The sequence below is a fragment of the Propithecus coquereli genome, unplaced genomic scaffold (assembly GCF_000956105.1).
Source record: "Propithecus coquereli isolate 6110/MARCELLA unplaced genomic scaffold, Pcoq_1.0 Scaffold302, whole genome shotgun sequence".
NCBI classification, from domain to species: Eukaryota; Metazoa; Chordata; class Mammalia; order Primates; family Indriidae; genus Propithecus; species Propithecus coquereli.
Window position 1 is genome coordinate 1,608,197 of NW_012148642.1, and position 51,536 is coordinate 1,659,732.

Consider the following 51,536-nt stretch of genomic DNA (forward strand, 5'->3'; position numbering starts at 1 on the left):
TCACTCTGTTTCAAGGCTGGATAACATTGATTCTGGCCAGGCGTGGTGGCTCACGCCTATAATCCTAGCACTCTGGGAGGCCGAGGTGGGAGGATTGCTCAAGGTGAGGAGTTCAAGACTAGCCTCAGCAAGAGTGAGACCCCATCTTTACTAAAAATAGAAAGAAATTAGCTGGACAACTAAAAATACATAGAAAAAATTAGCCGGGCATGGTGGCACATGCCTGTAGTCCCAACTACTTGGGAGGCTGAGGCAGAAGGATTGCTTGAGCCCAGGAGTTAGAGGTTGCTGTGAGCTAGGCTGACGTCATGGCACTCTAGCCTGGGCAACAGAGCAAGACTCTGTCTCAAAAAAAAAAAAAAAAAAAAAAAAAAATCATCTGGTACTAGAAAAAATGGTTTTCCATATGGAAAAAGAATAAAATTGGTCTCTGACCTCATGCACACAAATTAATTGCAGATATCCAACGAAGTATGTCAATGATTAAAAATCATGAATTCCGAACTCTAACCCCAACCCTCACCCTAACCCTAACCTCCCCCCGCAAAAAAGCCTGGATTCTGGGGACTGCGTGGGTTTGAATCTTGGAGTTCTAGGTTGCAGTGAGCTACAATGACGCCACTGCACTCTACCCAGCTCAAAAGAAAAGAAAAAAAAATTAAAGTCAGACAATTAAGAAAAATTGAGATATAATTCACTTCACATGCCATAAACTCACACTTTCAAAGTGTACAATTTGGTGGTCTTTAGTATAATCACAAAACTGTGCAACTATCACTGCGATTTAGTTCCAGAATATTTCCTCTCCCACACAGATCTCATCTCTTTTTAACTGATGTGGGCCACAGCTTGAATGACGACCTGGAGTAAGAGGAGCTTGAGAACACTCAGGTTCTTTTGGGTATGCAGTTTAAAGTGCGGGAACGTGGAGCAACAGATGATAGGAGTGAAATATGACGGCCGCTTCTGAAAACCGACATCACCCCAAGTCAAGTCGAACATACACATACCCTATGACCCAGTAATTCCAACCCTAAGTGTCTACTCAACAAAATGCATACATATGTGCTCCAAAAGACTTACACAGGAGTAATCATAGCAGCGTTATCTGTAATAGCCCAAAGCTAGAGGTAATGAAATGTTCAACAATAAAATGCATAAGAAAGGCGCATTTTTACAGTTATAACGTACAATGGAATGCTACACAACACTGCAATTGAATGAACTATAGCTGCATGCAGCAATGTAGACCAATCTCACGAACAGAATATTAAGCTAAAGAAGCAAGAAACAGAAGGATATAAGTATGATTCCATTTAAGTAAAATTTTAAAACGGGCAAACCTAGCAATGTATTGTTTAGGAATCTGTAAGTAGGTAGCAAAAACATAAAGAATGCCAAAGGGAAGATTAACACAAAATTTAGGACAGTGGTTTTCTTGGCATCAGGGAAGTATGCGTGACAAGAGGGGCACACAGAGTGTTGTCGAAACTGCGAGGGGGTTTTGGTCTAGGTCCAGTCGTTTGTCACACTAAGATCCGACTACTGACACACGAGGATTGCCAAGGAAGAAAGGAATTTCTAATAGGACAGTTGTTTTGTGGGGAGGACGGGAAAAGCTGCCTCAACTGTGTGTCTCTAAAGGAGATTGCGGGCTTTTTAAGGAGGGGCCACACGCCTTGGGGCGGGTCAAGGGGGATGGTGAGCCCTGGCGTCAGGAAGTCTGCCCTGGGAACCTCAGAATCTCAACTCCTTTTTCTTGCAGAAAATCCATCATTTCTGGGAAACAAATCTAAAGGTCAAGCGGTTATTAATATTTAAGGAGAGGAATTATAAAAACATATACGGGTCCTTGCTCCTTGAAATTCCTTTGTGGAGCCAGTTACAAGAGCAGGCTTCTAGGATATGGTAATATTCCATTGCTTGACTTCAGTGGTAGGTACATGGGTGTGTGTTTTGTCAGGGAGGAAAAACTTTTTTTTCTCTACCATCTTTTTTTTTTTTTTTTTTGAGACAAAGTCTTGTTCTGTCACCTGGGTCAGAGTGCAGTGGTGTGATCATAGCTCACAGCAACCTCAAACTCCTGGGCTCAAACCATCTTCCTGGCTCAGCCTCCCGAGTAGCTGGGACTACAGGCGCGTGCCACCATGCCCGGCTAATTTGGGTATTTTTTGTAAAGACGGGTCTCACTCTGTGGCTCAGGTTGGTCTCAAACTCATGAGCTCAAGGGATCCTCCCACCTCAGCCTCCCAAAGTGCTGGGATTACAGGTGCGAGCCACCGTGCTCAGCCTCCCCTATCCTCTTTAGTACCCAGGGGCCTGCAAATTAGATGACAAATTAAAAGACAGATCAACAGGAGAAAATGCATAAATTTCTTATTAATATTTACATACACGGGAGTTCACAGAAAAGAAGCAAGACTCAAGGAAGCCCTCTTAGTCTTGGGGGCTAATATACCATTTTAACAAAAGAAAGGAGTTCTGGGCTTCAAGGAATGACTAATTGTGTGGAGAAGTGACTAGGAGTAGGGGGGAAACCAATGGAAGATAAGGGTATTTTAGTGAGTTTTTTTATGCACACTCACCCTCGTGCCAGCTCTGCCTTTGATGATAAGGGTTGCTCTCCTCTTCCTAGTATGAGAGAGGGGGCACCTTCACAAGGGAAATTTCTGCCCCACTTTTAGTCAGATAAGGAGAGGGGCAGAGAATGCTCATTTGCCCTCAGCTCAAAATACTCCTTACGCCAAAGTCATATATCTTGTGGGTGGCACATCCTAATCCCCTTCAGTTTAAACTGTGCACATTGGTTAGAAAAGTCATTATTTCCCCTTCGTATTATGGGCCAAGCCCATAGTGCCAGCTAGTTGGCATCTCATTGGCAAACTGATATTGTCTTGGCGTCACCTGGGGGAGGGCTGGAGATTTACTTCGGCCACCGCCGCAGGTTCTTCCCTGCGCTCACTGCGCGGTGTGGGAGAGAGTGACACCTGGGGCAGCCTGCTCCAGCCCTGCCTCCTGTTTACTGTGGAACTTAGGACACCACGCCTTTCCTCCCAAACTTCTGCTTCCCCATCTGTAAAACAGGAGAAGGGTTCCATCCCGACCCCAGCCTGCTCTGACTCCCAGAGCACCTGTGGCCTGGCCCAGGAAGGGTCTGGACCAGGGGCAGATCCCAGGGCCTTCAGCTGATGGTGCCATTGGGCAGACTCCAGAGACAGGGAGGAGCTGGAGCCCTTTTGCAAGACAGGAGGGACAGAGCAGACGGAGAGTTCACTGTTGCCCCCGCGGCTCCCAGGCTGCTAACAGCTGAGCTGACCTTACGGTCACGGCATGTCCCAGCTTGTCTTAACAGCTATTTATAGCTCTAGGCCTCCTTATTTGGCATCTGGCTGCACTGCGGGCTCCTCGGCCTTCTCTCCACACGGAGGTCTGCTTCCTGCCGAGCGGCCCGGACTCCCGTGCACAGAACAGGCACCCAGCCACGTGCGCTGTGTGGATTCCAAACGCTCTTTAAAGCCATTTATATATTTGTCAAATGTATAATTGTGTTAGAATACACATAAGAAAATGTACCATGTTAACCATGTTTAAACATAGAGTTTGGCAGTGTTGTATGTTCACATTATTGTGCAACCAGTCTCCAGACTGTTTTCATCTTACAAAACTGAAACTCCAGTCCCATTAAACAAGAACTCCCCATTCCCCCACTCCCAGTCCCTGGCACCCACCATTCTATTATTATATTTTCAGTCTACATGAATGTGATGACTCTAAGTATCCCCTATGAATGGAATAACATAGTATTTGTCTTCTTGTGTCTGGCTTATTTAACTTAGCGTAATGTCATAAGGTTCATCCACGTTAGAGCGTATGTCAGAATTCCCTCCCTTTGAGGGCTGAGCAATATTCCCCGTATTTGTATACCACATTTTGTGTAAACATCCATGGATGGGCACTTTCGCCGTTTAGCTATTGTGAATAAGGCTGCCATGAACATGGGTGTATAAATCTCTTTGAGACCTTGCTTTTAATTATTTTGGATATACACCCAGAAATAGATTGCTGGATCATATGGTAATTCTAGTCTTAATTTTTTTTTTTTTTAAAGCCTGAGTCTAGCTGTGTAGGCCAGGCTGGAGTCCAGCAGTGCCATCATACATAGCTCACTACAGCCTTGAACTCCTGGGCTCAAGTGATCTTCCTGCCCATCATTGAAGGGAACATTTTACCATACATCATACTTTATTATTATTATTATTATTGGTTTTTTTTGAGACAGAGTCTCACTGTGTTGCCCGGGCTAGAGTGCCATGGCTTCAGCCTAGCTCACAGCAACCTCAAACTCCTGGGCTCAAGCAATCCTCCTGCCTCAGCCTTCCGAGAGGCTGGGACTACAGGCATGCGCCACCATGCCCGACTAATTTTTTCTATATATATTTCTAGTTGTCCAATTAATTTCTTTCTAATTTTAGTAGAGACGGGGTCTCGCTCTTGCTCAGGCTGGTTTCGAACTCCTGAGCTCAAACGATCCGCCTGCCTCAGCCTCCCAGAGAGCTAGGATTACTGGCATGAGCCACCGCGCCTGGCCGTACACCATACTTCAAAAAAATTATGGTAAAATATAGGTAATATGAAATTTACCATTCAGCCATTTTTAAGTGTACAGTTCTGTGGCATTAAGCACATTAAGTACATTCATTGTTGTGCAACCAGCATCCAACTCCAGAAGTCTTTCACCTTCCCAAACTGAAACTCTGTACCCACTGAACAATTCCCCATTTCCCCCCAGCCCATGGCACCCACCATTCTACTTTCTGTCTCTATCTACTCTATTCTAGACATCTCATGTGTGTGGAATCACACCGTATCTGTCCTTTTGTGTCTGGCCCATTTCGCTTAGCACGATGTCTTCAAGATTCATCCATGTTGGCCCATGTGTCAGAATTTCACTCTGTTTCAAGGCTGGATAACATTGATTCTGGCCAGGCGTGGTGGCTCACGCCTATAATCCTAGCACTCTGGGAGGCCGAGGTGGGAGGATTGCTCAAGGTGAGGAGTTCAAGACTAGCCTCAGCAAGAGTGAGACCCCATCTTTACTAAAAATAGAAAGAATTTAGCTGGACAACTAAAAATATATAGAAAAAATTAGCCGGGCATGGTGGTGCATGCCTGTAGTCCCAACTACTTGGGAGGCTGAGGCAGAAGGATTGCTTCAGCCCAGGAGTTAGAGGTTGCTGTGAGCTAGGCTGACGTCATGGCACTCTAGCCTGGGCAACAGAGCAAGACTTTGTCTCAAATAAATAAATAGATAAACTAACATTCATTCTGCTGCATCTGTGTGCTACATTTTGTTTATCCAACCATATGTCTATGGACAATGGGGTCATACCACGCAGTTTTCACATTTCAGATGCAGTGTTGGATCCCACCGCCAGATTCTTATCAGATCCAACTGGCCAGTTTTATATTTAAAGCCTGCAGCCTTTCACTGGTCTAGGACAGGAGGTCATGATCAAGAAAGACTTTATGACAGGGGCCAGGCACGGGGTGGCTCATTCCTGTAATCCTAGCACTTTGGGAGGCTGAGGTGGGAGGACTGCTTGAGGTCAGGAGTTCAAGACCAGCCTGAGCTAGAGCGAGACCCCGTCTCTACAAAAAAAATAGAAAAATTAGCCAGGCATGATGGTGTGCACCTATAGTCCCAGCTACTTGGGAAGCTGAGGCAGGAGGATCGCTTGAGCCCAGGAGTTTGAGGTTGCTATGAGCTATGATCAGTCCACTGCACTCTACCCAGGGCGACAGAGCAAGACCCTGTCTCAAAAAAAAAGATTTTATGACAAATGACATTTCCTTGGGGGAGGTGTGGCTCTGACCCCATGAAAAGATTGTCCCTGAAACTCTTCCTAAGACTAGATTGAGGGTTGCAAAGAGGAGCTGTGGGTTGTGGTCTGAGAAAGATTGTGGGAGCAGTGGATGGAGGTGGAACAGTTATGGGGCTGAAAGGGCCTGGACATGAACTCCAGGGAGGGTATCTGGGGTCAGAAATATGAAAAGGCCAGTGAAGAGGAGGGTGTGGGGAAACTGGAGGTTGCGGTGATCCACACGTGGACTTTACAGACGCCCAGCACTATCATATGGCGTGGCATAGGGGTACTGCCAGGCAGGCACTGAAGTCTCTGATAAACAGTTAGGACCTGTTTCCTTGACTCAGTTAATGGGGTTGATTTGTTTCACAACAGCTTGTGCGTAGAAACCTAGGGTAGGACTTGGAAGCATCCCAGTTAGAAGGGTGATAACAATAGCAAAGCTGGCACCTGCGGGACTCGTAGCTGCCTTTCTCCCACAGCTAGAATGTCATCTGACCATGCCAGTCCCCTGCCTGGAACTGCCCAGGGGCTCCCCACGGCCTGCAGGACCAAGTCCAGCCACCAGCTGGCTGCAAGCTGCGCCTTGTCACCTGGGCCTTTATGCTCTGAGGCTGAGCTGCTTCCAGCTTTCCTCCTCCCCCATTCTGCTCCTCGGCAGTGCGCCTGCGCCTCTGCAATCCCAGGCCAGGGTGCACGTGGCCAGCTCCAACTCGCTGACAACTCGGCTCCTGACTGCACCTTACCTGCTGCCCTCACTCCGTGCCAGTCCGGGTTAAGAACAGCTTCTTGAGTTCCAGCGGCGCCCTGCACATTCCTCTACCACTGCGCAGTCCCCAGTGCAACACTCTGCTTCTCGATTGGTTCCTCCCAGTAGGTTCCAAGCTCCCTGAGGTCAGGTGCCATTTCCTCTCATTCTTGTATCCCCTATGATCCATTTACTCATCAAACATGTATTTGTTGAACTGCGATGATGTGCCAGACACTATTCTAGTCTGAAGGAATGCTTGCCTTGGACTGGGCCTTCTTGACATTCATTCATTCATTCATTCTACAAATATTGACTGTAATTGACACTGGAGGTGCAACAGTGAAAATATAGATATGGTCCCTGCTTTGAATAATTATGGGAGAAGAGAAACCTTCAAATAATCACACACTAACAGATGTAACTAGATGGGGTAAAGCGGAGTGAGGGAAATGTGGCCGTTATGAGAGGTAGTAAGTGATTTTTAGGGGGGATGAATGGGCTCACTGCTCAGAAAATGGTCAGTAAATAATTCTCTTTGGGAATTGAATGGGACCAGAGAACAGACAATAGTTTGGGACAAAGTCCATCTGGGCACTAGGTATGGTGTTTAATTTTTAGTCTCTACGATAGGAGTTTTAATCTTCTCTGGTTAATAACATTTCAGGGAGGGGATCAAAGGCGATTGGTTTCTAGGTAGATAACTTCAGAAAACAGCCTCATCCTATGCTGGGAGAGACAGGACTGAGAGACAGTGGGACTGGGGGAGAAGGTCAGAGAGACTTTGAGGCTGTTTTCTTTAGTTCAGCATGTTAAAGTGCCATATTTGGGGGTATCATTTTTTTTTCTTTCTTTCTTTTTGTACAGAGGAGAGTCTTGCTATATTGCTCAGGTTTGTCTTGAACTCCTGGCCTCAAGCGATCCTCCCATCTCAGTCTCTCAAAGTGCTGGGATTATAGGTATGAGCTGCTACACCCAGCCAGGGGTATCATTTTGCTAAACCCCAACACAATCATAATAGGTGTTAGGAAGGGCAGGGAACTTGAGCATGGGTGTGGATCAGAGGACATTAGATTTGGTCAGCTCAGAGAATGCTTCCCCAAGAACGTGACACTTGGGCTGAGAGCTGAAGGTTGAGGACAGGAAGGAACAACATCACAGAAAGAGGGAACAACATGTGCAAAGCATTGAGTCAGACATTGGTGAGAGATGTTTTTGGCTCCGAGAGAGAGAAAATCTGACTGCTGGTGACTTAAACCAATTGCAGTTTATTTGGTGGCTGCTGGCACGGGCTTGACTGTTCCGCATTGTCATTAAAGAGGCAGGCTTCTGTTCTCTGCTCTGCCATCATCCATGTGTCACTTTTTGTTCTCAGGTGTGTCTTCTTAGCGGCCCAGCTGCAGACAACAGAGGATTTTCAAAGGCAGGAAGCAGAGAGGACCAAGTGGGAGCCTGTCTCTTATCCAGGAAAGAGAGATCTTCCCAGAAGCCTCCTGCAGTCCTCAGGGGCCAGGGCTGATCACAGGGCCATCCTCTGCTGCAAGGGAGTCCGGGAAAGCTGGTATTTGGCTTCTGTAGTGGGAACAGGCAAGGGAGAAAAGGTTGGGAATGGTGGGAGGGAGCAGGGCAAGAAACTTGTAGAAACTTCAAAAAGGGAAATTTATAGAGCCACAGAGTTGGCGGGGTGAGTGGGGGTCTGTATTACTTTATCAGGGCTGCCATAACAAAGCCCCACAGACCGGGTGGCTGAAACAACAGAAATTAATTTTCACATGATTCTGGAGGATAGAAGTCAAAGATCGAGGTGTTGGCAGGGTTAGTTTCTCCTGACACCTCTCTCCTTGGTGTGCAGATGACTGTCTTTTCCATGTGGGTCTTCCCTCTGGTGGACATCTGTGTGCTAATCTCCTCCTTTTCCAAGGACACCAGTCATGTTGGATTAGGGCCCACCTAATGACCTCGTTTTAATTTGATGACCTCTTTAAAGACTCTATGTCCAAATACAGTCATATTCTGAGGTACTGGGGGTTAGAACTTCAACATGGGAATTTTGGGGCCAAACTTCGTAAGACTCTATAGGTCATGTTAAGGATTTTAATTTTAATTTTAAAAATAATCTGAAACTATGACAAATTTTAAGCAGGAGAATGACATAAGTATCTTCAGATTTAGCAAATCACTGGCTACAATGCAGAGAGTGGACTGGAAGGAGACAGTGGGTGCCGACAGAACAATTAGGCAAGAAATGACGGTGTCTTGGCTTAGGGTGATGGTGGTGGAGACGGAGAGAAGTGGGCAGATTTGACAGAGATGTCAGAAGTAAGGATGCTGGACTTGGGCATAGGGTGGGCTGCGGGGAGAGCAGAAGAGGCATCTGCAGCTTCTGCTGGTTCCTATGTGGGAAGCCAATGTCTGAGGGTCCAGGCAGAGGTGGGGTGGGCGAGTGGAAGGCTGCCCTGCAAGCAGAGGGGCGGGGATCTGGCCCTGCTCTTTAGGAGTGAGTTCTGGGAGCTCAGATCCCAGTCCTCTTAGGACAGGTAACTGCAGGGCATCGGTTTCATCCATCGATTACATGTGCATTTGTATTTTCTGGAGCGTAGGCACAAGACACTGTGAGATGCTTGTTAGCTAACTACCAAATCTAGAATGCTCTGCTGCAATCCTTCAGTCCGAAGCTCCCAGACAAACATGAAGCCAGAACCAGTAGGAGCCAGGAAGCTGGGAAGACACTCTGCCCCTCTGATTATCTACATGTAGGAAAGGAGTCTGTGTTCCTCCTACTCCCTATTAACAGAGGCAATGGCCTGAAAAAGGGTAAAATGTTTTTCAAGTTATCTCTTTAACCACCCCCACCCCCTGACCTCTTTTTGGGAATTAAAACCTGCATCCCTGCCTGAGGCCGGTGGTCAGGAGGGGCAGGGCAGTGTTCTTTGTTTTTTTGTACCTCAGGAGATGGCTCAATGGAACTGTGGGGCAGAAGTCAAGAGATTGTCTTTGCTGGAGATGGGTCCATCAGAACCATCAACTGTAGTTGAACAGCAATACCCTGAAGCCGAAACCCTCCCCTTAAAAGCTCTAATTTCTGCTTATAGATAGGACCATGGCACTTTAAGACAGGAGTCTGCTGACCTTCTCATTTGCTGACAAATTAATAAAGCTCCCTTTCCTTCTCCTCAAACCACTTGTCCTCCTTCTTCTGATGTGGGGTCAGGACAAGTGCTAAATTTTCAGGAACACCCCCAGCCCTTCTCTCCAGGTGACCCCAGGATGCCCCTGCTGTGGTCTCACTGGGTGTGATAGGTGGTAGAGTGACACCCAAAGATACCCCCAAATTCCCTCTTGAGGAGGGAATTGAGGGCTGGGGAGGAGTCGCTCAATAGGAACCCTAGCTCTCCAGCCTGCCTTCCCTCTGACCACTGCATCTCTGACCAGCCTTGGCCACCCTCTGATCTCACTGGGCTCCAGCCACGCTGATGTCAGCAGGTCCGGGATCACACCAAGTGTGGCCCTACCTCAGGGCTCCTACACTTGCTGTTCCCTCTGGCCTGGACACTGAGGTCTTCACAAGGCTCATTCTTTCTTTTTCATTTTTTTATGAGACAGAGTCTCGCTCTGTTGCCCAGGCTAGAGTGCCGTGGCGTCAGCCTAGCTCACAGCAACCTCAAACTACTGGGCTCAAGTGATCCTCCTGCCTCAGCCTCTCGGAGTGCTAGGATTACAGGCATTCACCAACACGCCCACTATTTTTTTTCTATTTTTAGTAGAGATGGGCGGGGGGGGGGGGGTCTCACTCTTGCTCAGGCTGGTCTCAAACTTCTGACCTCAAGTGATCTTTTCACCTCCCTGGCCTCCTAAAGTGTTGGGATTACAGGCATGAGCCACAATTGCAGGCTTGAGCTTTACATATATTAACTCATTTAATACTTCAAGGAAGGCCAGGCAAGGTGGCTCACACCTGTAATCCTGGCACTCTGGGAGGCTGAGAAGGGATGAGAGGCTGAGGCAGGAGGATCGCTTGAGCCCAGGAGTTTGAGGTTGCTGTGAGCTAGGCTGACACCAGGGCACACTAACCTGGGCAACAGAGTGAGACTATGTCTTAAAAAAAAAAGCAAAAAACTTCAAGGAAGATATTTTATTAGGCTTGTTTCACCAAGAAGGAGTTGTTACAGCCCAACCATGTTCATTGCCTGCTGCTCAAGAAGAGGAAGCCAATACACTGAGACACCAGGGGTTACAGCAGACAAAGAGTTTAATATCGCAGGCACCGTGCAAAGAAATGGGAGGAAGTTCTCAAATTTGCCTCTTGGAGAATTTGGGAGCAAGGGTTTTTAAAGATAGTTGGCAGGCAAAGGACTAGGCAGTTGGGGCTGCCAATTGGCTGGGTTCAAGGCAGAAACAATAGGTGTGTGGAAATTGTCTTCTTTGCTGAGTCGATTCTTGAGTGGGGGTCTCAATACCAGGTGAGTCAGTTCCTGGGTATAGGCCACTGGTCTGCATGGGTCCACCATTCCACTGGAATGCAGGGCCTGGAAGATATCTCACAAACCAGCCTTAGGTTTCACAAGGGTGATGTTATCTATGGCAGCAATGAAGAAAGCTAAGAATCTTTATGAACATCAGCTATGCGACTCCTGAGTAGTAGGCAATTATAAGAAAGCAAGCTAGGGAACAATGGCTGGTTATATATGTATTTCCCCAACCGCAGTTCCCACCTTGTGGCCCTTTATTACTTTTATAAAGGGCAGTTTCGGGAACCGAGGTGGTAGCTTGCCCAGGGACACACAGCTACTGTGTTCAGGCCCCCAAATTCCCCCATGTCTCCTATATAGCCTAGATTTTCTGCACGGTCCTGATTTAAGGTTTCTGTTCTCCTGACCAGCTCTACTACACACTCCTTGTCAAGCCATGCAAGATTTTTGTTTTATTTATTTATTATGCTCACCACGCTTAGGACATGACAATGGCTTCATGCAAGATTGTGAAGGAGACACCCACCATCTCCTCTTGTTAACCCTCCTTTCTCTCCTTCTCTGATCTCTACCAAGTGTTCTTAAGCTGGTGTGGAGGCCAAGAGAAAACTTCCTTTTCACCCTAGGAAGGTTCTCTGGAAAATCAACTGACCAAAGGCAGGGGGAAAAGATATACAAATGTATCAGGGTGCATGGGACAGGAGTAGGGGTGGAGGGGTGGAAATCACAGAGAGATTACCCAATATCCCACTGGGGCCCATAAACTTCTATAGTCTTGTTTCAGAGGGGTGGGGGAGATGAGAAATATAGGTAATTCTGTTGAGGGGCAATAAAGGATTACCAGGAAGAATGAAGAGATAGGGGAACAGAGATTAATTTGTGAATGGTTCTCTCTGGAAATTGAATGAGACTGAGAGACAGACATAATCTCGTGAAAGGATCTGTTCAAGTGGATTGTTTTCTTGGTCTTTTTTTTTTTTCGTTTTTGAGTCAGAGTCTCCCTCTGTTGCCCTGAGTAGAGTGCCCTGGCATCAGCCTCACTCGCAGCAACCTCAAACTCCTGGGCTCAAGTGATCCTCTGGCCTCAGCCTCCCAGAGTGCTAGGATTACAGGCCTGAGCCACCATGCCCGGCTAATTTTTCTATTTTTAGTAGAGACAGGGTTTTGCTCTTGCTCAGGCTGGTCTGAAACTCCTGAGCTCAACCGTTCCTCCCGCCTCAGCCTCCCAGAGGGCTAGGACTACAGGCAGGCAGGAGTCACCACTGGCTGGGCCCAGTTCTTGGTCTTCTTTTCTGCAATAGAAGATGAGATAACAGGGAGGGGAAGGAAAAACAATTTTTCTCTTTGGTGGGTCTGTCAGGTCTTTTGTAGTTAGGGGAAAAGTCTCTTTCAGCGTTAGGTGGTCTCTAAGGGCCTTTAATTCAAAATACTATGCCAGGGAGCCATATTTTGGGGTAAAGTTCCCTGCACTCCCCACAGGCCTTACCCCCCCAGTAAGTGGCAGTGGATAAGGCAAAGCTCTTTTGCTCCCAGGAGGGTCCTCCCCAGAGTACAGGCAGCCCCCTCTGGACTTTGGCATCTGCAAAGGCATTAGCAATCTGAGAAGGTTCTAGATGCCCTCACATTACAACATGCCATTACTCCCCCTACAATTAAGAAGCTGGCTGTTTGTGTATTGCTGGTAGAGTAGGGTCCCTCATAAATATTTTGTGAGTGAAAAAATGCATGAATTGTTCTTCTGCTGAATTTTTACCCCAGCAAACTGAAACAGACGTGGCTTTTTGTTTAGTTTATTTTGTTTCCTTATAATACAAAACATAATTATTCCTATTTGGTATGGATGGTGGGTCAAGGCATAGTATTACTGAGTAATTTTTATAATATCAGAGAATTCTGTCATTTACCCAAATATTATTGAACATCTGTCACATACTAGACGTCGTTCTAGGCACTTGAGATACATCTGAATAAAAACAGGCCAAGATTCTTGTCCTCCTAGAGCTTATATTCTAGCTAGGAAAGACAGAAAATAAATAAACATAACAAATAAATCAATTCTATAGTAAGTTAAAAGGCAAATTCTATGGAATAAAGGAAAAGTAGAGCAGAGCAGGGGTGTTGGGGTGAAGGGAAAATTTCCCCTTTGCTATTGGAAGTTTTGCTGAAAAATCAACTCATGATAAAGCAGGTTAATAAGAGGAAGGGTATACAAATTTTATTGTTACCACGCACAAGGGTAGAATGACAGAGTGATTGCCCAATATCCCAAATACTTATATATCTTCCTGGGGTGGGGGGAGGTGGGGAATATAGGTAATTCTGTTGAGGGTCAGTAAATGGTTATTGGGGAGAAAGAATAGATACTTGGGAGAATGAATGGATGGGAGAAAGAGATTGACTTGTAAATGATTCTCTTTGGAAATTAAATTAACCTGAAAGACAGGCATTATTTTGAAAAAGGGTTGGGCCAGGTCTGATTGCATTCTTGCTTCTCATTTCTAAAATAGGATAATGAGATAACAGGGAGGGGAGGGAAAGACAATTGTTCTCCTTGATGGGTCCCTGAGGTCTTCATGGAAATAGAGGAAAGAAAGCAGTTTCCAAGGCTTGTTATCTCTACTGGCCTTCAATTCAAAATACACTTTATACCAAGGAGTCATATTTTGGGGTGAATTTTCCTGCACTCCTTCGGGGAATTAGGGTGCAGTAGGGTGGAGGGTGAGGAACCAGTTTGCAATATTTAAAAAGGCATTGAGAGAAGTGAGATTTGGGAATTTCTTGTTGTGCAACTGAGATTTGAGCAAAAGTTTGGAGGAGCTAGCCAAGCAACATACTTGGGCAATGAGGGTGGTCATCAGCGGCAATGGCTCATGCAAAGGCCTGGTGAGAGGGTTACCAGTGTGTTTGGGTCATCGTGAGATCAGAGTTCCAGGAAAGAAGCAAGAAAGGAGAGTAGAGGAGGTGGCAAGACAGGTTATGGGAAGGGGGTGAAGAGAAGGCCTGGCTAGCAAGGGTGGTTTTGTTATGTGAATGAAACCTCCCAGGTAGCAGCCCTCGGAGAGAATAGATGGTAAATGTTTCTTTCAGACCTCTAAAGATGTCACAATCTGTTTATCTTTCTTACATCCCGACCAGGGAGGGACTCAAAGAAAGCCTGACTGCATTGATGCGGATTCTCTGCAGATGGAAATTTCCCCCACAAAAGACAGCATTTCAGCCATTATTGTGTTTCTTAGCCCTTCTGAATAGCTATCTGGAAATATGTCAAAGAAGTATATTTTGAAGTGAAATATTTTGGTTTTCTTTAAGGAGACTGTTAATCATTTTGCTATGGTGTGGCCTTGGGAGAAGCACTGATTTCTGTTGGCTTTGACACTGTCCTTGTTTGTATGTTAGGTACATCACCGTCCAATTATCAGTACACTGATTTTCACTTTCTCAAAGTAGAGGGACTATAGAAATGAAGCATGTAAGGGCTTATGGAAAACTGCCTACGGAAGCTCAGCATTTAATATGCAGCATCTGAGTGGACAATGGGTATTAATAGGAAATATAATTATAATAAATATACTTTAATTTTCGTAGTTTTAGAAATAATCCTCAGAAGCTTGTATACTTCATATTATTCAGCCTTAAAAAAGAAGATCTTCCATTTGTCATGAACCTGGAGGACATTATGCTAAATGAAATAAGCCAGAAACAAAGATGCTGGTCTTGAACTCCTGACCTCAAGTGATCCTCCCTCCTGGGCCTCCCAGAGTGCTAGGATTACAGGCGTGAGCCACACACTGGTCTATTTGAAATTATTATTATTATTATTTTTCCAGGAGAAAGTAGGCACACCAAGAGGTAAGATAATTTGCTCAAAGACACATACCTAAGAGAGAAGCCAGGAGAAAATGGGGACAAGTGGATTCCAGAGCCTTTTCTTAGCCACAGTGTTATTCTCTTGAGTTTAGAGAGGTTAAAATACTTAGCCAAGGTCACACTGCTGATACCAGGAATAAGAGATAACATTTATTGTTTACTGTTTACCAGGCACTAAGCTCCTGATTTCCACGCATATCATATAATCCTCACAGCCATATGAAGCAGGGCGGACTAACATCCTCATTAGGGAGAAGAGGAAACTGAGGCTGAGAGAGAACAGGCATCTAGCCCAAGTTCCTCGTACTTGGGAAATGGGAAAATCCGGATTCAAACTCAGATATTTCGAACCCAGATCTCCAATCCCCACCCACTTCCCCTACATCGGCCTCTGTGGGGGAAGTAAGGCTATGAATGTGGACTTTCGTCGCCAGCATTTGGAGCGTCGCGGCACACCTGTACAGAGCCCTGTGTAGCCCCGCCCACTCCCCGGGGGAGACGTCTCGTCCACCAATCAGCGGCGCGGGGGGCGGACCGCGGGCGCGCACGTTCCGGGCCCGCAGCTCTAGTAGCCAGAGCGCACGGAGGCGCGGCGCGGAGGTGGCGGGGACCGGGCGGGTGGCTCCGTCTCCTTCGCTCGCCTCGCCGCCTTCTTCTCTCCGCGGCCGGACCGGAACTATGTGATCCCGGAAGTTCCGGGGCCATTGCTGTGTGGGATAAACAGTAATGGCGGAGGCTGCGGCTCCGGGAACAACAGCCACAACATCAGGAGCAGAAGCGGCGGTGGCAGCGGCCTCCCCCACCCCTCTCCCCACAGTCGCCGCCCCGTCCCCGGGGGCGGGAGTAAGGGGCGGCGGCAGCGACGGCAGCGGCGGCGGCTGGACTAAACAGGTCACCTGCAGGTAGGACGTTGCGTGGCGGAGCGCCGGGCGAGGGGAGGGGGCCGCGGGCCGAGCGGGCGGCAGAGGTAGGAAGGAGGCCGGCGGGGAACGGGCGCGGAGGGAGAGGGGGCCCGTGTTTGCGACCGCGGCAGCCGCTGCCGCCGCGTCTCGGCTGGTCACTGCGTCAACCCCCTACGGGCCGCGGGGGCCCGGCAGCGCGCGTTCGCCTAGGCGTCCTCCTGGGCTGCACCTCTCTCCCCTATCCCCTGCTGCTCTCGGCTCCGTGCACCTTTCGGGGCTAGGTAGAATGGCTCCTCCCGGCTAGATGGTGTGTATGTGTGTGTGTGTGTGTGTGTGTGTGTGTGTCAATAGATGCCCCCAACCCCTACCTCCAGCTCTTGAGCTTCGGAAAGGGGGAGGGAGGTTATTACTATGAGCAGGTCTCCCAACGACCCTCTCCGGGCTTAGGAGACCCGGCCGAGGGCCCCAGCGAGCCGGCTGGGCCACCCGGGCCTCTCCCACCCTGCGTGTCTTCCGTTCGTAACGTCTTTTCACGTCTCTACGCCCCCGCCCAACCTGAGAAGCTTTTGTATTTTTTCTTTGTATGTTTGTGGAGCTTGGCGGTGCTGAGCTTTGTCTTAGAACCAAGCGATCGGGGAACCGGGGTCGTCTCCTCCACCCTGGATTTTATGAGCTGCCATCATTACCCTCCCCCAGCACAGTGTTCCTCTTTTGAAATTCTCGCATCTTAATTCTGAAGGGAGTGAAAGAGCTCGTCCCTTTCCAATGATAGATTTGGTTTTGGTTTTGTAGGAGAGATGAAAATATTAGAAAAATAAGTGATGGAGTTTATACGGACGTGTACGCGTGTAAAGAGTTACCAAGCTGTATTCATAAGAAGGCATTTAATTGTATGTTTGTTAAACTCCGATTGTTTTTTTTTTTTTTTTTGAGACAGAGTCTCACTGTGTTGCCCGGGCTAGAGTGCCGTGGCATCAGCCTAGCTCACAGCAACCTCAAACTCCTGGGCTCAAGCGATCCTCCTGCCTCAGCCTCCCGAGTAGCTGGGACTACAGGCATGCGCCACCATGCCCGGCTAATTTTTTCTATATATTTTTAGTTGTCCAATTAATTTCTTTCTAATTTTAGTAGAGACGGGGTCTCGCTCTTGCTCAGGCTGGTTTCGAACCCCTGAGCTCAAACAATCCGCCCGCCTCGGCCTCCCAGAGAGCTAGGATTACAGACGTGAGCCACCGCGCCCTGCCCCGATTGTTAAACAGTGACCAGTAGTAGGGACTGTAAGTTTTTCTTATATCGGTTGAAAAAAAATCCTATTTAATGCGGGTTTTCAACTGGGTGGCATAATTTAGGTGCATATGTTAACAGGTAAACATATTCCTAATATACAGAACTGCCTTTTGTAGTAATAACGGTGAGATTGAAGCATTCCCAGCCTTTTATGTGATATTAGTGGCGAGATTGATGCTTTCTCCATCTTCATTGTGATATATTTAAGACATGAAGGATAAGCTTAATCATTTTCAATAGTGGGATGCAGAAAGCATAAAGGCAGTTTCGGGTAACTTGCCTTATTCATCGGTAGATCCTAAGAATGGAATCAAGTGCAATATTCCAAGGAATGAAAATTTTAAAGTTTCTGTTTATAGAACCGGTTATTTGAATTTCTATTTATTTCTCTTTTCTTTACAATGCTATAGTCGATTTATATATGCTAGTTGTCTTTTACAACTAAAAACTAGTGGAATCTTTTTATTCATGAACTTTCTAGCTATTCACCCTGCAGCCAGTCTGCCTCCATATAATGAAAATAATCTTCCTTCAAAATGTGAGTTCTTTAAGAATTACATAAGATGTCTTGATTTTGCCCACTATCTCCAACCTAAATAGAGAATAGCCTTGAGCACCCGTCACCAACCTGATATTTATATACTTATCTCTTTATCCTATTGTATCGGTGAATTCATCCCAACTTTACATTTCTGGATAGAATTCATTGTCACTTTCAGCACTGTACTTTCCCCTCTGTTAGGTACTTTTCCCTGTTTCTCCTTTTTCTAGTTCCTCCCCTGTATCAGAAGACTCTAAACAGTTTACCAGGTTAATATTATTCTTTGCCTTCCTTTAGTATATTTGAGTTAGTGACATATTCTAGATGTTTCCTGGACCATGGGGAATACTTTGCCCATGAACCAATAGATTTATGTGTTTAAGAAATTTACATAGTTGAGTAACCTAATAATTTGAAAAAGCATTATGTAAAAGATACAGGCTTAGATGTACTAGTTCTTGGTTTGTTTTTTTTTTTTTTTGAGACAGAGTCTCACTCTGTTGCCTGGGCTAGAGTGCCGTGGTGTCAGCCTAGCTCACAGCAACCTCAAACTCCTGGGCTCAAGCGATCCTCCTGCCTCACCTGCCTCAGCCTCCCGAGTAGCTGGGACTACAGGCATGCGCCACCATGCCCGGCTAGTTTTTTCTATATATTTTTAGTTGTCCAATTAATTTCCCTCTATCTTCAGTAGAGACGGGGTCTCGCTCCTGCTCGGGCTGGTCTCGAACTCCTGAGCTCAAACAATCCGCCCGCCTCGGCCTCCCAGAGAGCCAGGACCACAGGCGTGAGCCACTGCGCCCAGCCTCTTTCCATTTTTTGGTAGAGACGTGGTCTCGCTCTTGCTCAGACTGGTCTCAAACTCCTGAGCTCAAACGATCCTCCCGCCTTGGCCTCCCAGAGTGCTAAGATTACAGGCATGAGCCACCGTGCCCAGCCTAGTTTTTGGTTTTGTATAGCCTGTATATAGCTTTTGCTTGAGACAGTTACCTTTGAAAAGTACAGGTTAGTTCATACGTCTTGGGTTTTAATGTTTGACATTGTTTTCATTTGTTCTAGGTACTAGCATGATCTCATATTAAAAAAAACCTTTCTCCATTAGAGGAATATCAACTATGATATCTTTATTTATTCTAGACTTTGAGCTCTCTTAAGAGGAGTAGGGCCCTATCATTGTACTTGCAGGGCTTTCCTCAGCACCTGACCTACAGCGGTTACTCGGTAAATACTTGAATTGATGTTGATAAAGTCATACCTAAGATTATCCATTTTAAATAGCAACTCGTAAGATTCCTCTGCTTCCTTGCTTTCCTTTTCTTTTAAACCATTTGTAAATTAGCAAAGACAAAGGACTTAATCGAACATGTGTATATCTCTCTGGGACTACCTTGTTCAAACCGTCCAGTAAATAAACATTGCATGCCTACCATGGGAGATACAGTACTTGGCCAGGCGCAGTGGCTCACACCTGTAATCTTAGCACTCTGGGAGGCCGAGGTGGGAGGATCGCTTGAGCTCAGGAGTTGGAGACCAGCGTGAGCAAGAGTGAGACCCCATCTCTACTAAAAATAGAAAAAATTAGCCGGGCATCGTGACGTTTGTAGTCCCAGCTAAGCTACTTGAGAGGCTGAGGCTGGAGGATCACTTGAGCCCCAGGAGTTTGAGGTTGCTCTGAGCTAGGCTGCCATGGCACTATATGTAGCCTGGGCAACAGAAGGAGACTCTGTCTCAAAAAAAAAAAAAAAAAAAGAGAGAGAGACAGATACAATACTAGATGTTAAAGGGAATGTACAAGTATACTGTGTTGTAAATAAATATTATCAATATGTTTGATAGCTAAAACTCCTTTGAAGAGAATTCAAGGTAATGGTGTCTTCCAGTGTTCGTGTTGATTTCTTATAACGAATCACTCCTATGTCTAGGAATTTGATTAAGGCGATTTTCTTCACTTAGGTGTAATCCTCTTAGAAGTTCTTTGGGTAAAGATATTTGTTCTTATTAATTGTTTAGAATCATCTGTAGTTTCATGCTGGTTACAATTTCTTAATGTTTCTCTTGAAAATTCTTGTGTTTTATTCCTGCTGCTTAAGAAAAACCTAAGAATACCTTTTCTAAGAACCTGTATTATACTGCCACCACCAGGCTGCTTTTCGTATCTGTTATTGGAGGAATACTGTGAACTAGAAATGCTCATTTGCTCTTCTAGTTTCCTTGAGTGTGGTGTTACAACAGTTAATATGTAAAGAAAAGTTGTAATTTGCAAATTGTAATTTCACATTTAGATCCTGCTTTATTAGAGTGCTTCTACAATGGTAGATGAGTGTTCTGCAAGTTGAAATAATATATTAATACAAAAATCAAACATTTTGATTTTTCGAAAGAAGTTTATTTTTAGAAAGTGATTAATATGCTTTATTTTTATTTTAAAATATGAAACATTTAGTGAATTTGCATCCAGGGGCCATGCTAATCTTTCTTTCGGGCCAATTTTAGTATATGCGCTGCCAGAGCCAGCACTAATATACCTTAAAAATAAAGGAAAGGCTGGGTGCAGTGGCTCACGCCTGTAATCCTAGCACTCTGGGAGGGCCAGGCGGGAGGATTGTTTGAGCTCAGGAGTTCGAGACCAGCCTGAGCAAGAGCGAGACCCCGTCTCTACTAAAAAAAAAAAAAAAAAAAGAAAGAAGTTATCTGAACAACTAAAAAGATATAGAAAAAATTAGCCGGGCATGGTGGCGCATGCCTGTAGTCCCAGCTACTCAGGAGGCTGAGGCAGGAGGATCGCTTGAGCCCAGGAGTTTGAGGTTGCTGTGAGCTAGGATGACACCACGGCACTCACTCTAGCCAGGGCAACAGAGTGAGACTCTGTCTCAAAAAAAAAAATAAAAGAAATCTGTAATTTTTTTTTTTTTTATCTAAGTGCTGTGATGTCAATGGTGAAATTTATTGCTTCCAAACTATAGTTTTTTATTTTCATTTTGGTTTTTTTTTGTTTGTTTTTTTGAGAGACGGTCTCTCTGTTGCCCAGATTAGAGTGTTGTTTTTTTTTTTTTAAGTAAATTTGCCCTGACAGATACACAGTGTTTTTTGAGGGGAAATGGAGGTGATAATACTTAGATGGCATTGAAAAAGTTATCCAGCCTAGGTGAAGAAAAATTAATTTGCTGTTGACACTGTGATTCACCATGACATCGAGCTCTCATCTACAGCATTTATTAAATATGTAAGCATTATGTGTAATAGGTACTATATGAGATAAAAGGCAGAATAAACCATGGTCTTTACCCACCAGGAATTTACAGTCTAGTTTGAGAAACAGAGTACTCAACTCATTTAAAATTAAATATCAAAGTAAGAAATGTCACAGCAAATGAAGTGATTGAAGGTCACAGTTAATATTCCATAATTTCTAAAAATCCCCAGAGAGGTTGTTCTGATGCCTAGAGATACCATAAGGGTGGTGTTTGGGTCTCTCCGTACCCTCACAAACTACTTATTAGGGTTTCTTGTTTTGTGTCTTGGTGACCATGATTAGCTTTCCAAGTACAGCACTAGGCAGAGTCTAGTAAATTGTATTTGTCTTTATTACTGTACAATGTCTGGTGTCAGAATCTTTGCAGTAGAAGGGACTTTAGAAATCATGTGGCCCAGCCTTGTCACTGAAGGTAAGTTCAGGCTGGGCAGTGGCATCAAGGTGAATTTCGATGGTGGTTTTTGGTGTAGCATTTAAAAGCAAAGCAAGTTCTTATTTTTTATGGATTTTTATTTTGCGGAGAAATTCTTGGAAATGGGTTTTCTTTTTTCCTCTTTCTGTTACCTGTTATAAGTCATACTATTATATCATTCTCTCTTAAACTTGTACAGATACAGGTTGGCAAGAAGGGATTTTGTTGTGAGAACTGTTTATAATTCTGGGCAAACCAACACTGCTTCTATCACTGAGAGGCAAGGCAAGTAAAACAAACCAGAAAACCAAACATACCAAAGAACCATGTGAAATAATGCTTAGTATTTGGCAGTATCTAATTAGGGCTTGTATTCTAGTGTTTCGGTTGATTTGCAGTATTGGGTGATTAAGTGTCTGCTTGAATTCAATTCCCTTGATGATGCTAGTTCTGGAACTTATGTCATTGCTGGGTAGTTTGTTTCTCAGTCCTTATGTTGAGCCAGCTTTCCACATATATTCAGTTTGTCAAAATGGTGCTGGAAAAGGTTATTCCTTTGCCTTCTGGCTAAACTACAATGAATCGTTTAAGGATGGCTTGCTTGTAAACTTGGAATCTTTATGCCATGATATCTAGCTCTCCTGCCCTCTTTGGTTGCCTTACTCTTTCTAAACTGATTTGTTCATGTGTACCTCTTAAAATGCATTGTCAGAAGCAAATGTATTTAGATAGGGTCTGGCAGAGCGAAGCAGAGATGTGGAGGAAGGGCATGAGAAGGAACATGAACACCAGTGGAGACACTATACCAGTATGCCAGTTACTTGTGAAGTACTGGCTGATTTCAAGTTAAGATTCAATAGTTTACTGAGGATCATGCAACTAGTAAGTGAATTTGAAGTAAGCTGGAATTTAAAGAGTCTTCCTAATTCTAACCCTTTGTGCTTTTTATTACTGCTCAACAATCTGCTGCTACTAATACAGCCAGATTGTATTCACTGTTACGGTGGCTGCATTCATTGTTGGCTTTTGAAACTTGTGATCAAGTGAAGTCCCTAGATCTAATCATAATCAGTTAGCCAAGGCAGGTCATCTGGAAGGCAGCTTAATATAGTGTTAAAATTTAGGCTGGGCGCAGTGGCTCATGCCTGTTATCCTAGCTCTCTGGGAGGCCGAGGCGGGCGGATTGTTTGAGCTCAGGAGTTCGAAACCAGCCTGAGCAAGAGCAAGAGCAAGACCCCGTCTCTACTAAAATTAGAAAGAAATTAATTGGACAACTAAAAATATATAGAAAAAATCAGCCGGGCATGGTGGCGCATACCTGGAGTCCCAGCTACTCAGAAGGCTGAGGCAGAAGGATCCCCTGAGCCCAGGAGTTTGAGGTTGCTGTGAGCTAGGATGACGCCACGGCACTCTAGCCCAGGCAACACAGTGAGACTGTGTCTCAAAAAAAAAAAAAATTTAAACCTGATTTTGACATTTCCCTGTTTTAGATCCTTCCGTGGTTTCTTATTGCTTTAAGATACAAAGTCCTGAAGAATCTGTTCTCTAACTGTCCAGCCTCATCTTCCCCCAACTTTATGCTTGTTCTCTTCACACTCTCTGCTAGCCGCCTTTCAGTTCCTTGTAGTGATTGTACCTCTCTCCTACTATTGGGCCTTTGTATATGCTGACTGTCTGCCTAGAATGTTCTTTTCCTTTTTATTGTAGGTTAACAGGGGCTTATTCAACCACCCACTTTTAGGGCAAACATGACTTTGTTGGTGAAGACTTCCTTAAGCTACCTGGTCAAGTCATCTCTTCCTTTTCATGGCAAAATTTAACTTTTCTTAGCAATTGTATATTTTTACACCTATTAGTAGGATTATTTGACTTGCTGTCTTGTCTCTTCCACTAAATATTCAAGTTCTGTGAAAGGAGGAACCATGCCTGGTTTACTCAACCATCAAATCCCTACCTACCTACTGCACCGGGTAGACAGATAGTAGGAGCTCCTTTTGCTGAATACTGATTAGGGTGCCTTTGGGTTACAAACTTGATTCATTCACGTCTTTTGGAATTTGACCCTATTTGATTAGTTTAATCTCCATTTTCCTTCCTTGTAAAATTTGAAGTGCAGACCTTGTTTAGTGCTGCTTTGTATGGCATTGATTCATTATAATCCTAAGTTCCCCCCAAATATTTTTATATAAAAATACGTAAAAAGTAGAGTACTATCCTATGGTCTCAGCCAATGAGAACTAACTTGGTCATATGCTGTATTATGCTCTTTGCTAAAAAGTGCTAGTAGGCTGTCCACACTGTCCTAGGCCAGCCAATCTATTTGTTGACTCAATTTCACCCTGTCCTTTTAGATTCTAGAGAACAATTCTCACTGATCATGGATGTCACAAAGTAATAGTGGTGTAGGTGTTATAAAAGTGCTAAGAAAGAGTGACATGTTGAATTTTAAAAGTGCAGGTATTGGAGGTTGAGCACCTTGAAGTAGCTAGTTGAGGAAACAAGATCAGCAGCTGTCATGTAGTGATAGTGGAAGGGGTACTTTCACATAATTAATACTGCCATAAACCGAGTGCACAGTGGACTGAATGACAGCACGCAAAATACCATTTAAGAAAGCCTTAAAGTCCTCGTATTGTGCCAGAGATTTAGGAGCTCCTTCCCAGCTTGAGATCTCTAGGGAGATAATTTTATCAAGCCTTAAAACTCTATGAGTGGCTGGACGTGGTGGCTCATACCTGTAATCCTAGAACTCTGGGAGGATCCCTTGAGATAGTGAGTTCCAGACCAACCTGAGCAAGAAAGAGTGAAACCCTGTCTCTATGAAAAATAGGAAAAAAAAAAATTAGCTAGGAGCCAGGCATGGTAGCTCATGCCTATAGTCCTAGCTTCTTGGGAGGCTGAGGCAGGAGAATCACTTGAGCCCAGGAGTTTGAGGTTACAGTGAGCTATGATGACACTTGGGTTACAGAGCAAGTCTCAAAAATAAACAAACTAAACTGTATCAGTATCTCTATCTCTGACTTTAAATTGAACTCAAAGAAATATTGAAGGTATAAACACCTTTGTCTTGTGTATGTGGAATGTTGAGAGAGTAAAGAGTGTTTCACTGATGATACATCAGCAAACAACTGTATTCAAACAGTAACACTGCTTCAAATGAATAACCTAGTATCAACTTTTATACTTTGAAGATACTTTTATGAATACTTTGAAGCATGTTTTATCATAGTGGTGATTACAATGTATCATTGACTTAGTTGTATTTTTTTTTAAATCTTCTGTTCATTTATTTATGTAGCCAGAAATTATCTATTGATACAATTTTAGCAGACTTATTTTTCAAAGCCAAATTGTGTCTAAAAAAAGATTCTTTTCATAAGCAATAGAAAAATTGGGGTTATGTAGAGCTCAACCATCTTCAAAGCTTACAGAAAGTATTAATAGCACTGCAGTTGAACAAAAGTTCAAAACTGAGATGCATAAAGTTAAACCTAATAACAGTTGAAATGAGGCTAATTATACCTATAATTTGACTTCCTACTATGTTACGTTTTGTTATGGACTGCAACCCTTGGGCATTTAGGATCTTGATAATTGTAACTGTTCCTACTAAGATGTTAACATTTTTTTCTTTTCATGTTATCTACTGTCACATAGAAGGTTCATTTGCAGGTAATCTCTGAATAGAACCTCTCACATTTCAATTTAGGGGACAGCCTTCTTCAAGGCTTCTTGTAAATCTATTTTCTATGTATCATTCAATTCAGAGAGCAAAGTGGAATATACTTAATTATTCTGCACACCATCTCCAGATAACTGTGCTCTTGGACATTCTGCTACAACTACAACTGTGGTCCCCAACCTCTGTGGCCTGTTAGGGACTGGACCGCAGAGCTCCGCCGTGCACGCCCCTGCAACCCCCTGGTCTGTGGAAAAATTGTCTTCCATGAAACCGGTCCCTGGTGCCAAAAAGATTGGGGACCACTGCTCTATAAGACCAACCACATTTACATCCAGGACATACTTTTTCCTTAGTCTATACCAGTTTTATGTAAATAGATGTTCTGGGAATTGTAGTCTGTCAAAACTAAAACTTCCTAACCCTCTTTAAAAGAAAGAGACCAATAAAGGACCAAAGAATTAAAAAAATCCTGACAGAAGTCTGTGATGGGAGAGCAGGAGAAGGGTTCTACTTACTTTACAGGATCAAGGTTGTCTACCAAAAAATAAGACTCCTCATTTTCTTCCCTTCCCTCCCCTCCCCTCCCCTCTTTTTTTCCTTTTTTTGAGACAGAGTCTCGCTTTGTTGCCTGGGCTACAGTGAGTGCCCTTGCATCAGCCTTGCTGACAGCAACCTCAAACTCCTGGGCTCAGGTGATTCTCCTGCCTCAGCCTCCCAAGTAGCTGGGACTACAGGTGCGAGCCACCATAACCAGCTAATTTTTTTGTTTCTATTTTTAGTTGACTGGCTAATTTTTTTATTTTTATTTAATTTTTAGTAGAGACGGGGTCTCGCTCTTGCTCAGGCTGGTCTCGAACTCCTGACCTCAAATGATCCTCCCACCTCAGCCTCCCAGAGTGCTAGGATTACAGGCGTGAGCCACCACGCCTGGCCTCATCATTTTCTTAATCCACACCTTTACTTGGAGAAACAGATTGCTTGGGTCCACCTCCAATTTCAAATTTAGTAGGTCTGAGGTGGGGTCTCAAAATTTTCATTTCTAGTAGATTCTCAGGTGATGGTGCTGGTCCAGGTCAACTTACAAAGTTGACCTGAGTTGGGCCCAGCGTGGTGGCTCATGCCTGTAATCTTAGCACTCTGGGAGGCTGAGGCAGGAGGATGGCTTGAGGTTAGGAGTTTTAGGTTGTTGTGAGCTAGGCTGATGCCACGGGACACTAGACACACTAGCCCCAGGCAAAAGACTGAGACTCTGTCTCAAAAAAAAAAAAAAGGAAAAGAGACGCTGCCGAACTGTATTCCCATACCTGGCTTTTGGAAACAACACATGTATTCCTTTAAGGCAGCTGGCAGAGGTCTGTTTCTTTGTCTTCACTTTTGTAGCCAATTTTGTGTTTTCATGTTGCTTTGAAAGAATTAAAATGAATTCTTGAGGAAGTGAAATATATACAGTACTCTAACCCTTTCCAGTCTATGTTGCTTCTTGCTTCTTTATCTTTGATTGTTGTTTTTACAGATAGAGTTGCTATTATGGCCAAAGTTAGTGGAAAATAAGAAGCTGCCTCTGGGAGTGTAAACTGAGGCCAGTGATCAAACTTAACTGAACAACAAGATGAATGCTTAAAATCTGAGATTGGTACCTGGGTCTATGGGCAGCCTTCCTGTAGTACCCACATGAATCATTTTATGGTCATCCGGTCTAGTTCCACTTTCTTTGTGTTATTTTGTGTGTTTGTATGTTTATTGGGAGAATATATTAGTCATGAATTCTTTGAGGACTGGCTTTGATCTTTTTTTTTTTTTTTTTTTAATCTAGTGTTGTGGTCCTTTGTCTCACAGGTATTTTATGCATGGGGTTTGTAAAGAAGGAGATAACTGTCGATACTCGCATGACCTCTCTGACAGTCCATATGGTGTAGCGTGCAAGTATTTTCAGCGAGGGTACTGTGTTTATGGAGACCGTTGCAGGTAAGAATTTGTTTATGAATTCATTTTGTTCAGGGGATAGGTTGGGAGAGTTTGGGAGAAGAAAATGAGAGCAAAATACATAATTCTAATAGCTTTATACGTAACAGATTAGAAATACTTAATGCTTTGAAAAGTACTCCTGCTTTGTAATCCCAGCCCTTTGAGAGGCCAAGGCAGGACGATTGAGGCCAGGAGTTTAAGACCAGCCTGGTCAACATAATGAGACCCCATCTCTATAAGAAAAAAAAGTACTCCTTAGGAATATTAGTACATTGACAGAAATGTCTTTGCTTGGAGAGATTTATGTAATGACTAAATTGAATTGATGCCTGAGGAGCAATTTCTGCAAACCTAGGAGTAGAGTATGGTGAAGATATGTTTATATATTTTATATGTAGCATTTCTTTTTCAAAACCAAGAATGAAGTACATATTTGACCAAATTGGACCGGTTTCAGTCGTTCTCTACGAATATGAATTACAGAGAAAGGGATCTTAGGCATTTGGAATGGTGCATTAGGTTGCTAGAGGGCTTGTCATTCTGTCTTCATGCCCCGAGCTCACTAAACTAATAAGGCCCAAGGGCAACCAAGACTAGGAAAAATGCTTCAAGAATGCTTCTAGTGTCTATCTCAGAATGTTAGAGAACCAACAAGGATTAGCTATTAAGTAAGCTCTAGCATTATTCATTGAATTGGTACCATAATCCTGTTAAATTGCAATTCAGCAGTAGTGGGTTTAGGTAGTGTTTAAAAACTGGGTAGAGCCTTTTATTTTCCCAGTTCAGAAAATGTTTATTGATTATCTATGGATGTTAAACAAGTTACCCCCAAATTTAGCAATTTAAAACAGTGAATAGGCTGAGCACAGTTGCCTACACCTATAATCTCAGCACTTTGGGAGGCTGAGGTAGGAGGATTGCTTGAGCCTAGGAGTTTGAGGTTACAGTGAGCTATGATTGCACTACTGCACTTCAGCCTGGGCAGCAGTGAGACCCTGTCTCTAAAAACCAAACCAAAACAAAAAGACCCAAGGAACATTTATTATCACACAGTCTCTGGGGGGTCTAGAATCTGTGAATGGCTTAGCTATGTGGTTCTAGCTCAGAGACTCATGAGATGTCTGTTAGGATTTCAGCCAGGGTGGCAGTCATCTGAAGACTTGATGGGGGCTGGAGGATTGCTTTTAAGAGGGTTCATCCTTTCCCCCCTTTCACTACTGCACTTGACCAGTCTTGAAAAAAAAAAAAAAGAGGGCTCACTCACTTGGCTGTGGCAGACCTTAGTCTCACCATGTGGCCTTTCCATAGGGCTGCTTGAGTGTTCTTATAGCTGGGCACCTAGGTTTCCCCACAGCAAGGGAATCCAGAGAGGAGGCAGGGAGTAGCCACACAATGCCTTTTATGACCTAGTCTCAGTCGTCACATACTGTCACTTCACTAGTACTGGACTAAGCCACTAAGTTGAGACCACATTCACTAGTAGAGGAATTAGGTTCTACCTTTTGTTTTTGTTTTTGTTTTTGTTTTGAGACAGAGTCTCACTTTGTTGCCCGTGCTAGAGTGCTGTGGCGTCATCCTAGCTCACAGCAACCTCAAACTCCTGGGCTCAAGTGATCCTACTGCCTCAGCCTCCCGAGTAGCTGGGACTACAGGCATGTATTTTTTTAGTTGTCCAATTAATTTCTTTCTATTTTTAGTAGAGACGGGGTCTCATTCTTGCTCAGGCTGGTTTCGAACTCCTGAGCTCAAACAATCCGCCCGCCTCAGCCTCCCAGAGAGCTAGGATTACAGGTGTGAGCCACTGCGCCCGGCCAGGGTTCCACCTTTTGAAGGGAGGCTTGTCAAAGGGCTTTAGACATGTTTTAAACCACTGTCCTAGGTAAGACTTCTTGGCAGTGTCATAGCCAATTATACTGTTGTTATCAGGAAAAAAACTGTGTCAGCTATTAGGTTTAAATGCTTAGAGTTCAAAAGAATAGGAAATTATTGATGGATGGGTGGTATATTAATGTTACATGTATTTATTAGGAAATCCAGTCAGGATGGAGAGGGGAAAAGATCTTTTTCATGTGACTAGGAGCATAGAGGTGGATCCCTGATATCTGAGTTTAGTAGTCAGATCATTTTGTTCTCTGCCAATTTTTTCTTCTTCTTCTTTTTTTTTTTTTTTTTTGAAACAGTCTCAACTCTCTTGCTGAGGCTAGAGTGCCATGGCGTCAGCCTAGCTCACAACCACCTCAAACTCCTGGGCTCAAGCGATCCTCCTGCCTCAGCCTCCCAGGTAGCTGGGACTTACAGGCACACGCCACCATGGCTGGCTAATTTTTTCTGTTTTTAGTTGTTTGGCTAATTTCTTTCTACTTTTGGTAGAGTCGGGGTCTCGCTCTTGCCCAGGCTGGTCTCGAACTCCTGAGCTCAAGCAGTCCTCCCGCCTCGGCCTCCCAGAGTGCTAGGATTACAGAGTGTGAGCCACTGAGCCTGGCCCATCTGGTGTTTTTGAGGAGACTGTTATTTATTTATTTTTTTAAGAAATACTGCAATGAAAAAATTGGCAGAGGCCAGGCGTAGTGGCTCATGCCTGTAATCCTAGCACTCTGGGAGGCCGAGGCGGGAGGACTGCTTGAGCTCAGGAGTTCGAGACCAGCCTGGGCAAGAGCGAGACCCCGACTCTACCAAAAATAGAAAAATTAGCCAGACATCCTGGCTTACACTTGTATTATAGTCCCAGCTACTCCAGAGGCTGAGGCAGGAGGATCGCATGAGCCCAGAAGTTGGAGGCTGCAGTGAGCTATGATGACACCACTGCACACTACCCAGGGCAACAGACTGAGACTCCGTCTCAAAAAAAAGAAAGAAAGAAAGAAAGAAAAACACACCAGGCCTGTCTTCCTTGCAGTCACAATATTAAAGGGGGGGAAAGTTGTCAGAACTTCACCTTATAATGAATGAACAATCCTTTGTAGTCAGTCTGCAGGTCTTCTAGACTAGGCTAATTGTAGGGGAGCTGGGTTCCAGTCATTTGAGAGTTATTGCCAACTACGATGGAGAGGAATCGAATATTAAGAGCAGAGGATCTAAGGTGTCCAGCAGAGAGATGTGAACATAGGTTGCGAGGCAGATGGGGAAAAGGAATGGTTAACTAACAGATGGGCCTCTTATTTCAGAAGAGGTACTCATCTGATTGGACTGTATATGTAGAGTGAGTGGAAAACTGAACGGTAAATTAAAGAAGTCTGTGTACTAAGGCCTAGGCTCTACATGTTAATCAGCTTATTTTTTGGTTTGGTTTTGACAGCCTCAAATGGCTTAAGACCAGGGAATGAGGCAGACACCTATTTTGTTTTGTGAGGCTTTCATGTTTAGGCAGATGTGAGTTGCCTAATAAAGGAACTTTAGTTTTCTTTAAAGAGTATAGCTCTCTATTTTCTAAAACTCTTGGGGAATGATTCTGATTTGAACTGAGGTTAGAACTCTTAGGACTAACTGAAAGGAATTCAGGAAACCTATAATAGTCTGCCTGACAGTTTCGTGTTAATTGTTTAGGACAGGCTGTTACAGGTGATTATTAAGCTTGATTATGGACTAGCGAAAGAATCTTAGGAAGGGGTGTGTGGGTTTTTTTTTTTTTTTTTTTTGAGACAGAGTCTTGCTCTGTTCCCCTGGCTAGAGTGCCCTGGCATCAGCTTAGCTCACAGCAACCTCAAACTCCTGGGCTCAAGGGATCCTCCTGCCTCAGCCTTCTACTGTGACTACAGGCAGTAGCTGGGACTACAGGTGTTCGCCACCATGTCTGGCTAATTTTTTTTTTTCTATTTTTAGTTGCCCTGCTAATTTCTTCTATTTTTTGTAGAGTTGGGGTCTCACTGTGTTGCCCAGGCGGGTGTCAAACTCCTAACCTCAAGCAATCCTCCCACCTCAGCCTCTCAGAGTGCTAGGATTACAGGCATGAGCCACCGCACCTGACCTTTTTGTTAAATTTATACCTAGGGACTTGAACCTATTTCTCATTCTTACTATATAAGGATCCATTTATATAAGTTGCCCAGTGCCTAGGGATTTCAAATAATGTAACTCCTCGTAGAGGGAATAGGTAGCCTCTCCACTCTGACCTATTTTGTTTGTTTTGGTAGAGACAGGGCGCGGTTCTATTTTTGTTTGTTTTTTGAGACAGAGTCTGGCTCTGTTGCCTGGGCTAGAGTGCCGAGGCATCAGCCTAGCTAGCTCACAGCAACCTCAAACTCCTGGGCTCAAGCGATCATCCTGCCTTAGCCTCCCGGCTGGCTGGAAATACAGGCGCTAGCCACCATGCCTGGCTAATTTTTTTTTTAATTTTCATTTCTATTTTTAGTTGACTTGCTAATTTTTTCTATTTTTAGTAGAGACAGGGTCTAACTCTTAGCTCAGGCTGGTCTCGAATTCCTGAGCTCAAGCAATCCTCCCGCCTCAGCCTCCCAGAGTGCTAGGATTACAGGTGTGAGCCACCATGCCTGGCCCATGGTTCTTTGTTCAGGACTTTTTGCATATTACAGGACATCTGGCATCCTTTGCCCTGCCTCCTAAATGCCATTAGAACTCCTTTTTCTGGACACACCTTGGGGAAAGGGGCAATATTGCCTTGGTTGACTTGTTTGGAGGAGTTTTGCCCCATGGAAGGCAAATCTCATACTGAAGAATTCTGTAAATTAGAATCTGTAAAGGCAGGTGTTAGGGCATGGAAGCAGTGGGGGCGGGGAGTTGTAAGCCAGCCAGAGGGAGAAGAAAAATTGATTATATTTCTTCAGATAGAAGTTTGTACTATATCAAAGTATTTGCAGGGTGTGAAAGAAAGGCTTACTATTTCTTTAAATGTTGCCTCAGCATTAGTTATCACTTAACACTTTTACTAAAAGGATCAGTAATGCTATGACAATACATTGAAAAATTAATTTAGTAACTATAACAAAGTCACTGTTATGGACAATGACTCCAACAGATGTGACAATAGAATCCTAGTAAGCAGGGGTGGCAAATTTTTCATACAGGGCCAGGGAAATATTTTTGGTGATTCATGCTATGTGATCTCTTGTGTGGAAAAGCACCCATAGACAGTACATAAGCTAATGGATGTGGCTGCATTCCAATTGAAACTTTATTCTGGGATACTGAAATTAGAATTTCATGTAATTTTGTGTGTCATAAAATGATCTCTTTCTCCCCCAACCATTTTAAAATTAAAATGTCAAAACCATTCTTAGCTTTAGTTGGATTTGGCCCGAGGGTCATAGTCTGCCAATCCCTGCCCTTAAGGAGGTCCGTGTGTCAGTGAACTGTATTTTTCTAGTAAATGCCTTTCAAAATGGGAGTCCTGGTTTTTCTTTTTCTTTCTTGCTTTATTAATTTTTTCTTTGTACTTTATCCTTACTAGCGCTTACTCACAAATCTTCACTTCAGAAGCGTATTTTATATAGCTTTAGTCTGCATTAAGGAAATAACCTTACCTCAATAGACAGATTTGAGAACATGTTTTTCAGTGTCTTTCTCTAAATTTAAGTTCTGTATTTACTTCTCAATATAATCTCTTAGAATAAAGTTATTTGTTTTTATTTGATATATGTTCCTCTTCTAGAGGGCCTTTTAATTATGAAAGTTAGTTTTATCACATTTGCTAGTGGGGATCTTGTTTTATTGATATTGACCTCTCATTAGATGGTGCAGTTCTTTTCTTTTCTTTTTTTTTTTTTTTTTTTGAGACAGAGTCTCACTCTTTTTGCCCGGAATAGAGCGAGTGCCGTGGCGTCAGCCTAGCTCACAGCAACCTCAAACTCCTGGGCTCAAGCAATCCTAGTGCCTCAGCCTCCCGAGTAGCTGGGACTACAGGCATGCGCCACCATGCTCGGCTAATTTTTTGTATATATTTTTAGTTGGCCGATTAATTTCTTTCTAATTTTAGTAGAGGCGAGGTCTTGCTCTTGCTCAGGCTGGTTTCGAACTCCTGAGCTCAAACAATCCGCCTGCCTCGGCCTCCCAGAGAGCTAGGATTACAGGCGTGAGCCACCGCGCCCGGCCATGGTGCAGTTCTTAATGCAAGGTAGATGTTTATTATCAGGTGTTCAAAAAAAATTAACTGCTTGACTATAAAATGTTTATTTCAGTTTTTTAGTCTGTTCTTAGAAAAAAAAATCAGACTCTTTATGACTATAGACAACTGTAGAATATTTGAAAGCAAGAAAACTTTATTTATTTATAATTGTGGGCTTTCTAGCTAACTAATATACCTTATTGATTCCTTGATAAATTTACCCTGGAACCAAAATACACTTCTTTCAAAAACTTTGTAATATTTCCAATTTTTTTTAAGTCATTTACTGTGAAATCCTTTTTAGATTTTTTAAATTTTTTATTTATTTTTTAAGCCAGTCAAATTTAGCAGTGGGGGGTTGTAACCCTGAAATCCTTGAAGTGAATGTGCAAAGGAAGAAAAAAGGGTGTCATGTAAGTCTCTAAGACCTTTTATACATCATGTCATTTAATCTTCATTTAATTCTTTTAAAACTTTCCCAAAGCCTTAAAGACTTTGCATGCTGGTGGAGCTGGTGTTTTTAATTCAAACCTGTCTTAATTCCAAAACCCAAGTTCTTTTCTAATTTAAAGGCTGTGAAAGCAATTAACATTTTTTGAAATTCTCTTTCAAACTGGGGAGTTACTTAATCTGAAAAGTAAGGCTTTGGGGATCCTTATGGCTGGCTCTAAAAGAAACTTCAGAACTTGGTGCAATACTGGAAATGACCTTTATCTTGCTATCTAATATAGTAGCTACAAGCTACAGCGTAGCATTTGAACACTTGAAAATATGGCTAGAGCAAGGACTGAGAAACTGAGTTTTAAATATCAAGTATAAATAACTAGATGGGGCCAGAGGCTGCTGCATTGTACAGAGCAGCTTTAGAATCACATTCCACCTGTAACTGCCCCTTAGTTTCTCTAAAATGATGAGAGAATACTGAGAATACTTTCTCACTGTACTTGGATGAAGTCAGATGATGCAAGTGAAAGAGCGTAATCAAGATAGTTCCTTCTCAACCTCGAGCTTACCTGCTTCCACTTTACAGAACAGCACGCTCTGGGTTTGTAGCTGATAGCAGGATTCTCACATTACTTGTACTGCAAGGTAGGTTAACTAATACTTAAGCGTAGGAATATCAACACAGTTTGAGGTAACATGATTAAATAAAGACCAGCTCAGCAAATGTTTACCCTAAGCTAAAGGGGACAGCTTTTTAGTTAGATTTTGCTTCATTGTTAGATGTAAACATAGATACCTGTAACATACATAACCCATGATTAGTACTGCTTCATTGAAAGAACTGCTAGATACATACTATAAGTTATAGTACAGTTTGATTTACTACAGATATATAATTAATTTATTGTGTCTGAATAAAACTCTTAGTGTAGGCTGGGCACGGTGGCTCATATCTGTAATCCTAGCACTCTGGGAGGCTGAGGTGGGCGGATCGTTTGAGCTCAGGAGTTCGAGACCAGCCTGAGCAAGAGCGAGACCCCGTCTCTACTAAAACTAGAAAACAATTATCTGGACAACTAAAAAAATATATATAGAAAAAATTAGCTGGGCATGGTGGCACATGGCTGTAGTCCCAGCTACTCGGGAGGCTGAGGCAGTAGAATTGCTTGAGCCCAGGAGTTTGAGGTTGCTGTGAGCTAGGCTGATGCCATGGCACTCACTCTAGCCTGGACAACAGAGTGAGACTCTGTCTCAAAAAAAAAAAAAATAGTTTTATTGGAACATGGTCACACATTCATTTAAATAATGCCTATGGCTGCTTTTGCACTAAATTGCAGAGTTGAATAGTTGTGATTGACTGTATGACCTACAAAGCCTAAAATATTTATGTATTTGACCCTCTAAAGTTTGCTGAACCCTGGTCTGGCATCACATGGGGGCTTGTTAGACATGGAGAATCATGGGCTTCACTCCAGACTTACAAATTAGTTATCCGCCTGTTTAACAATTTCCCAGGTAATTCATATACACATTAAAGTTTGAAGAGGGGCCAAGAAAAGTATCAGGGAATATATGAAATTAGGCAGTGACTGCTTATTTTAAAATTTTCTTCAGATATGACCATAGCAAGCCATTGAAACAGGAAGAAGCAACTGCTGCAGACCTAACTGCAAAATCATCTCCTGCTGCTTCCCCAAGTCTCCCTGCAGCAGTCGGGCCACTTGCTGAAATGGATACAGGCGAAGCTGAGTCAAGAAATTCTAACATTGCAACTGTAGGAGCAGGTTCAGAGGACTGGGTGAATGCTATCGAGTTTGTTCCTGGACAGCCCTACTGTGGCCGTAGTAAGTATTCTGAAGAATAAAAGTTAGAGGGCTAGACAACAGTTCATCAATTAGCTGTTTCACAACCTCCCTGTTTCATTTTTAGCCTGATCTTAATATGGTACTTTAAATTGGATTACCTGAGATTTGCAGATGGAGTGAAAGAAACTTTTTCAATCCCGATAGTAATGAATTCAGAATGTTTTGAAAAACTGAAGCCTTTCTTCTTTAATCAGTACTTTTAAAAATTAAATTTCAGTCACCCAAGAAATACATAAAGAAGCTTTTTTGTTTTTTTTTTTAACAAGCCTAATCTTGGAAATATCAGCATTAGAAAAAATTCTATTTCTTGCAAGAGTGAAGAAATTAGTTCAATAGACTGTTCTGCAGTTTAATTGAAGTTCTTTTTATTTTTTTCTTTTCAGTTAGGTTCTCAGTTACCTTATAGTTCATATATTTGCCTTATCCATTTGGACCTTTACCACCCTCTTAAACATTTTCAGCTGCCCCTTCCTGCACTGACGCACCCCTGCAGGGCTCAGTGACCAAGGAAGAATCAGAGAAAGAGCAAACCGCTGTGGAAACAAAGAAGCAGCTTTGCCCCTATGCTGCAGTGGGAGAGTGCCGATATGGGGAGAACTGTGTGTATCTCCACGGAGATTCATGTGATATGTGTGGGCTGCAGGTCCTACATCCAATGGATGCTGCCCAGAGATCACAACATATAAAAGTAAGTCTTTAGGGAGATGTGTATGTTATTAGGTGTGAGAAACAAAATTTGTCCTTTCACAATATTGTTGGTTCATTTTAGAGAAACATTTGGTGAATTGAATGGTTATCAGAGAGCAGGGAAGATTTCTTACCTGGGCTTCTTGAATGCTTTATCAAGAAGTCATACTTCCAGAACTTTAGATTATGGGCTTTAAATTTTTTCCCCTCTTTTCCATCCTCTTTTTTTGGTTAAATAACATCTTTTCTGAGATTCACATTCTGTACAGGTTACTCTTTTAAAATGCACATTTTGTTGGTTTTTAGTGTAACAGAGTTGTGCAGCCATTACCACTATTAAATTGTAGGACATTTCATCATCCCCAGAAGATTATCGCATACCCGTTAGCAGTGACTCTTCATTTTACCCTTCCTCTAGCTCCTGGCTACAACTAATCTACTTTCAGTCTCTGTGGATTTGCTTATTCTGGATATTTCAGATAAAGGAGTCATAAACTATGTGGTTCTTTGTGACTGCCTTCTTTCACTGAGCATGTTTTCTAGGTTCTCCATGTTGCAGCATGTAGCAGTGCTTTATTCCTTTTTATGGCTGAATAATATTCTATTCCATGGCTAGACCACATGTGTTTTTCCATTCATGGGTTGCTGGACACTTAGGTCGTTTCCACTTTTTGGCTGTATGAATAATGCTGCTATGAACATTTGTGTCCAAGTTTTTATGGAAAGATAATGTTTTCAGTCCTCTTCTTAACATTTTGAGCAACTGCAAAATGTGTGGCTGCACCATTTTACATTTCCAGTTTGAAACCTGGGAGGTTTCAGACTATAGTTTTAAGCACACTTGCAGCATGAATTTTTTGTTGAAGATATTATGTTATAAACTTTTTATGTATTGGAGCAAATTTTGCTTCTAATCATCATTTCTATCGGTTTAATAAACATAATTTGGTTGTGGGAGGTGAAACATAGTGTAAGATAGACATAGTTTGAATCCTACCTTCACAGCATACTAGTGTGAACTTAGGCAAGTTAAATCCCTGTAAATCTTTCTATATATTGGGGATACCGGTGCCTACCTCTGAAGGAAAATTACTAAAACAAGTGATTATGGGTGACTTTCTTATTGATTTTCTACGTTTTCATATTTCTTTTTTTTTTTTTTTTTTTTTGAGACAGAGTCTCACTGTGTTGCCCGGACTCGAGTGCCGTGGCGTCATCCTAGCTCACAGCAACCTCAAACTCCTGGGCTCAAGCGATCCTTCTGCCTCAGCCTCCCGAGCAGCTGGGACTACAGGCATGCGCCACCATGCCCGGCTAATTTTTTCTATATATTTTTAGTTGTCCAATTAATTTCTCTCTATTTTTAGTAGAGACGGGGTCTCGCTCTTGCTCAGGCTGGTCTCGAACTCCTGAGCTCAAACAATCCACCCGCCTTGGCCTCCCAGAGTGCTAGGATTACAGGCGTGAGCCACCGCGCCCGGCCCCATTTTCGTATTTCTTATAATCATGTTTTTAGTAGGTTAAAAAAGTATATGATATCATGGATAACCTTGAAAACATGCTAAGTAAACAAACGTAGTCACAAAGGGCCACATACATGAAATATCCAGAATTGGCAAATCCACAGATTAGTGGTTGCCTAGCTTTGAGGTTTTTTGGGGGGAAATGAGAGACTGCTAATGGGTATGGGGTTTCTTTTTCGGGATAATGAAAATATTCTAATATTGTGGTAATCAGTATTGATTGTGGAACTGAAAATACTAAAAGTTATCTAATTGTACACTTTAAATGGGTAAATTGTACGGTTTGTAAATTATATCTCTAAAGCTGTTATTAAAAAAAAGACACAAGAATTATGTCCCTGTCACATAATAAATGTTAGTTTCCTTCACCGTTATTTTCTGACAGGTTTTAAATTAGGGTCTTAATCCTAATTACATTCTGCATATAGAAACCAGACATACAACAAACTTAGTATGAAAAACAGTCTTTAATGTGGATAACAGCAGGAGTTGAGCTGTAGGCTTAGGGCAGAGAAAATTGGGCCATTTTTCAGTTCCTGGAGTTGAGTCCTTGTAGTTTGGTTTTTACAGTATTGTCAAGTCCCATGTCACTGCATCTGTTCACTTGTGAACAAAGCTTATTTTAATGTCAGATTGGGAGCATCATTTTTCAGTTGGCTATTTGGTTCTCTGAACATGAGTCATTAACAAGCTTAAGTCCGTCAGGATTCAAGTGACTTGATTACACTTCTCTCCACTTTCTCTAGTCTTGCATTGAGGCCCATGAGAAGGACATGGAGCTCTCATTTGCTGTGCAGCGCAGCAAGGACATGGTGTGTGGGATCTGCATGGAGGTGGTCTATGAGAAAGCCAACCCCAGCGAGCGCCGCTTCGGGATCCTCTCCAACTGCAACCACACCTACTGTCTCAAGTGTATTCGCAAGTGGAGGAGTGCAAAGCAATTTGAGAGCAAGATCATAAAGTGAGACTCCTCCCCAATCTTCGTTTGTGCTTTCTATTTTGGGGAAGAATTTAGTAACTTGTGCCAACTTTGAACCAGCTGGACCACATTTAAATGCATGCATTTTATCTCGAACCTGGGGTATTCTAATTGGGATTTCTCGTTTGTATTTCAGCTAGCTTCTAGGTTAGTTGGTCTATCTACTTTTATTTGAATGAGGAAGCCCTATGTATCAGTTAGTAGAATCTTTGTGCTTTTTCTGAGGAGATTGTGTTTAATGGATTATTAGCCAGTTTAGGCTCAGTGAACAAACTTACCTAGCTCTGAATGTATGTTTCCTGACATTCTACATTTTCCACTTTCCTATTCCATCCATTAAGCTAGCCAATAATCCACCATCCTTTAAAGATTGTTCTCATAACTGAACAAAACTACATAATCTAAACAGAGCAAAGTTACAAAAAATAAATTTATTTAAACGAAAGAAAAAGGAGTCTGTGTGAAATGTCTTTTGTTTTTGTTCTTGTTCTTGACCTAAGTAATTTTTTTATAAAATGAACTGGCTAGCCACTGAGTTGGATTTATAAAGGAGTTTGTCTTGCCTCAAAAGAAATGAGCAATTGTGTGACAGTGTGTGGAACCCTTTCAGGAAATGCCCACGTGCCTTTCAGCTAAGTCTGGAGGTGACACACCGGGGTGTGTCCTTGAAGAGTGGGCCTGTAAAGGGGGAATGTGCATTGCAGCCTGTTCATTGTTTCCCAGGTCCTGCCCAGAATGCCGGATCACATCTAACTTTGTCATTCCAAGTGAGTACTGGGTGGAGGAGAAAGAAGAGAAGCAGAAACTCATTCAGAAATACAAGGAGGCAATGAGGTATGAGCACTGCAGCCTTTTCTCAGGCCAAGAGCCCAACGTAGCTTGGGCTCACTTTGAAAAGAACAGTGCTGCATTATACACTCCTACCTCCTTCCTACCCTTCTTTTACTTCCCAGTATAGTTCGTCACCCCTGGTAACACTTACCCAGTATGTCTCTTGCTATATAGCACAGTCCTTGGGATGCATGCCGAGGGACTGTGTTATAATGAAGTCTGTCCTGCTGATAGCTAAAGCCCTGTGGATGGGGTTCTACCTTATTCTGAATCCATGTTATAGTTGTCCTGTGTTAATTCCTGTGTGTTGGCTTTCTAGAAGGTTTTCTCTCTACGGGATCTGTTATACAAGAGCTGTTAAACAGCATGAACTTGAACAAAGTATCTGTTTCTATTGTTTCATGCATTGGCGCACACATGCTTATAAGAACACACTTGGGGGGGGCTGTAAACAGACATACTGGTTCTATCCCTACCTGTTTAAAGAAACCCCGGATGATAGTCAAATACAGACCTGAAATCCACTGTGAGTAAGGGTTGCGGTATTTTCCTTTCCAGCAACAAGGCGTGCAGGTATTTTGATGAAGGACGTGGGAGCTGCCCATTTGGCGGGAACTGTTTTTACAAGCATGCGTACCCTGATGGCCGTAGAGAGGAGCCACAGAGACAGAAAGTGGGAACATCAAGCAGATACCGGGTAACTCTCACTGTTTTTTTAAAGGAGGGGAAATACCACAATATCAGTTCAGTCGTGCACATATTGGGGTAGGGGAAGGAGAAGATTAACACTCAGGTTTGGGAGTGAGACTAGAATATTACAGGAGGAAACAAACCTCAGAAAACTGGGAGGGATAGGAAAGGAAGAAATAGAATGCTTAAAGCTCTAGCCTAAACTGTTTACATTGAGTACCCAGAGGGGAGGAATTGGTAAGATGGAAACCCTAAATAAGAAGTCTGGTTCGTCATGCCCTCTGGTGTGCTGGATGATTTGCCTTGTAAACAACAGAATAGAAGATACTGCTCGGCACTGCCACCCCTATCATGGCCTTGTTTCTTACAGGCCCAACGAAGGAACCACTTCTGGGAGCTCATTGAGGAAAGAGAGAACAGCAGTCCCTTTGACAACGACGAAGAGGAGGTTGTCACCTTTGAGCTGGGCGAGATGTTGCTTATGCTTTTGGCTGCAGGTGGGGACGACGAACTGACAGACTCTGAAGATGAGTGGGACTTGTTTCATGATGAGCTGGAAGATTTTTATGACTTGGATCTATAGCAACCTTGCGTGGCGCGGGAACTGGTCTGCCGAGCCTCAGACAGTAGCTGTCCCTGTGCTGGTGTGGCAGTGCCTGTGTTTCTCTCCTAGGCAGGCCTATCAACTCCAGGTGCTGTCGTGATAATTTTTACCCAGGGCCTGTCTTCTCAATCCCTCACCTTTCCCCAAGGAGTGTATTGTTTTCTCTGTTTAAAAAAGTTACAAAAATAAATCTTAAAGTTAGTTTTTTTGTAACACGAGTTTAACTGTCAGACAGTTAGTGTAGGTTCGTTGCGTCATCTGTTTTCAACCAGATTGTGTTTATGGACTTTTCACACTCATTTTGAGGACCGCCCCAGGTTCAAAAGTAAAAGCACTGGCCTTGCTTTGAGGTCTAAGAATAGGAGTGTTGGGTGAAGGGACCTGAGCTGGCAAGTAGCCTTCTGCTACAGACGAGGAGGTGGCTCCTTGGGGTTTCCGGTGAAATCTGCACATCTGTGTTTTTATACCTGTTCCCTACCCTGGAATCCCCACCATGTACACTTGTTCTGTGGTTTCGATCTCTTGTTCAATTGCACATAAGTAATACTACTGGGTAACCAGAACCAGGTGAGAATGTGTTGAGATTTCTACTGTGTTTTGCATGATAGGAAAATGGAGAAAGAATACATATTAAAGATATAGGGTCACAAAATCAATGCAGAGTTGGAAGTTGACTCCCAAGGGCTGGTAGACTTGATGTGAGTGTGGGGGAGAGGGAGAGAGAGAGAGAGTGAGTGTGTGTGTGTGTGTGTGTGTGTGTGTGTGTTTGAGAAATAAGCTTCTCATCCCTGCATAGATGCAGTATTCTTAGCCTTAGTAGAAAAAACTTGGTTCAGTGGTTTCAGCCTTGTGTGGCAGATAGATCTTAAAGGACAAAGCAGTGTATTGGTAGTTGTTAATATAGCAGTGCTAGCTCTGTCTATATACATAGAGAAATTGGGGTTAGCCATAAAAGGTTAAAACTATCTGGTTATCCCATATATTAACACAAACTGGCTCTTGGACACACAGTTGTCTTTAATGTTCTATGATCTAGCCTTTCCAATTCAGGCACTTTTTGAAAAATCTTTGTCCTCATTTGAGGAGTCTTATTGTTGGGTTTTTGTGTTTGTTTTGGTGGGCATTTGCCTCATTCCACCCCTGAGCTTTGCAGGTTGACAGATTTGATTCAAAACTATGTTCTAAGGTGTTTATTATAGTGGAATAATTGGTTTACAGTAATAAGTCACACTTTGCCACTACAGGGGAGGGAGCGGTAATCGATAAGACAAGCTAAAGTTCAGTTAGAAGAATTCCTTGATCAGAAATTTTACCTTTGCATTTTGTTGCTCTTTTTACTGAAAATAACTTGGAGATGCTCCTGGTTTGTCCATCCACTGCTTTGATTCCTTCAATCCCGCCCATTCTTTCACTTTAAGAAAAAAAGAAATAATTGTTGCAGAGGTCTCTGTATTTTGCAGCTGCCCTTTTGTAAGAAGCACTTTTCCCAAATAAAACAATTAAAAAAAAAAGTTGGCTTTCTGTTTTGTGTAATGAGCTATTGTAAAATGTGCACATGTCAAAAAATAATATGTTTCTTTCATTGACTCTTTGATCACTTCCCCAGTCAAATTTCTGTGGGTATAGTTTCCTTGAGAAAAGTGACACCTTTTAAACGACATCTAGCCTGCTGAGAAGTGTTAGAGAAAAGGGGAACTTTACCACCCGGGATCATGGAACTCTTCTCCCTAGGCAAGACTAACTCACCTAGGCAGAAGGCTCTGTGCTCTTGTGGTTAAACCCGCTTTGTGCCCTCCAATCACAGGCAGGCGCAGGCCACAGCATAAGTGTATTTTGAAAGACTGTTTTTCTTCATAATTATTTTGCAAAATTTTTTTATGTTTGAGAGTCATTCTGCCACTCACATGGAATATCTTCACATGACCGACCCTTTTGCTGTACTTACTTGTAAAAATAATTTTCTTGGTTTAAATATTAAGAATTTATGCCATCGAAAATGTTTCCGCATCTAGGAATCATGTATAAATGCTTATTTTAGTCATGGTGATGGCTGTAGATCCACTGAGTAGTCTATCTGTAAGCTTACATTCCAGCAGCTCCCTTCCAGGAGAGTGAAAAGTCCACCCTCAGTTGCTACTGCTGAAGGGCTCAGAGGAGAGATGGGACTGTTGGATAAGAAGGAGAGAGACTTAAAAACCCCTGGAAAGTGGGAAGCAGCTCCTCATCAGCTGTCCTGTTGGTATATCTGAGTCTATGATGGGGAGAGTGGTATAGGCAAGGTCCAAGTGATGCTAATAGATAATTTCAGGGTTTAGGTAGGTCTGTGTTTGGAGTAGCTCCTCTGTATCTTTGAAAAGACCGTGGGAGCTTACATATTAGTGCAAGTAATCAATAATTCATATTACTACCCTGTCACTGGCTGCTTTGAGAGCTAGTTCCCTTCTTTCCCCAAATGTGGTTGCCAGTTGCAAAAAAAGTTGGTACAAACATTGGTGGGTGAAACTTCTCACTTTCTCATTTGCGCAAAACTATGATTTCAATCTCTTTCCTGCCACCACTCATGATAAGTAATGTTTACATCAGGGACATACAGATTCTTTTTAAAGTTTGAAGAAAAGGTGAAATGAATACTGTCAAAGGTTGGGGGAGGGATGAGGCGTGATAGTGATAAAGGCGTTTGGTAGTCATTGTCGTTCACAATGTTGACCAGATTGCCACGTCTCTGCTTTCTGGATACATGGTTCAATTGCAAGGCCCATCTGACTTTCTTAGGCTGGTGAAATGTGAAGGGGTGTGTGTCATTTCCTGATGAAGGTTTAAGAACTAGCACATGAGTTACCTCATTTCCCCGCCTTTCCATGGCAATCGGTAAGTTTTGAGAAGGCAGCTGTTCCTACCAGCCTGGTTGACCATGAGAAAAACACTCTGCTGACCGGGGACATGGACAGGGTCACTGATTGTTCTGTGTTGAAATCATCTGTTTAGAGAACAATTGTCATTTTGTAAGGAAAACTAAAGACTATTTTAATATTTAAAGCATTCAGTTCTTTTAATCACCACATTCAAGGAGATTAAGTAAAAAGTAAATTGTAACATGATGAAGTAAATATTGATGAACAAACAAGCTTTATTTTACAGCTTAAAATTGACATAGGTATTGGTAATATGTAAAGCATTGTTAAAAACTACTTGCTTTTTTGTTTTCTCTTTGATTATAAATATTACCAGTGGAAATAGGGATATGTGTGTGTGTGTGTATATCTTTTTTTTTTTTTTTCCTCTTAATTTTAGAGATAGGGTCTTGCTCTGTCACCCAGGCTGGAGTGCAGTGGCACGATTATAGCTCACTGTAACCTTAAATTCCTGGGCTCAAGTTAGCCTCCTGTCTCACCTTCCTGGTGGGACCACAGGCACATACCACCACACCTATTTTTTTTAATTAAAAAAATATATATATTTTAGTGATGGGGTCATGCTATGTTGCCCAGGCTGGTCTCAAACTCCTAGGCTCAAGTAATCCTCCTGCCTCAGCCTCCCAAAGTGCTAGGATTATAGGCATGAGCCACCACACCCAGCCAGAAATAGGTATATTTTTTAGAAGAATGAGACTTTGTACTGTAAAGTTATAAAATGTGTCAGAAGCATTTATTTAATCCAATTGTAAATGAACAGTCAGAAGACCAGTTTTTAAGTATCTCAAATAGTAGAAGTAGTTTCTGAGGGTTTCATAGGTTTGAGCAAGCAAAGGGATTTAACTCTAAGTGGGGAAAGAATTTTAAAAAACTGAACAGCAAGTCATTTTGTGAGCTGTTTCATCTGAAGTGGTTAACACAAACTCAAGAGTGGCTGGGGTTTATTACTTTTCAGCGTCTAAGACTTATTTCACAAACCTTTAAATAGGTTTACGTTGTAGATAAAAGAATTGCTCTGTTGTAAATCCTTAACAAGACAACACTTATTTCTTTGTGTTGAATGACAGGAAGAGATCCATTGCTGGTAGTAGAATACACTTCAGATCTTCACCAGAAATAACCAGGGCTCTTGTTAATACACCACACAGTACCTGAACAAATAAAAGTATTTTTAGGTTCACATGATGTGCTTTTAAACAAAAACTCCATAAATACTTAGGACATTGACAGATTTTTTTTTTAATTAATTAATTAATTTTTTTTTTTTAGAGGCGCAGGGTCTCGCTGTGTAGCCCAGGCTGGAGCGCTGTGGCTATTCACAGGTACGATCCCACTGCTGATGAGCACGGGAGTTTTGACCTCCGTTTCCTGTCTGGGCCGGTTTACCCCTCCTTAGGCAACCTGGTGCTTCCCTGCTCCCAGGAGGTCACCATATTGTCGCTGAACTTAGTGTGGACACCCGATGGGCATGGCGCACTACAGCCCAGAACTCCTGGGCTCAAGCGATCCTCCTGTCTCAGCCTCCCGAGTAGCTGGGACTACAGTGACTTGCAGATTTGTATCTACTCCAGTCTTTGCTGACAGTGAGCATAATCTAAAATGTAACCTTAAAGGAAGCCTCATTTCTGATGATGTTTGCCTCCTAAAGAAGGGCTTATTTTGTTTCTACTTACATAGATGCAAATGCACTAACTTACTTTCTTCCCCCATCCTTGCCTTATGTGTTAGAACTGTTAAAAGATGACATTTTTAATAAAATGAAGGTACCCATTTATTTTACAGATATTTGAGTCCCAGCACATGTGAGCATTGTGCTAGTGCTGGAGATGCTGTGAGTGGGACAGGTGGCAGAAACAGCGCTCATCAAGCTGACCCACGTGGTCCCCTCCATTGTCTAAACCTCTTTGCAGTTAAGTTGGCACCCTGTGGCTAACTCCCATCACATGCCTCATGCCTCCTTTGTTCTCTTTGTGTGCCACGGAGGTGCTGGAAGCCACGTGTTGGCAATGGTACAAGATGGGAAGATCCTGGATCCCTGAATCATGGATGGGGAGAGCTCCCTTTCTCACCCCCAAAATTAGATTATTCGTCAATAAGAGGTAAATTGAGGTTTGAGAGGTTTTGTTTTGTTTTTCGCCATCATAGCCTAGTATGAAACATCCTAATACAATAGTTGTGGTCCTTTTCTTCATGGAGTTACAGATATTTATGATTATTTTTGATGAGTATAACCTGATCATTACTAAAAGGTGCAGAGTAAAATGAAAGCTTTCAAAGGTGGGGCCTGGGCTAGTTTCTGGCCATGGAAAGCTCGTTTGAGTTGCGATCTAAAGGGGAGAAAGGGTGTCCTTCATACAGATGCTCTCATGTGTCAGAGCCCTGGGGCAGGCAAAGGCAGAACACCTTTTTCTAGACACCGCTATTAATGACACTTGATTAGGTCATGTCTAATTTCCTGTATTAGCTATAACAACTTTTTTTCTTTAGAAAAGTATATCAGTGCAAGTCAGTAAGATTAACAATGTCAGTAACATTTATAGGAATGATTTTGGAATTGCCCTAATGTATCAAAGACATTCTTCCTAAATTTTAGTACTTTACTAAATTCAGCACACCCAACTTATCATGACTTGCTGCAGTTGCAACCACAGTCTTAAGAGCAGAGCTTCTCAAACTTTAATATGTAAATAAGTGATGTGGGGAGAGGGGGCAGTGGAGGGGTCTTGTTAAAATGTAGATTCTGGGCCTGGCGCGGTGGCTCATGCCTGTAATCCTAGCACTCTGGGAGGCCCAGGCTGGTGGATCGCTCAAGGTCAGGAGTTCGAGACGAGCCTGAGCAAGAGTGAGACCCCCTCTCTACTAAAAATAGAAAGAAATTATTTGGACAACTAAAAATCTATATAGGAAAAATTAGCCGGGCATGGTGGCGCATGCCTGTATCCCAGCCTCTCGGGAGGCTGAGGCAGGAGGATTCACTTGAGCCCAGGAGTTTGAGGTTGCTGTGAGCTAGGCTGACGCCGCGGCACTCTAGCCTGGGCAACAGAGTGAGACTCTGCCTAAAAAAATAAATAAATAAATAAATAAAAATTCAGACTTACAGAAAGGCTGTAAGAATGGTATATTGAACACTCAATCCTCTCCATCTAGAGTCACCATTCGTTGAAATTTTGGCACATTTGCTATTTCACATGTCTCTGTATCTCTCAACCCCCAGCCCCATCCATTTGAGAGTATTTGTAGATATGACAATTTATCCCTAAATACTTCAGTTATATATCCTATGTAACCACAACTATCAGAATTTAACATTGATAAATGAATATATAGCCTAAAGATCTAATGTACAACATGAGAACGATAGGTAATAAAATTGTCCTGTGTAATTCATGCCAAATGAGTAGATTTTTTTGTTTTGTTTTGTTTTTTTTGAGACAGAGTCTCACTCTTTTGCCTGGGCTAGAGTACCGTGGTGTCAGCCTATCTCACAGCAACCTCAAACTCCTGGGCCCAAGCAATCCTTCTGCCTCAGCCTCCCGAGTAGCTGGGACTACAGGCACACGCCATCATGTCCGGCTCATTTTCTTCTATATATATTTTTAGTTGTTCGATTAATTTCCTTCTATTTTTAGTAGAGACGGGGTCTTGCTCTTGCTCAGGCTGGTTTCGAACTCCTGAGCTCAAACAATCTGCCCACCTCTGCCTCCCAGAGTGCTAGGATTACAAGGCGTGAGCCATGGCATCCGGCCCCAAATGAGTAGATTTTAGCTGCTCTTGCAACAAAAACAAAAAAAGGGTAGTAACTGTGAGATGATGGATATAATTTGCTCCACTATAGTAACCTTTTTACTATCAATATGTATCCCATAATACGATGTTGCATACCTTATGTATATGCAATAAAATTTATTTTAAAAAATTAATATATAAAATTTTCCCACCTTACCAATAATGTTCGTAGCAGGAAGGGTCCAATTAAATATACTTGTACTTCTATGCTGGGTGCGGTTTGGGCTCAGTTCCTCACGCCTGTAATCCTAGCACTCTGGGAGGCCGAGGCAGGAGGATCGCTTGAGCTCAGGAGTTTGAGACCAGCCTGAGCAAGAGCCAGACCCTGTCTCTACTAAAAATAGAAAAAGTAGCCGGGCGTGGTGGATGCCATGCCTGTAGTCCCAGCTACTAGGGAGGCTGAGGCAGGAGGATCGCTTGAGCTCAGGAGTTTGAGGTTGCTGTGAGCTGGGCTGACGCCACGGCACTCACTCTAGCCTGGGTAACAAAGTGGGGCTCTACCAAAATAAATAAATAAAAAAATAAATATACTTGTACTTCTAACCTTTACCCTGAATTCATTCATCAAATATTGAGTCCCTGCTTTTTTTAGGCGCTTGGGATATAGGAGAATAAAAAGGCGATCCCTGCCCTTTCTGGTGTTTACATTCTAACAGTGCCAAACTGCTTCTCTGGTTCATGCTGCTCAGTGAGTTTCAGCATCTGATAGGCCCACCATTTCCAGCATTTCCACCTTTTGCTGTCGATCCAAGCCCCTTAATCACTTTACCCCTGTGTATACTATAAAATGTGTTTCTTAAAGTGCATTGCCAAAGGCCACTAATGACATTCCTGCCAAGTCCAAGAATTGCAGGAACCTTTCCTTTCTTTCTTTTTTCCTTCCTCTCTTCCTTTCCTTTCTTCCTTCCTTTCTCTCTCACTCTCTCTCCTCCTCCCTCCCTCCCTTCCTTCCTTGCAATTGGCAGACTTGATCACTATTTTTCCCAATCTTTAATGTTATTTACACCAGTTTTTCTCAAACTATCATGGTCATGGACTAATTGTGTTTTTCCCTTTTAATTTCTAATCCCTCATGGCCCAATACTCTTGTGAAAAACAATAAAAATTTATTAGAAAAACAGAAAGGAAAATATCCTTTAAAATATAATACCAAATTTTTTATCATTTGGATTCACCAGACATAAAATTAGATGTTGTGGCAATGCCAAATTGCTAGAAAAATCTCTAAATGCTCTCAATTTCTGTACCTATTTTGGCTCACACCTGTAAGCCTAGCACTCGGAGGCAGAGGCAAGAAGATCGCTTGAGTTCAGGGGTTCGAGACCAGCCTGAGCAAGAGTGAGACCACATCTCTACTAAAAATAGAAAAAGTAGCCGGGCGTGGTGGATGCCATGCCTGTAGTCCCAGCTACTGGGGAGGCTGAGGCAGGAGGATCGCTTAAACCCAGGAGTTTGAGGTTGCAGTGAGCTAGGCTGACACCGTGGCACTCTAGCCTGGGCAACAGAGCGAGACTCTTGTCTCCAAAACAAAAAATAAAAAAATAAAACAGTTCAGTTCTAGTCTAAAGATTCCCAAAAGTCAGTCTGTGGATTGGCTTGTGAGAATTGTGCTTGTTAAAAGACTTGTAAAAAGGTACAAATTGGCTTATCTCCAGGGCTAGGGTCTAGGAATCCGTACATTTAGCAAACTGCTGTGGCTGATCAGTACACAGCTGGGGTGGAGAAACATTCTCTAGACTCCTTTTTTTCCAACTGAGAGCAGTAAGTCCCCCCAAAGTGGAAATGACTTGCCAGGTTCTATTGTAAATGGTAGGGGCAGTACTTAAATAAACTCCCTGGGGCAGGGGGAGGTGAGTAATAGCTATATCCCTGTGCATGCCTACATATTGATAGAAAAAGTCAGAACTTGGGGCCGGGCGTGTTGGCTCACGCCTGTAATCCTAGCACTCTGGGAGGCCGAGGCGGGCGGGTTATTTGAGCTCAGGAGTTCGAGATCAGCCTGAGCAAGAGCGAGACCCCGTCTCTACTAAAAATAGAAAGAAATCAATTGGACAACTAAAAAACTATATAGAAAAAATTAGCCGGGCATGGTGGCACATGCCTGTAGTCCCAGCTAATTGGGAGGCTGAGGCAGGAGGATCGCTTAAGCCCAGGAGTTTGAGGTTGCTGTGAGCTAGGCTAACGCCACGGCACTCACTCTAGCCAGGGTAACAGAGCAAGACTCTGTCTCAAAAAAAAAAAGTCAGAACTTGCACAAAATCAGCATGAGAGAGTCCCTTTTCATGGGATCCCAGGTGATTTTAATATTCTTAAGCTTTTCAAGAGGTGGTGGGGGGTGTCTCTCTTTGTTGCCCAGGCTGGTCTTGAACTCCTGGGCTCAAGTGATCCTCCGACTTGGCCTCCCAAAATGCTGGGATTATTGGCATGAGTCGCTTCACCCAGCCAAGATTTTCTGTAATTGAAAAATTTTCTGCAATGAGCAGCATAAGAAAAAAGTTCTAAAAAATGCTACATTGGGGGGAAAACCCCAGCTTTTCTAAAGCCAGTGTTCCCAAATGACAAATCCTTTTCTGGTTTTTTGTTTTTGTTTTTGTTTTTTTTTGCCAGGAAGTAGGATTTATTGGTGGGCTCGAATGAGGACGCAGCACAGTGGAAGCACCACAGCCATCTGGGATGACCCGCTTCTCAGCCACCAAGTCTTCAAATTCATCCGCATTTTTTTTTTTTTTTTTGAGACAGAGTCTGGCTCTGCTGTCCCGCTAGAGTGCGGTGGCATCATCATAGCTCACTGCAACCTCCAACTCCTGAGCTCAAGTGATTCTCCTGCCTCAGCCTCCCGAGTAGCTGGGACTACAGGCATGCGCCACCACGCCAGGCTAATTTTTCTGTCTTCAGTCGAGACGAGTTCTCACTCTTGCTCAGACTGGTCTCCAACTCCTGAGCTCAAGCGATCCTCTTGCCTCTGCCTCCCCGAGTGCTGGGATTACAGGCGTGAGCCACTGGGCGGCAAATTCATCTGCATTTAACTTGGTAAAGCCCCACTTCCTTGAGCTGTGGAGCTTCTGGCGGCCTGGGAACTTGAACTTGGCCCTGCTGAGGGCCTTGATCCCATGCGCCGTGTTGTGCAGTTTGGTGCGGACGGACACGGGGACTGAGGCCTGTGCCCCTGGACACGGTGCCCTGGGGCTTTCAAAGGCACCGCGGGTACCCGCCTGGGGCCTGTGAGCCCCAGCACAGGATGACACCTTGTTGATGAATTACGGATTACGTGGAAGGGGTGGAGCCATACTCGGATATAAAAGTCCCCTTTTCCACAACTTTTTACCATGTACTTGGCACAAACACGGGCAGCCTCCAGGGCTTCAGGGAAGAGCTGTTCGTATTCATCTGACCCCGTGTGGCCGCGGAGTGGGAACTCATCCACTTTTGCCTTCTTCCGCCCCAGGTCAAAAAGGCGAATCTTCGCATCAGGGACGCGACGGTGGAAGCCAGACTGTGGCTACAGCTGGTTCTTGCAATGCCTGTGACACCGGGCCGGGCTGCGTCCTCCCACGGAAATACAAGGATTGGTAGGGAATTTACCACCGCGCTTACTCACCGAGCCGGAGGAAAACATGTCAGTTTCTGAGTAATATATAATCTGAGTTAACTCCCTTAGGGTTTAGAAAAATAACTTCAACATTTTGGCATGGTGTATAATGGTTAAAGATAAAAAGAAATACTTTTGGCTGATAAATTATTAAAGATTGTAAGATTTACTTAAAATGTATTTTTTTTTCTCGTTAGGCTCTTTCGGGCTCATTGAAAAACATTTTTAACAGCTTTATTGAGAGAATTCATACCATACCATTCACCCACTTAAAGTGTATAATTCAGTGCTTTTTGGTGCATTATTAATTTTTGAAAATTGTGAAATATATATAACAGAATTTACCGTTTTGATCATTTTTAAATGTACAATTTGGTGGCATTATATTCACGATGCTGTGCAACTATTACTAAGAGTGCAATTTTTAATTGATATTAAGATGTATTGACTTTTTCCCAATTAAGGTGATGCTCACTGTTTAGGTTATTTTTAATTTGTTACAACATTGCTTGAATTTTAAAATGACCCATATTTGGCCGGGCATGGTGGCTCACGCCTGTAATCCTAGCACTCTGGGAGGC

The 51,536-nt window shown here is 43.2% G+C and overlaps 1 protein-coding gene across 3 annotated transcripts; it reads left to right on the forward strand.

Moving 5' to 3' along the window:
* Positions 1-15,458: 15,458 nt before the first annotated feature.
* Positions 15,459-42,179, forward strand: MKRN1 (makorin ring finger protein 1). Of its 3 annotated transcripts, none has more exons than XM_012649769.1 (8): positions 15,459-15,850; positions 26,859-26,987; positions 35,104-35,333; positions 35,816-36,042; positions 38,311-38,525; positions 39,267-39,377; positions 39,933-40,071; positions 40,435-42,179. In XM_012649769.1, the coding sequence occupies exons 1-8, from the start codon at positions 15,675-15,677 to the stop codon at positions 40,645-40,647; spliced, it is 1,440 nt and encodes a 479-aa protein (XP_012505223.1). In that variant the 5' UTR covers positions 15,459-15,674; the 3' UTR covers positions 40,648-42,179. The 3 variants fall into 3 exon arrangements, with proteins under 3 accessions (XP_012505223.1, XP_012505224.1, XP_012505225.1); XM_012649770.1 differs by having other exon boundaries at positions 38,362-38,525; XM_012649771.1 differs by lacking the exon at positions 15,459-15,850 and adding an exon at positions 15,899-15,915 and having other exon boundaries at positions 40,435-40,886.
* Positions 42,180-51,536: the final 9,357 nt, after the last annotated feature.

What these genes read in the sequence shown, in the direction of transcription:
- MKRN1 (XM_012649769.1), top strand. Translation starts at nt 15,675, where the DNA reads ATGGCGGAGGCTGCGGCTCCGGGAACAACAGCCACAACATCAGGAGCA. An exon ending in ACAGCCCTACTGTGGCCGTA is followed by an intron (nt 35,334 to 35,815) that starts GTAAGTATTCTG and finishes AAACATTTTCAG; the next exon opens with CTGCCCCTTCCTGCACTGAC. An exon ending in GAACATCAAGCAGATACCGG is followed by an intron (nt 40,072 to 40,434) that starts GTAACTCTCACT and finishes TGTTTCTTACAG; the next exon opens with GCCCAACGAAGGAACCACTT.